The sequence below is a fragment of the Antechinus flavipes genome, chromosome 2 (assembly GCF_016432865.1).
Source record: "Antechinus flavipes isolate AdamAnt ecotype Samford, QLD, Australia chromosome 2, AdamAnt_v2, whole genome shotgun sequence".
Classification (NCBI taxonomy): Eukaryota; Metazoa; Chordata; class Mammalia; order Dasyuromorphia; family Dasyuridae; genus Antechinus; species Antechinus flavipes.
In genome coordinates, this window is record NC_067399.1 from 479,552,357 (window position 1) to 479,624,445 (window position 72,089).

At 39.0% G+C, this 72,089-nt stretch overlaps 1 protein-coding gene across 2 annotated transcripts; it reads right to left on the reverse strand.

Annotated features, from left to right (window-relative positions):
• Window positions 1-901: 901 nt before the first annotated feature.
• VSTM2B (V-set and transmembrane domain containing 2B) lies at window positions 902-52,133 on the reverse strand. 2 transcript variants are annotated; one of them, XM_051979775.1, is made up of 6 exons: window positions 51,449-52,133; window positions 50,039-50,885; window positions 48,834-49,018; window positions 47,404-47,433; window positions 45,223-45,733; window positions 902-1,633 (listed from the first exon to the last, which is right to left on the reverse strand). In XM_051979775.1, the coding sequence occupies exons 2-6, from the start codon at window positions 50,109-50,111 to the stop codon at window positions 1,545-1,547; spliced, it is 888 nt and encodes a 295-aa protein (XP_051835735.1). In that variant the 5' UTR covers window positions 50,112-50,885; window positions 51,449-52,133; the 3' UTR covers window positions 902-1,544. The 2 variants fall into 2 exon arrangements, with proteins under 2 accessions (XP_051835735.1, XP_051835736.1); XM_051979776.1 differs by lacking the exon at window positions 51,449-52,133 and adding an exon at window positions 51,261-51,410.
• Between the last annotated feature and the right edge of the window lie 19,956 nt (window positions 52,134-72,089).

Here is a 72,089-nt window from a genome sequence, read left to right on the forward strand (position 1 = left end):
TCACTTTATCTAAAAGACAAGATGATTAAATTTATAACTGGGCTGTTACTGATCAATAAGAATGAAATGTGAAATAACTTAATCTATCAAACAGAAATGGGGAGCCATATTTACAGGTACCTTATTTCATCATAGCTTGGAGATAGCTCTGGTTTACTTAAAATCCATCTGACACATTTTTACATTTTTTCCTTTCCTTCCCAGTTACTGGAATTGGGGTATATTTTCTGTTTCAATAATAAGAGGTTTACAAATATCTAACTAAAATCTAAAAGTATTATTGGGATTTAGATTTTTAAAGGAATCTTTTAGTAGATCTTTTTTTATTGTGAATAATTGGCTTCATAATATATGATTTCCAAAATCCAGATTTTCTTTTTAAAAGGGAAAATCTTATATTCCTAAACCTATTCAAGGATTTTGGAAACTTAAAAGTTTTTCATCCACTGATCCATAGAGAATACAGGTATAGAATCAGCCAGACCATCTTTTCAAGTTGCTTCTCCCATTCAAGAGAAAAGCAAGCTGAATCTGTGAATCCAGCTTAACAAAGGATCTCCAACTATGGCTAAAAATCAGTTTGTTTAAATATGGCAGGGAGGAATTTGTTCTTAATTTGCATTAGTTTTCTCAGAAGTCCCATTTTCTTCAGACCCATGAATTGTACTCATTTGTACTCCTTTTTTTGTAGTAGGACACTCTGCTTTCAGACCAGAGAGACAATCTCCAGGAAACTCTTTTAATAGTCACGTGGCCACTACCTTGTTCACCTGGCTCCTGGTCTGAGCCTGTGCTTGCAACTTTAAGAGAATAGGCATCTACACGTAGAATTCAGGTGATATGGGGATTCTGACCTGCAGAGGTGAAGAACTTTGAAAATGCATACATTGCTGTAGAAATGTTATTTCAAAGTCTTTTTTTATTCAACTGTTATTCAGCAATATACAATACAGTTTATAAACAAATGTCTTACCTTGTTTCCAATCTTTATTTAAAAATAAATATTATTGACAGTGAATATTAATTATGATAAGATGTGCCTTTTTTTAATCAAAATGTCTCCAAAGAAATAATTTACTTGAATCCAAAAAGAAAAAAAACTCAACAGAAAGGGGAAATTAAAAATTAAAACAACAAAAACCTAAATAAAACAAAATACAATCATCTACTAAAAATAGTCCCCTTCATCTGAAAGGCTTGGATCCCACATTTGTACATATTGTCATAAAGATAACTGCTCAACAGTTCGTGCAAAATGAAGAATCGGAGGAAGAGTTTAGAAAAAAAATGACATCGAAATAGAGAAATCATTGAAGCCGTGCATAGAGCAGGCTTACACATCATCTTATTTGGAAACTAGATGTGTTTATTTTAGGTGGTCTACTTTGTGTAACTTCCCCAAAAATATGATTTTTTTTCCATGTAGAATTTTTCATGCTTCTCTCAGTCTTTCTCTGTCTGTTTATGGGACACAGAAGTTCTTACCAAGGATTGAAATAGGTTCATTTTGTGTTTGGCTGAGGAATATTGGATACCGAGGTCCATCAGTGGTTTACTAACAAGTGTATAAGCTTATGCAGTGCTAACAGGAACATGTACAGGAATGGGTCTGTAGCATAAATAGGTCCCGTACCTAAAAAAGAGAGAAATGAGCAAAAATTTAATGTCTTATTTTAGAAGAAAGATACTCACCCCATGCAGATGTGGAAACAAATAGGTTAAAGAGTCTTATGCAATTAGGAACAAATCTCTCTTCCTTTGTAGCAGCAATAATAAAGATTTGGCTAAAGCAGGGTACAGAGCTTGATGTTATAAGCTTAATTTTTTTTTAAATTTAAAAATTATTGATATCAAAAACTTATTTTTACATTTCAATCAGTCAGTAAATAAACATTTACTAAGCACCTACTTCTGTACTGAGGTACAAAAGAAGGCTAATTTTGTCCTCAAAAAACTCATATGTCCCTCCTTGCCTTCTTACTGAACAAATTCTTATAAATAACAAGAATAAAAAAAAGAGAGAAAAATATATGCAGCAAAACTAAATATCATATCAATCAATGGAGATACTTTTTCTATTTTTGTTTTTGTTTTTTTAAAAGATGAAAATGCTATATTGTGATCCACACTCAGTCTCCACAGTCCTCTCTCTGAATGAAGATGGTGCTCTCCATCACAAATCTACTGTAATTGGATCATCTCATTGTTGAAGAGAGCCACGTCCATCAGAATTGATCATCATATAATATTGATATTGCTGTGTACAATGGTCTCCTGGTTCTATTTACTTCACTCAGCATCAGTTCATGTATCTCCAGACCTTTCTGAAATCATCCTGCTGGTCATTTCTTACAGAACAATATTCCATAACATTCATATACCACAACTTATTCAGACATTCCCCAGCTGATGGGCGTCTGCTCATTTTCCATTTTCTTGACACTACAAAAAGGGCTGCCACAACTGTTTTTGCACATGTGGGTCCTTTTCCCTTTTTAATGATCTCTTTTGTATACAGGCCCACTAGAGACACGTGCAGATATTTTTTTTTTTGCTGAAGCAATTGAGTTTTAAGTGACTTGCCCAGGGTCACACAGCTAGAAAATGTTAAGTGTTTGAGACCAGATTTGAACTCAGGTCCTCCTGACTTCAGGGCTGGTGCTCTATCCATTGCATCACCTAGTTGGCAGATCTGGGATGAGCACCCAGGACTTTTATTCCTTGGTAGTGTTTTTCTTACTGTGAGACTACACAGTGTGAACTTAGAGGATAGTAACTTCAGTTTTTCTTCTCCCATGCAAGGATGTTGTAATTAGGATATCAGAAGACAATCTGGAAGGGGATGGGAGAGTTAAGGATAGGATAATGCTGATTAATGAAGATATAGTTAGCACTGATATAGCAATTTGCAGAGCACTATATATATGTTACCTCTTTTGATCCTTAAAACTTTGAAAAACATGTGCTGTTATTACTTCATTTTACAAAAAAGGAAACTGAAGCAAACTGAGATAAAGTGACTTTTCTATGGTCAAACAGCTTGTAAATATCTGAGAGGATTTGGCCCCAAGTCTTCCTGATTCTAAGTTCAGAAGTCCATTGCTGTGCACCCCCCTCCCCAATTTAATAATAGCTAACATTTATAATATGCGGTTTTGTAAAACACTTTATAGTTATTATTTCACTTTATCTTCACAGCTACTAGTGAAGGAGTGATATTTCTTCATTTTACAAGTGAGGGAGCTGAGCTTAAGTGACTTGTTCAGAGTAAATGCCTGAGGCAGGATTTGAATTTAGGTCTTCTTGATTGCAAGTCCAGAGCTACATATAGTGGATCTGAAGAAGTTCTTCCAGAGAGGCTCTCAGGGAAATGCTAGTCATAACTTGGTTTCTCCATCAGAAGAAAAGCTTTCTGTCACTGTCTATTGTCCAGACTAGTGGCCTCCAGCTAAGTCAACAAAAATGAGTTTTTATTCAGGAAAACAAAATATATTCAACTGCAAAATTGATAAAGTAGTTGTTAGTCATTTTACAAACAATTCCTGACTTTATATAGTTCCTTCAAGGTTTCTTATAGTGTGGCATGTGGTAGTAGAAAAAGCACTAATCCCACAAGCACGAGAGCTCTTAATTTAAGACCCAGCTTTGCTTCCACTTCACCATATGATCCATGCCTCAGTTTCCCCATTTGAGGATGAAACCTCCTGCCTCACTCAACTCCCAAAGTTGTTGGGACTGAGGGGTTGAAATGAAATCAAGACTTCATCGAGTTTAAAGCCAAAGAAACACAGAACATTATCATTATTTATTTGCAGTTTGCCTGTTGCATTTGAAATTCAACTTGATTTATATCAATTCACTTTGCATGCAAGTTCTCAGGAACACATTCTTACTGAATAGTTCCATGCAGCTGTGTTGTTTGGGGGGATTCTTTCTCAGCCTACACTTAGTTGGAGGCCCAAAGCCACTAAGAGAGAGGAGCTCCCATCAACATCTTAGAACCAGATGGAAAAGATGGAAATGAGCTTCAGTTACCTAGTGCATCCTGCTGTCAGTACAGTGGAGCTTTCCAGTGGAGCGCCTAATGCTTGGCTGAATCTATTTTTAAATGTTTCAATCAATGTGGATTCACCACTTCCCTTAAAAGGCTGAAGCTGAAACTGAGCCTGACACAAACTGAAATGACATTCAGTTCCAGTGGTGCAGTGGGGGAAAAAAAAAAAAAAAATCTTTCCACCCGTCCCCCAAACAAACCACTGGGCTTGAAAATTGAATGATATTTAATTATAATGACCCATTTGGTCCCAGAGAAGAGATGAGAAAATGTGCTTTTCCTCTTCTTTGCAAAGGGGTGGGGGGGGGGTGACTATGAATGTGAAGCACTGAAAACTCTTGTTTCGAGCACTGATTCGTTTTTCAGAACTCACCTTCAAAATAGGGGATTCTTTTTATTCTTTGTCATAAGAGATGTCTCCCTGGGTAGGGAAGAGATTATTCAGAAATGGATTGGACGTGTGATTTAATTGTATAGAGATCTATTGGACTTGGGACAAGTCACTTAGTCCTAGTGCACTTAGTCCTAGACTAAAGTTTCTAAGAACAAGTTGCAGAGAAGGTGCTTAAGTTTATTGATAGTAGTTTTCTCAGATGGGAGTTTCTTATACTAAAGACAAACAAACAAAAAAAATTGCTGAATTTTTAAAGAGCATTCTGCTTAGAGTCAGATAACCTGGGTTTGAATAACTGGGAAAACTGGCAACACTGGGAAAATCAGTATTATCAGGCAGCTCTCTAAGACCGAAAGGTTCAGGGAATGGGCTGATTTAAACATATGCACAGCATTTTTACTAATCTTAAAGTACTATATAAACACTAGCTATTATTATCATTATTAGCAACAATAATTTAGTGAAAGGAGTTTCCTTACCTGGGAGTTCCTTATATTAATGAAAATGCTATCTATCTATCTATCTATCTATCTATCTATCTATCTATCTATCTATCTATCTATCTATCTTCCCATCCATCCATCCATCTATTTATCTATCTTTCCATCCATCTATCCATCTTTCCATCTATCTATCTACTTATCTATCTTTCCATCCATCTAGTTTTTTTTTTTAAAGAGACCACTGGGTTTGGTGTCAGATTACATGGATTCAAATACTGGGTTTGTGTGACCCTGAGCATATCATGTAACTTTTCTGGGTCTTTACAAAAGGTTCCTCCTTTGTAAAATGAGAATGTTTAATTTTATAATCTCTGTGTTTCCCTTGAGCTCTTAAGTCTGCTCTGACATACCACATTGAACCATAAGTAAGCAGATTTTGCTCTCTGCTTCTTCTTATGATCTTTGTGAGATCAACATTGGCTTCACAATAACTATAAAAAAATTGTCTTTCTGTGGAAATTTCAAATTTTGCCTCTGACAGGAATATCTTCCCTTATCAATAAGCTGCCTTGATTTGGAGAAGTTCTAAATTTACAAATTCTTTTGAGGCACCTGGTGACACTGGCCTATAACCCCAATATACTTTGAGGTTCAACATCTCAAGCCCCAACATTTGGTGGACCATATGGGGAATCCTGAAAAATCAGTATATTTCAGAGGTTCAATATCCTGTCTACCCCAACATTTGGTGGGAAGGTCCATCATTTTGGTGGCTAACCCCATCAGAAGCAACTTGGATAAGTCACTTTGTTTATCAGTCTGCTTTCAAGCAGGTACATTCAGGAAGCATAAGTTCTTTATGTAAAGGCCAAAAGAGACAGTAATTGCTTTTCCCCACCTATTGTGGTAATTCAGTTTCAGTCACATCTGACTCTTTGTGACCCCATCTGGAGTTTTCTTGACAAAGACAGTGGATAGTTTGCCATTTTCTACTCCAGCTCATTTTACAAATGAGGAAACTGAGGTGGGTTAAATGATTTTTCCAGGGTCACACACCTTGTAAGTGTCATGAAGATGAATCTTTCTGACTCTAGGTCTGACATTCTATCCACTGTGTCACTTTTTTCACCTAAGCCTCCAGGATTCTTTACATTTAACCCAAATTCTTACAGGATTTGTTCAATCAGAAAAAAAAACAAAAACAGAATTATAGAATCTCTGAAGTAAAAGGGACCATCTTTCCAACCCAAAACTGTCCAAGAATCCCCCCAAGAATTCTTAAGTGGTCTTTTGACCTTTACTTAAAGACTTACAATGATAGGGAACTTCCTATGTTAGAAGCAGCCCATTCTATTTTAAAAGAGGTCCAGTCTTTCTTTACATTAATCCACTGCTGCTTGTTTTACTTAGAGTGAAGGGAAAGCAGAACAAGTATAATCTTTTGTACCCAATAGCTCTTCAAGTATTTGAAGACATTCTTTTTGTAATGCCAGAGTAACTGAGGCAAGATAGAGATTAGAGAGTATTTAATAATTTATTTAAAAGGGAGAGGCACCAAATGGATCCATGGTTTGGTCCCAGGGCTGAATAAGACTATCACCTCCAAGAATCCAGCAAACAATGTGAGTTCTCAATGACATATATACACGTGGCTCAGACTCAAGGGGTAGACTGAGGCAGGGGCGGAGTCAGGGTGCTGAGAGCGGGAAGGGACTCTTGACAATTCGGTTCTGACAGGGTGAGGGGAGGCAATTATCAGGACATCTGATAATTGGGATTACAGAGTGGGGAGAGGCACCCAACATTCTGATGATTCCTAAGATAGAAATCTTTCTCCTTATCTGGATCACCATGATTAGGAAGAAGGGGTGGCTGAGCAGAACAATTAGGGAAATCGAGGGAGGACTGGGTCAGGATAATTAGGGAAACTGAGTCAGAACAATAAAAGAGAACTGTGGTATAACACTTTAAGGGACACTCTTATGGCCTGAGCTCAGAGTCCTTTCTCAATTTTGGTTGCCTTTGACTCCAGATTATTAATGTCCTTCATCAATTTCTCCTCTTCTCTCCTCAATTGAGTACAATTCACTCTGGTTTATTCTTTAGACTAAGGATTTTTGTATAATTTAATTCAATATTTATTAAATGCCTACTTTGTATGAAGCAATTTATTGAAATGAATAGAGGGGCCAGAGATTTGAGTTCAGTTTTTGTCCTTTATACACACTAACTAATCCCAAGCAAGTTATTTAACCTCTTAGTACTCCAGGCTACTAATACTGTAAGTTACAGATGAGTTGCCTATCTTCATCCCTGAGGAAGTTACTAAGCTAGGAATTTCTGAAATCAATAAATTCACAAATGCAAAAAACAAAAACAAAAAACCCACAGGAAATAAATAAAACAGACATTTGCAGGTAGTTGTACCTATGCCTATACATACATACAAATAGTACATACAAAAATGTCAATAAAATAGTCCTAGTGATGAGGTCCTAGGTAGCTAGATGGGCTATGACAAAGAACCAGAATTACAATACACAGTCTGGAAGTCTATCTCAACCTTAAGTGAGTCTTTTTGTTCTTAAGTGGGTCTTTTGTTCAAATGGACTTTCTATTGCAGTCCCACCCCTTGTGGAAATCTTTAGAAACTCTACTTTCACTGTATTCAATCAAAAAGTCAAATGATGTCACCCTCCCCACCCCACATTATATTTCCCCTATAAAAGATCTACTCCTACTGTAAGTCATCACAAACTCATTTTTTGGGTTAGCTCTTCCTAATGGTATGGCAACTTTCCCTTAAGAGTATGGTGTCTTTCCCTTAATGATATCTTCTTCTTAGTTACTGCTAGGAAACTTGTCTTTCCCTTTATTAATTACTAAACTCTTATTTTTGTTAAAAACCCTTATGGATTTGGCCCATTTTTAGCAACATAATAAATCATTGTCTCTTGATTTGGAGGATGTCTAAGCCTACAAACTTTTGAGATGACTAGTGATATTAGCCCATACCCCAATATATTTTTGGAGTATCACCTTTAGCCCATCATTTTGGTAGATAACCTCAACATTTTGGTGGCCTGGTATGAGGAGAACTTGACTGTATCCCCTTTACCTCCAACTTGTCCTCAAGGAACTTTTATTCTGTTGAACTTTATTACTGAACAATTTTCTAGCAAACCTTGACTTGCTCTATAAGCTGAACCACTCCTTTTCTTATAGATTATTGTCTCATCCCTAAAGCATTCTAACTCTGCCACTAACTAGTTTTATGACTGGGACAATACTTCACTTTTCAGAGGTTTAATTTTCTATCTCTAAAATAAAAAACAAACATACCCTTAGATTAGTTGCTTTTTTAACTGTAATATGGAAGTCTCTAAGGTCCCTTCCTCATTGTAAAATAACAAGCAATATCTTACTGTGAATCCCACAATCTTTACAATCCTATTCAGGTCTAAAAGTCTATGATTCTGAGTGATTCCCATCCTTTCTAAGGCAATGTCTGCCTATATTGTGACAAAGCACTTCACTTGCCCATATGTTTTGTCCTCATTTGGATGCTTCTAGACCCATTCACAAAGGTCTGCCAAAGAGATGCAAGGACAGGACAAATCCAAAAATGAGAATTTTCCTTTTAAGATATTAATTTTTTTTAGACAGTCATTTTTCTTGAGCCTTCTTCCAGGCTTGCTGTCCTTAATAGTCTTTCCAAAAGCTCCCAGAGAATATAGTTGTGGACTATTGTTATTTCAAAAGCCTTTTAATAAGAATGGATTGAATTTCTATAGCATTTTACAATTCATTGAACAAAATTTAGAATTCACTAACAACCCCTGGATGTGGGAGAGTTAGAGGTTCCAAAGTAAATTGTAGCCAGCCTCAATACCCGAGTGGCCAGACCTTCTGGACACAGAGTTCTTTATGTACCAGAGAGATGGGCTCAGTAGCTTTGTGGATGTCAGATTGGAGTCATCAGAGCACCTCCTATTGAAGCCAAGGTTTGTTGCCTCTTGGTACCTTTTTGAAGTCTCTGAGTAAAAGGATTGTAGTTGTAGCCTTAGAAGACTTCTCAAAGAATAAATAGTCTTTTTTTTTTTTTTTTTTACAAAATAAGAAACTGAGGCTGAGGGAAGTGAAATGATGTGTTCAAGGATATCCTGGTGTTAAGCACCGAACTGGATTTCAACCATGGCCCTGCATTTTCTTCTGGGCCATGCTATATACTTTTGTTTTTGGGTAGTAAGAATAGAAAGGTTCTGTGACCAGCATTTAGAGGCAAATAAATTCACATTCAGGACAACAGTATTACACAGCAGTGCACAGCATATTTTTATTTAAACTCCTGTGACAAATGAAAAATGGCTCTTCTAGATGAGAAGGCAATCTGTCCTATGGCTGAAAGAGCTGAAGGCCATATCGGTTGGGAGAACCTTCACTTGGGCTTTTTAAGCAACTGATTGCAGACTGCTAGTTTCATACCTGCAGCATAAATGATTCCAGATTTTCAAAAAATGCTCAAAGACTTCCAAAAGACCTGATATAAATAACCAACAAACATAGCAATCTGCACAGGTCAAGGATGAAAAGCATTAAAAAGCTGTCAACTAGTAGGAGATAAGAGGCCAGGTCATGTGGCACCTCAGGATGAATGCAGAGTAGAGAGCAGGTATTTTCTGTTTAGGATTTGGGACTGGTCAAGCTAAGGGTCACAACACCTTATCTCTAATCAACCATCCATAGAATAAACTTGTGACTACTTGTATTTATATTAATTATTTTTAATACTGATTAAATCAGAAAAATCAAAATATTGCTAAGGTTTCAGTTCTTCTGCCTAAGTACTTATCAGAATTCACTGTTCATTCTCATTTGCAGTTAGGAGGCATAGGAAGACAAAACTTGAGTTCAAATAGTGAATATGCGCTTACTATGTGACCTTGGGCAAGTCAATTAACTCAGTTTTCTTATCTGTAAAATAGGAATAATAATAACATGTACCTCCAAGGACTATAGTAGGGATCAAATGAGATAATAGATGAAAAATACTTTGCAAAGTACTAACAAATGTTAACTATGATTATTATTATCTTTTAAGTTTATATAAATAGCTCATTCTTGTGTTGTTCAATTCTTTCAGTTGTGTCAATTCTTCATGATCCTATCTGGGGTTTTACTTAGCAAAGATACTGGAGTGGTTTGTTTGTCATTTCTTTCTGCAGCTCATGTGACAGATGAAAAAGCTGAGGCAAAGAAAGTTAAGTGACTTGCTCAGGGTTACATAGCTAGTAAATTTAGTAAGGCTAAATTTGAACTAAGAACATGAGCTCATTCTTTACCTGATAAAATATTATATAGAGAATAGACTATTTGATCCAGTGGAAAGAACCATGGGCTAATGGTAAGGAGGCTGTGAGAATCAGGTTCTGGCTTCTAGACCTGACCAGTTGTATAACTTTTGGTAAATAATGAATCTGGGTCTCTGTTTTCTTGCTTATAAAATGTGAATGATAATACCCCTCCTTCAGGGCTATCCTTAGGATCAAATGAGATAAGGTATGTGGAAGAGCTTTTCCCTTTCTATAATTGGGGCTTAGAAAATGTTGAATTTGAAACACAAAGTATGAATCAGATAAAATGTATACACATAATTTCACATATATACCTATGTATATATAGACATATGATTCACATATTACATGTATATATAATACATATATATTACACATTTATATTTCATAGGCTTATAAATTTAGAACTAGGAGGCACCTTAGATTCCAGCCCCCTCTTTTACAGAAGAAGACATACATAAAAATTCACTACCTTGCTCAGAGTCACATTTCTGATAAGTATCTGAGGTGGGATTTGAACCAGGTTGTATTGACTCCAATCCGTCTCTGTCTCTGTACTACCTCCCTCAAATCCCAATCTCTCCTTTCTTCCTTTCCCAAAGGGTTTTTCGGTATTTGTTTCTTAAGAGAAACATTTTCCAAGATAGAAATATAAAGGAAATAGGAGGCCTGGTTCCTTAAAAACATTTCTCTACAAGTAAACCCCACAGATCTCAGGCAAATGGAAGAAGGCTGCAGCTATGTCTTGCTGAGTCACCCATAGTTATTCTGGAGGCGTGTGTAGGTGCTGGACAGTTCTCCACTGATAACTTTCCTTTAGCTTCCCCAAATTCAAATAGCACTAAGTGCTCTAAGGAAATCTGAATTCTCACACTGCAGCAATTCAGAAGTGTCAGAGGTCACAGCAGACCTCAGATGCTTATCAGAAATGTGACTGGGCAAGTTAGTGAACTTCCTCTCTGCTTTTATCCACATGTCTGCTGAATGATGAAGGTGGAAGCCAGAGAACTTTCTCAACCAGGTCAGCTGCAAGTTTATGTTATCTAATTTCAACTGAGCTGTCACTGCAGCTAAAACAATTTCTTTATTCTCCACTGATTGATTTGACTGCACTTCTCACAGAAAATATCCTCAAATCTCCTATACCCAGGGGTATGCTGGTAAATGTTTAACAATCAGCTTTCCAAAAAGAAAAAACTGTTCAAGCTTGAACTGCATTGTTAACATTTTCCCTCCCACTTTCTTAAGCTAAATAATCAATAAAATAAGTCAAGCCACCATTTATATAATGCTTGACAATTTCTAAGATGTAACTGCTCCTAATGAATACTTAAAAATCTTTCGCAGGCTAGAAGTAGTCCGCTCTAATACATATCTGTCTATATCACTCCCCTTATTGCCCACACCCCTGACTCGATCACCTCAATAGATTACTTTCTGCTTTACTGAAGAAATAGAGGCCATAAACTATCTATCTGTTCCCTCTTCTCCCCTATAAAACCCTTGAATACATTTTCTCTCCTTTGCTCCAGGTTCTAAAGAAGAGACACTTCTGACTAAGGAAAAGCATTCCTTCTCTCAAATTGTCGATCTGTCCTTATACATTGACTTCTTTCCTTTTGCCTATCAAGTACGCCAAAGTCCCTCCAGCCACAAGAAAAACAAAAACCTTATTTAACCTTGCTATTCCCTTAAGCTGTTATCTCTTCTTCCTTCTACAAACTCCTAGAAATAACTGTCTACATTCATTTTTATCAATGTTCTTTCTCCCCATATCTTATAAACCCCATATAATCCGATTTCCCACCCATTAATAGACTGAAATGACTCTCTTCAAGGTTACTAATGATCTTTGTATAGCTAAATCCAAAAGCCATTTCTCAGGCTTTATACTTCTTAACCTCTATGACACTTTATGACTCCCTCATTCTGGATACTTTCTTCTCTGCTTTGTGAGACTGCTTCCTCTTGGTTCTCTCTGTCTGACAAGTTCCTTCTTACTCTCCTTTGCTTCTTTATCCTCCAGAACTTGCCTTTTAACTTTCAGTGTTCCCTGAAGCTTCATCCCAAGGCTTCTCCTTTCTCTGTCTCTCAATAATCTTATCAGTTCCCTTGGGTTCAATGATCATTTTTATGTAGATGATTCCCAAATCAATATTTTTCAGCCCAAATCTCTTTATGAGCTCTAGTCCTACTCTACTAACTGCCAATTACATATTTGCCACTGCATCTGAGATCCCACAGGCATTTTAAATGCAGCATTTATATTAAAAAATTCGTTATCTTGCTTCCTAAACCTACCTCTTTTCCTAACTTCCCTATTTCTGTTGAGAGTAACTCCATCCTTTCAGTCACCCATGTTCAGTCTTGGAGTAGTCCTCTCCTCATTTCCTCTTCCAATCCCGCCTCTAGCCAGTTGTCCAGTCTTGTCAATTTATCTCCATGACATGACTCCAATCCATTCCCTTCTTTCTAGTCACATGGCCACAACTCTAGTTTTGGCAGCATCACTTTTCTGGATGATTCCAATAGCCATCTAACTGAGTGATTCCCTACCTTGAAATCTTTCCCTTACCAGTCTATCTTCTATATAGTTGCCACAGTGATCTATTAAAAGCATAGGTTGAACTACACCATTCCCTGATGCTTCTAGGATAAAAATGCAAACTCATTTCTTTGTCATTTAAAGTTATTCACAGATTCATTACACATTATTTCCCTTCATGTGGTTCAGCCAAAATGGCTTACTTGTTCCTCCCATATGAGATTGCTTCTCCCATTTTTGCTCAGATTTTCTTTCCCCTATGCTTAGAATGCACTCCCTTTTCACTTCTACCTTATAGAAACTCTCTTTTTAGCTGCTAGTCCCCTAGATCCCAAATTACTGAACCTTTACTTTGTATATATTTTCTCTTTACTTATTATACTTATATGTATCTATATGTGTGTGCATATATATATATTTATATACATGTATAAAATTTCTCCCAATAGAATATAAGTTTCCTGAGGGTAGGAAGTGCTTAATTTTTATCTTTGTATTAATGGTACTTACAATAGTATTGGACCTATAGCAGCACTTAATAAATATTTGTGGATTGATGTGCCTAAACCCACTTTTCCCACACTTCCCTATTTCTGTTGATAATAACACCATTCTTCTGTCACCAGGTTTTCTACCTTGAATTCACCCCTTTCTCTTCACTCACCTCACCCCCCCCATATTTAACCCTTTGTTAAGTCTACCATTATAATATCATTCATAGCCATCTCTTTCTCTCAAATGACTTGGTCACCATTCTAATAAAGACCTAATTTATCATTTTTCCCCTGGCCCATTACAATTGACTCTTAAGAGGTTGATCAATGGGCTTTCAGAATCTTCTGATTCTGATCCAATTTACACACAGCTACTAAAATAATGTTCCTAAGCACAGGGCTGACCTGTCTTTCCCAGGTACTGGCATTCAAGATGTCATAAACATTAATATCATGCTCATGTCATTTGCTGAAACTTACCTAAGAGTTGATTATGAGTATCTTGAACTCCCTTAGTTCTCTATTACTCATGATTTTTTGAGCAGGTGGCTTTTCTGGATACTAGTCTAAATGAATATAGTGTGGGATTTGGAGTCAAGATGATCTGAGTTAGAATCCTGCCTCACCCATCTATTAGCTGTTCAATCATAGGGAAGTCACTTAAGCACCTTCAGCTTCAGTTTTCTTATCTGTAAAATGGAGATAATAATAGCACCTAACTTAGGGTTGCTGGGAGGCTCGGGTGAAAATAACATATTTAAATGCTGTATAAATGCTAATTATTATTAAGAAATAATAAGAAGGAGGAGGAAAAAAAGAGAAGAAGGAGGAGGAGGGAGAGGGAGAAGGAGAAAGAGAAAAGAGTGTGTTTAGGGGGAGGGGAACTGGCTGGAATTGTTCATACTTAACTTTTCCAGTTAAAGAGATGAACAATGAAGTTCTTCCTACTCAGCCTTTCTTAGAATTAGGCACAGAAACAGTTTATATTTCCTATAGCATCAAACATAGCAGAATGATTAGGACAGGTGCTGTTGTATAAACATATTCACTTAAAATGCTTTTACTGGATTTTAATTGTTGCTTGGGTCTTGGATGCCACTGAAGTGTGCAGGAGGTTTATTTGTCATTATTAAGTTGGAAAATTAGACTATGTGAATGGTGAGGGTCAGTCTTCTGAAAGCTCATTATCTGATTAATTTTATTATATTAAACAACTACCACCATTTTGCTAATGATTGTTAAAGAAATCAAAGCTTCCTCTGTTTAAATGATATTAATTCTTATCATTTAATCTTCAAGATGATAAAACACAGGCTGAAACACAGAAATTTTTGCATGTCGAAACAGCCTCCCAAAGGGTGAAAAGTGGGGCAGCCACATCCCTGATCTGGGGTCCACAAAAATGTAACACTTGAAGCAGACTCTGACTGGGAGCTTCTCTTTGAAAGGTGCCCAGCAATAGCTGAATTCGAACAGCTCTATCAGTAAGTCTTCTAAGAGGAATAACTTCTCTTGATGAACATTAAATAGAACTTATATTCCTGGTCAGCACTGACCCACAGTCAGGAGCAAAAGCACTTTTGAATGATTCTTTTCAATGGCTGAGCTGGATTTGTATTGGGCAGTTGTCCAAGCTCCCTTATCCAAATTCCAAGAAATCAAGTTTATGCATTTGAAATATACATAGCTGAGTTGGGGACATGGTTGAAAGTCAAGAAATAGAGTTAAATGGTGATTCAGCCTCATTATCATGCTCTAATTAATCGCTGCCTAGGTGGTCCCCTTTATCAGGTATGGGCTCCCATCTTACCTCTACTGCTCTGAACCCCTACCATCTTTCAAAGCTCAGTTGAGTTGACACATTCTGCATGAACCCTTTCTTGATCCACACACTTTTGAGGTCTCTCTGCTTCTGTCTCTTCTTTCTGTCCTTGTCTCCTCATTCTCTTTCTCTCTACCCCTCTCTTCTTCCCTTTTCCTTTCTGTCTCTGTCTTTATCTCCATCTCTGTCTCTCTGACTGTTCTTTCTCTGTCTCTCTCTCTGGATGTTTTGGTATATATTTTGTACTTATCTATACACATCGGACAGCTAAGTAATGCAGTGGATGGAGCACTGGGCCTGGAGTCAGGAAGACCTGAGTTAAAAGCATGACTCAGACACTAGCTTTGTGGCACTGGGCAAGTCCCCATTTGCTTCAGTATTCTCATTTGCAAAATAAATTAGAGAAGGAAATGGCAAACCAATCCAATGTTTTTGCCAAAAAAACCCAAAAAGAGTCATGGAGAGCTTACACAACTAAATAACACCACACACACACACACACACACACACACACACACACACACACACACACACACACTTCACTTTCCTAGTGGAATATAAGTAATTATGTTGAGGGCAGTAGTAGTAGTACTAGTAGTAGTAGTAGTAGTAGTAGTAGCAGCAGCAGCAGTAGTAGTAGTAGTGTTATGAGGGTTTATTGTTAACGAGGTCTAGTCAGCATTAATTGATTTCCCTCCCTTACCCCCAAAGCACCAAGAATAGTGCTTTTAATCAAAGCACATCTAATGGTGAATGGTTTACTTTTGGAGGGGATCAAAGACATGACTAACACAAATGGCTAATAATCCAAGAATAATAATTTCTTCTTTTAGAATATGAGTGTTTTAAAATTTTTGAATGTAAGGATTGTGATGTAGCTTCAATAAAACAAGGAAAATGACCAGGAATAGATAGCATCACTTTTCAATTGATTCACCAAAGTGAATAAAGTTGAAGCCTCTCAAACTTCCCTTAGAGTAGGGGAGATTTGTTACTTAGAGATTCAAAGAGCTTCTCTGGTAGGTTGTAGACTTCAGGTAAAGTGAGATAAAATTGGGAATTTTAAACATCTGTAACCTAAATAAAAAGGGCTAGTGTGAAGAAGCTTGAAAACATTTTTTTTCAAGATTTAATTTAGATAAAGCCCTATGTTATGGAATGTTAACTGTATGCAATGGAGATATAATACAAAATAAAGCTTTTAGCAGTCTCCCTTGCTATATACTTGTGGATAAAATGAAGAACTATGGACCGGTAGAGAGGATAATTAAGGGAACTCAGAATTGGGTTGATTACTGGAGCCCATGAGTAGACTGATGATGACCATCCCTAGGGGATAGCCTCAAGAATATATACTGGATCTTGTGCTCAACTTATTTTATCAGTTACTTGGATAAGTGAAAACACATATTGCATGCCCTGTCAAATTTTCAGATGGAACACAAGTGGGAGGGATGACTAAGTCAAAGGAATACAGACTTAGAATATAAAAAGATGCTGACAAGCAAGAATGATGGGAAAACTAGGATGAGGATTAAACTAAATAGGGACAAATGTAAAATTTCACACTTGGCATTCAATAAAATAACATTGCGAGGACAAGATGGCAGAGGTGTGATTAGACAATAGTTCATATGAAAAAGATCTAAAGTTTTAACATAATACAAGTTCAAAATGAGTGTGATATTGTGGCCTAATAAAGGCTCATGTGATGGTAGGTCATGTGAAGAAAGGCAGAGTATCCAAATTAAAGAAAGTAATAGCTCTCTGTGACAAAACCTGGGGTGCTGCCCCAGACTATATCAGGAATACTGTTTTCAGTTGTGGGTACAAAATTTTAAGGACAGGGTCCAAAGGAGAATGACCAAGATAGTAAGAGAACTAGATAACATACCATATAAGGACAGACAGAATGCCTAAGGAAGGGAGGATTTGAACAAAATTGGGGAGGGGAGGAGGGAACAGTAAATGAGAGGAGGTGAGGATAGAATAGCTACTTTCAGACATTTTGGAGTATAGTTACTGTTATATGGAACAAGGATTAGACTTATTTTGCTGGGCTCCAGAAGGCAGAACTAGTTGTGGCAGAGAAATTTTTGACTTCACATTAAAAAAAAAAAAAAAAAGACAACTTCTTAATAATTAAGGCTGTCAAAATTCAAGGTAGGTTGCTTCCAAGGTAGTGAGAGATGGATGGATGGGTGGATGCTTAGCTGTCTGCAATATTGTCGAGGTGATTCTGTGTTAGGTACAGGTTGCACAGGTGGACTCTGAGGTCCTTTCCAATGTTGACATTCTGTGATCCAGTGACCTTTCAGAAGCCTTTAATACCACATGGATTTTCTACAGAGCAGGTCCTCAGACTAGCCTGCTGCATTCATTGTTTGCTGAAAGCAAAGGGATCCTTGTTTTCTGAAGTGGAGAATGATCAGGAAAGAAAGGAAAGGGACAAAGATAAGAAGAAGAGTTCTTCTAGAAGCCTGCTTACCGCCATCTGGCATGAGTCTTTAATGTAGTGGCAACTGGGGGATTTGGCAGTGGAAGGAGAGACAGCAGTCTAGGTATTTCTGCTGAGCTGAAGGAATCTCTTTGCTGGGGCTGCTTTATTGTGGAATTGCTAAATGGCCCAGAGGGCAAAGGTGGAAAGCATATAGGAAGAAGGCCAAGTGATTAGAAGCCATTCTCTTTACAGAGTGGACAGCTTTTCAGAGGATAAGCCTAAGTACACTTAACATAGCACCTCAGGACACTAGGAGGTGGTTCCAGCTGGACTTTCTGACGCTCATGAAGTCCTTGAGCCAGTCCAGTGATCTTTTCTGTCTCTTTTTCTCTCCCTTCACACTCCTATATATATTGCCCTCCTTCATCTGGAAACTTAGGAAATGCAGATCAGTTTTAACAACTGACCAGGGACTTTTGACAGGAAAGCAATTTATGGAAGACACTGAATGGAAACGAAACTTTCTTATTGAAGCACTGCAGATCCAGGCCTAAGTCCCCGAACCTTGTGTACAGCTCTGCCTACTTGGACCTCAGAGTTCTTCTCCAGAAGAATTACTGTCATTGCAGGCACTCAGCTGGTACTCCCCAGGCTTAGAAGATGGGGCTTGCAAGATTTTCCTTTTGTCAAAATATCCTTGTTGATATTTTAATTAAGGCCTTTTCATGTATATTTGTTAAAGGGGAGTTAGGGAAGGGACAAATGAGCACTTAGAGAATTTGGACAGAATTAATTTCCACCACAGAATTAACATATGCTGTTAACTAGGGCAAAAACTAGGAGCAATTAGTGCAATGGGTTTTTTAAGAAATTAGGGAAATATTTGGGAGAAAAGTAGAGCAGATATAAAAATGGGATTTCAGAGTTGTGTTTAGGCTCTTCATCTGCCCTGCCATTCTTTTCAGTGCCCCAATACAACCTCCTTCCTATAAGCTAGATAATGCTGCATTTTGAAACCTTTTTTCTATTGATCACTTTTATTCCCCAAGCTGGGCAGTGGCTGAGGTTTCTTGGCTCTCAGGACATATTGTCCTTTCCTAACCTGTGTGACATCATTTCAGTGGTATTCTGTCCCAATGATGTGTTTGTGGACATGACCCCTTAGTCCTGCTGGGCTGTCCTCTGGTTTCCTAATATATGTACAAAAATCAGAGTCTCAATATCTAAGTACTGGTCAGGATCATATTTCTATTTCACTAGGGAAAATGGAAGGAAATGCTCATCTTTAGACATTCCACCTCTCTTGTGCCTCATCTCTCCATAATCATGGAGTTTTTCAGAGGATGAATCTAGGTGCCCTTAACATAGTACCTCAAGATACTGGGAGGTGGTTCCAGCTAGACTTATTGACTGTCACTAAGGCCCTGACCCTAGCCCTTATCACCTTCTATCTGGACAACAACAATTGTCTTCTAACAGGTCTATCCCATTGCAATTAGTCCCAAATAAGCTACCTGCATAATTTCTCTAACAAACAAAACAAATTAAGATTAATGATTAATTAATACTCTGATTAAGGCAGTTCCTTGCTCAAAAGTATTCCATGTGTCCCTACTATCCACAGAGACCTTCAAGCTGAAAGGGATTCAATCCAAATTCTTTCCCCTGGCAATCAAGCCCTCTACAATTAGGCCCCAAGCTACTTTTTGCAATTTGCAATTGCTCCTTCCTTCCCTCCCCACTTTCCATCCTATGAATAGAGGATGGATCTGGAAGGAGTCTTCACTTTGTAGATGGAAAAAATGAGACCAAGAGGGTGGGGTCCCAGATGCCATAACTAATAAGGGTCGAGCAGCATTGAAAGCAGGTGTTCTGACAACAAGTCCAGGACTCCATCCACTATATAATACTTCCTTTCAAAGGAGAAGCCTTCAGCACCTGATATTCTTAGACAATCTCCCTTCTAAGAATAACGGGGCCTATCCTGCTTGGGCATCTAGCAATACACAGAGTGCTGGGCCTGAGGTCAGGAAGATTCATTTTCTAAGTTCAAGTCTGGTCTCAGCACTTTCTAGCTCTGATTCTAAGCAAGTCACTTAACCCTATTTGCCTCAGTTTTGGTAAAAAAAAAATAATAACTAGAGAAGGCAATGGCAAACTAATCCAGTATTTTTTCTGCCAAGAAAACCCCAATGGGATCACAAAGAGTCCAATGTGACTGAACAACAATATCAGATGAGATTGTACATGTTCACGGTGGTATAGCTATAGTTAAAGCCCCCTGCTGGCCCACTTAAAGCTTATTCAGGGTCCTCTGAATGTGCCTTGAAAATTCTCTCTCAACACTTTTGTCCATGCTATTCATTTCATCTGAAATGTCCTTCCCTTTCTAGGCTTGTCCAATCCTACCCATTCTTTAAGACCAATCTCCAGCCACACTTCCCCGAGAAAGCCTTCCTTGCTCACTTCAGACCTCAGGGATCTCTTCCTCCTCTTATCTCCTGTGACACTTTGTGCTGCTTATTTTTCCCTTAGCATATAACTTTCATTATCTCTTTATATAGAGTTTTTCTCTCCAAGATGTAATGTGAACTTCTTGAAGTCTGGAGCCATGTTTGCTCTAGTACTCCAACCCTTATCCCTACTCCAAAACAAATACCTTGCACTTGGTAGGTGCTCAGTCTTTGATGATGAAGTTGTCTGCTGTAAGGCAGAACCAGAAATGAGATAGGAGTTGGACCACTCTGGGGAAGAGTCATGCCTGGTTAGATCTTGAAGATTCTTCCCTCCCTCCCCATCCCCAAATTCCTTAGGTCATTTTAAGGGGAGGGATATAAAAAGACTGGTGAAATTTTTAGTATTTAACTTTTACAATGGCTTTTTAATGTGGCAAACTTTGCCACTAATTCTCTTCCCAATCCCTATTTCTTTCTTAATGAGCTCTTGCCCCATAATGATCTCTTAATGGTGTTGCTTAATGAAAATGGTAAACAGGCTATTTTCTCAGCCCAAGCAAGTTGATTGTATCATCATCATCACCATCATCATTATCATCGTCAGTGAATATTGATTAGGTCTCCCTGGGCCTTGTAGAAGGGACTGTGGAAATAGGGGGACCTGATGGCAAATGCCAACTTGGGGTCCTAAAACTGAAAGATGCTTGTTTTATCAGCTGTATAAATTCACAATTAGTAAAGAACATAGAATGCAAGAACTGGGAGGGAACTTAGAGATCAGTAGGCTCAAATGATTCATTTTGCAGAGGAAGAAACTGCAACATGGAGACGAAAAGGGGCTTGTCCAATATTGTTAAAGTCAAGACCAGAACGAAAATCCAGATTTTCAATCTTCCAGTTTGGGGCCCTCCTTGTGTTACCCTCAGGCTTTGCTCTCAGAAGGTCTCATTACCAATGCACTTGTATTTTATTCTAAAGGTAATAGGGAGCCATTGGAGTTTGGAGTAGTGGAGTAATCATGTTTTTAAAAATCACTCTGCAGCTATGTAGAGGTTAAATTGGAAAGGAAAGAACCTTTCCAGGGGAAATCAATTAGGAGATGATTTTAGTCGTTAAGGAGAGAAGCAATGGGTACCTCATGTTAACTATTCTTAAAAATCTTTAGTATTTTTATGTTGCTTACTGAATAAAGTAAAAACTTCTAACTCTGGCCTTCAAAGCCATCTTCAATTTGGCATTAACATATCTTTCTCCTTTGTGTCCCAGCCAAATGAATTTGTTCTCCATCTCTCCTATCCCCTTTCTTTAGACCTTTGCTCACATTATTCACCAGGCATGAAATGGGCTGCCTTCATCTTTTCTTGAAGTACTTTTACTCTAAGCTTACATCAGCTGCCATCACCTTAACCCTTCAATCCACTCCCACCTGAAAGTGATCTCTTTTTTCCCCACATTGTTTATAACATTTTTCTTGAACCTCTCCTTAGCAGCTGTCATATTCTCCCATGAAACTTTTTAAAAAATGGCTTTGTTTAATTTTCCCCAAATTTCTTTTTGATTATAAAACTCCTTGAGGTTGTATCTATGTTGGTATTTCTAGTGTCTTGCACATGGTTGGTGCTTAATAAATGTTTGTTGAATAATAATAGCTAATATTCACATAGTGCTTACTATGTATTGGAAACTGTGCGAAGCACTTTACAATTATTATCTTATTTGATACTTACAACAAACCCTGGAGGTATTATTATCCTCATTTTACAGAGGAGGAAACTGAAGCAAAGATAGATTAGTGACTTGCCCAGTATCACATGGCTAGTGTTTGGGGACAGATTTGAACTTGGGTCTTTTTGACTTCAGGTCCAACACTCTATACTGTGCCCCCTGGCTGTTGAATTTAATTATTTATTCAGATATGTACAAAGTAGTCACAGAGATGGGCTTTCATCTTAATCCACTATCTTTTATTTGATTTTTTTCCAGGGGAAGTGGCTTTAAGAGCTATGGGCAAGAATGACAGAGAATAGCAAGGCAGGAAGAGCAAGGAGAATGTAGCAGTGACCTGAATAAAGTGCAAGGTTCTTTTCTGTTTCCACTGTGGCCAAATAACTTTTGTCAGTGCTCAATTGCCAACTGGTTTCTTTTCTATAAGAGTAGAGAAGCTCAAGGAATAACTGCCTATTCTTTAAATGATCAGGGAGAGAGAAGTGTTTCTTTAAATATGGTAGAAGGACTTCAATGCAAAGGCAAAGAAGAAAAAGCATGTGAGAAGGGAGAAGAATTCTGATTTGAGTCATGGAGGTTGAAGCATTTGAGGAAGGGGGAAAAGAACCACTGAATCTTTGGAGCTAAGTAATATAGATAGAGGATCTTTTCCAAGATGAGTGAGTTGTGCTTTTGAAGAAGAAAGCAGCTGATTGTGCTCAGAGTAATAATAAATCATTGCTTGTATCACCAAGTGAAACAGATCATCCACTGCAGTCAGAGGAAGAAGGGGCGAACATTGGTACCCTACTGAGTACTGAGATGGCTATGTATTGATTTAACATTAACAATAATGACTTTTGCTTTCTCTAGTGGGCATAGATCTGGGAGAGGATGGAGAAATTAGAATCTGTCCAACATTATAACTACCACCCATTTCTGATGATTCCCATGGGCACAAATGAAACTTGTAGAAAGTATTTCTAAGAATTATGAAGACTTGGGTAAGAAGCTGAAGAATGTTGGAGTATAGGTATAGTTTTCATCACCACTGCAGATGTAAGGCAAAGGCTTTGGGAGAAAAAAGAAGATTTGGCAAGTGAGCAGCTGCTTAAGAAGATGGTGTATGAGAATGAAAATTGGCTTTGTTAACCATGCTTAAAATAGAGGGATGAGGAGTTTTGGGCCAGGTTTTGGGTGCACAAAATCAGGGGTAGTAAAAATGTTTTTGCTTGAAGTCTTGCAAATTTATCAAAAGGGACTTAAACTGTAAAGGAAGAGAAAAAGTATTCATGTTTATCCACTATATTAAGTAACATATAAAGCAATTATGACATAGAAAACTAGTAAAGCAAATTCAGAAAAGGATTCCCTAGTAAAACTCACAGCCTCAGATCCACAAATATAAAAGCAAAGTGAACCAGAAACTCTAATGCAAAGAAGCAAATTTTAATTAATTGACTAACAAACATATTTAAAAAGAATTAAGCTCATCTCCTCTCTAAATCTACCCCTCTTATTACCACATTTCTCCAAGTCACTGAGGCTCATAACTGAGGAGTTATCCTCGACTCCTCCCTTTCACCTTTAGCCAGTCAGTAATCAAGTTCTTTTTTGTCTCTCCTTTTAACAGCTTTGATATATGCAATTTCCGTCATCTGATACTGCTACCTCTCCAGTACAGGTCTTAGCACCTCATGCCTACCCTACTGCAATAGTCTGCTGATTGGTCTCCCTGCCTCAAGTCTCTCTACCCTTCCCTCTATCTTCTACTCAGAGCTGTCATTGCATCTTCCTGAAGTGTGAATTGGACCGTATCACCCTTCCATTTAATAACAGTCCCTATTACTACTCCAAGATCAAATATAAAATCCTTGTTTGGCATCCACAGTCCTTAATAATCTTATCCCTTCTACATTTCTACCCTACCAGTGATACTGGTCTCTTATCCTCCTTGCTGTCCCTTACGTGATGATGCTCTCCCAATACAGAGCATTTTCTCTGGCTGTCTCTCATACCTGGAATGCTTTCTCTTCTCAACTCTGCTTTCTCTAAGGCTGAGCTCACTGTGTTAAAAAAGCCTTTCCCCCTACTCCTTAATCTTCCTTCTTAGATTATTTCCAATTTGTCATACATACATATATATGTTATACATGTATATATAAATATATATAAATATACACACATATATAGACATACACTTATATGTTGTCCTCCCATTCAACTGTCAGATCTTTGAAAGCAAGAACTGCTTTTTAAATTTCTTCTTTTTTTTTCTTTGATATTACCAGTACTTAGCACAGTTCCTAGACCTTAGTAAATGCTAGTTGACTTATTGGCTGATGTATAAAAGTTAAATTTATAATTTTAATGTTATAACAATCAAACTATCAAATGGATGTTTTATAGAATTCAATAAAATAATAGAATTTCATTTGGATGAATAAAAGTTCTAGAATATTGAAAGAAATAATTTTTAAAAAGTAGGAATGAAGAGGGAAGAACACTTGCATATTTTTAAACTCTATTACAAGGCAGCAACCTTTCAAACATTTTGATATGTGTTAAAAATACAAAACTAGATCAACTGAACAAACTAGATGAAAAAGAATCAGAAATAATGGATCTCAACCCAGGTTTTGATAAACTTGAAAACATTTATTCCTTAAGAAATAGCTCTTTGATTGGACAAGAACTATTGGGGAAATTGGAAAGCTTTCTAGCAGAAATTAAGCTTATACAATATCATGTACTATATTCCACTAGAAATTAAAAATGGATATATAACCTAAATATTAAAAATCATATAATAACAAGTAAGAAAAAAAAACAGTTCATAGTCCATTCACTGCTATGGGCAAGAATGTAATTTTTAACTAAAGAAGGAATAGAAAAAGCATAAAAGGTAAAATAGCTAATGTTGATTATAAAGGACTAAAACACTCCAGCACAAACAAAATTAATACATCTAGAATAAGAAGGGAAGCAGTTCAAGTGAGAAAATATTTTTGTATCATACTTCTTGAATAAGTTTGGTATCTAAGATTAATAGACATATAACAAAAATTTACAAAAGACCAAAAGCCATTTTCAAACAGAAAAATGACTAAAGGATATGAAGAAAATTTTCAGAGAAATTAAATACTATTAACAATATTTCACTAATAAGAAAGATACAATTCACTAATAATAAATATGCAAATCAAAATAAACCTAAGTATTTACATCTTACCTAGTAAATTGGCAAAAAGAACAAATATTAATGAGAATAAACAATATTACAAAAGTTATAGAAAGACATGCATTCATTGTTGATAGAACTGTGAATCAGTAGAACTGTTCTGAGAAATAATTTGGAATTATGCAAATAGAGTAACTAAATTTTCCTTTTCTCTTGCGCCAGAAATTCCACTGCTGGGTACTCTAAGGAAGCATTAATAAAAAGTAAGGCTCTAAAGACACAAAAATAAATTTTGTGGTAATTAAAGGACCAGAAACAAAGATGCCCATCAGTTGGGAATGACTAAACAAATTATATATATGAATGAAATAAAATATTACTATGTTATGAGAAACGAATACAGAGAAACATGGTAGGATTTATATGAAAGTAAAGTAAGCAGAACCAAAAAAAATTTTATATATAATATATATAGATATGATTACAACAATGTAAATGGAAAAAAACACCACAAAATAATTGAAAATGAACATTGCAAAATTATAAAGAACAAGTGTAGACTCAAAAAAGAGATCTAATTAGCCACTTTATCCCCCCTTCCCCTGTTATACTAGTGGGGTAAAAGATGGAGTTTCAGGGATGTAGAGTACTGCATATAGTGTTCTACAGATATTGATCAATTTTGATCAATTTTGCTAATTTAAAATTATTTTTCCTCATTTCATTTATTTTTTATTCTTTGTTATAAAGGATGGTTTTCCTGATGGGTAGTAGAAGAGATACAGGGGAAATTTAGGTTATATAAAAACAAAAAGACACTAATAATAAAAAAAGATATACATAAAAGATAGAAACATTTTCATGGAACAGAGGATCACATGGTCCTGATAAAAATAATGGCAGAAGCATTAAACCTTATATAACCTGTGGTCCAGAGCTAGCAAATCTGGACTCACAAAAATGAATCAATTCATTTGGAGTAGACTCTATCATTAGTTAAATCTTTCCCCAGAAGGCCTTAAGGTACAAGTCCATATCTTTCATAGGAAGGTCTATCAAAAGTTATATACAATCTTACCTCCTGGTAAATTCAACAGATATATCAGAAAACTCCCTTGATCAACATCAGAATGAGATAAAGTTGGTAAGGAATATTAAAGACAACAAAAAGGAGTTTTTAGAGCTATAAAATGAAAAAGAAGAGGACCAAAAATAAGAAGGAAAGGATCACGTCTTGGGGAAATGGGATGATGATAACTATGGTACAACATCTCTAAGTCTTGTTTTACTTCTTTTTTTCTCTGCTAAGGAGAACCATATTTATATTGGAATGGGCAGAATGAACATGACTAATAGGAAACTGATTCTCAAGAAAAGTAAGATAGCCTTTGCTGCCTCTGATGAATTCAATTCACCAATCTCAGATGAATTATATCCTGGAGTAATGAACAAACTGATGGATGCAATTGCTGAGCCACTATCAATATTTGAAAAATGGTGTAACCTAAAAGCAATACAGGACTGGAGAAGGGCAAATGTCCTTATGTTGTTCTTCTCCCTACTCCCTACTCCCCCCCCCCAAAAAAAAAAGGATAAAAAAAGAGACTGTAAATTATAGAACAGCGAATTAGACCTTGATTCTGGACAAATATCATTAAAGGATAGTCAATGAATGTCTAGAAAAGGAAGTAATAATCAGAAAGAATCAGTATGACTTAATCACCAGCAGATTATGCCAGACTAATCTAATTTCCTTTACTTACACATTTAACTTTTGTCTTTTGTGTTCATATCATAGTAATTCCCCACCCTCTACTTCCAGAGTGAACCCTTCCTTGTGACAAAGAAAATCTGCTTTATCAAACCACATATGTTCAGCTCTGGGCATCACATTTTAGGAATCATACTGATCATTTGGGGAACCTCCAGAAAAAGATGACCTGTCTTCTATGGTTGTTGTGATGATCAAATGAGATAATAATTGCAAAGCATTTAGCACAGGGCCTGGCACATGGTAGGTGCTTGTAAATATTAACTAGCTAGCTAACTTTGATAGTCCTAAGGATAAAACAAAAAATCCTCTGTTTAGGATGTCAAAGCTCTACTGTAGCCCAAATCTATTGCCCCAAGCTTATTGGTTATTATTCTTCCCTTTCTGAATCCTGTGATCCAAATTGGCCTTACCTTTGTTACTCAAAATGGCACTTCACCTCCTGTTTCCTACCTTTTACATGATAGATTCCATATTCCAGGAACACAGCTCTTCCTTTATCAATACTTCATAGAGTCCCACTTTCATTTAAAATACAGCTGACTACCTTCTCCATAAATCTTTTTCTCATTTCCCCCATCAACTGATACTACCAACTCTGCAAAACCAACTTTACATTTAACTACATTGTATTTGTACTTTTTTATAGTTGTTCTGTATGTAGTATACTTCTATATATTTATTTTACATTAGATTGGAAGCTCTTTGCAAGTAGCTATTATTTCATTCCTCATACTTGTATTACCAGCACCTAGCACAATGGTACTTAATACATAAATGCTTATTGATTGATAGTAAAGGGCCATAAATAAAGTCATATTGTAAGAAAGGACAGAAAGAAATGAGGATGTGGAACTGGAGGAGAAAACTAAAAGTGAACATAATAAATTTCTTCTAGTATTTAAAGAGTTAATATGTGGAGAGAGAATATATTTGTTCTCTTTTTTCCCAAGTGGCAGAATGAGATCACTGGATCCTAGATTTGGAAATGGAAGAGACTATTGTGGTCATTTTTAATCCATCTTTTTCATTTTACATATCAGGAACCTGAGGCCTAAATCAGTAAAATTAGCAATGGTTAAAGTTGCTAAGAGATAGATCTAATTGAGATGAAAAGGAAAAAAAATATCATTCTATCTATTAGAGATATAGTACAGGGATCTGAATGTTTAATAACTGATTTTTGGAGTGGGGGATGGGGCAGAATGTATACACTTTTAAAAATATGTATACTTTTAAAACTATACACACTTTGAACCTAATCTACATTATTCACATTTTTCTATTACTTCCTTAAATCTACACAATAAAAAAACCCAATAAATTAAGCCCTGATTTGCAGCATTTGCTTTAAGGTATAAATGCTAACAAAAATTAAGCAGTCGGCTTGCTGTTCCTGCATGCTACCTAAAGCTACCTCTAAGAGTAATGGATTACTTCAGAAGGTAATGGGTTCTCCTTCACTAGAGATTCTGAAGCAGAGGGTAAACTTCTAGCCAGCTAGGTGTCAAAGCCTCAGAGAGATAGACTGTTAGTCCAGGAGTTAGGAAGATCTGAATCTAAATTTGGCCTCATACACTTATTAGTTGTGCAAAAACGTGGGCAAGTCACTTAATCTGTTTCCTCACCATAAAATGGGGATAATATTGGTACTTGTCTTCCAGGTGAAGACAAGTTGGTGAAGATCAAAAGTGATAATATTTTAAAGCACTTAGCACTAACAATTGCTTATTTTCTTCCTTTTCTTTCTGTGTACCTTGTAGACAGAATTTATGTTTGGTACAAATTGGATTATAAAACAGATTATAAGATTATGTGGATGAGTTGGAGCTCCCCCTACAATCCTAAGATTCTGATTCAGGATTTAAAAGTTTCTCTATGGAATGCTAAAATTTCATCACGCACAAGTCATTTATGCCCTCTTATCCTTCTCCATAGTAACTGGAGACAGCATCAGTTTTAACAGATGGGGAAACAGAGGTACAATGTCTTGCTAAAGTTCTCACAGATGAAATGAAACCTGATGTTAGATATGAGAAGGGAGACTGACATTTCTGATTTCTACTAAGCAAAAACTCAGTCCTCACAAAGACAAATTGGTCTGGGATATCTGGACTCTTTTTCCCTGATATTACTTTGCTATATTGCTAAGAGCTACTCTGGACCTTGGTTTTCTCTATTGTAAAGTAAGCAGAGTGGAAACTCATTGAAGCAAGCTAGAAAAAGAGGATGCACAAAATCTGCTGGGTATGACTGGCTGGGAAAATCTGAAAAGGAATTGTTGGGTTAACCTAGGACCAGAGGACTAGAAGGTGGGGCATAAAGCAAAATGCAGTCACTCTTCTTGTTGCAGCCTGGGCTTTCTATTCCAACTACAAGTCTGTATATGTCTTTCTATTTTACACCAGAGAGTTTCCTTTAGAAACACATTTTAACCGAAAAGGTTAACACATTTTAATTGCCCAGGGACATTGCTCTGAAAATTCTATAACATGTGCTCATTAAATAAAATTAGCACTGAGGAGCTGCCCAGGATATGTCATGCATTAAAATATGACTCTGTAGAATATAATGCATTATGAATTATTGCCTTGTGTACTTTTTTGTTACATTAGTTTCTAATGCAGATACAGTTATTCATCAACCTACCTGGGGAATTGATTTTTAAAATGTTTGAAATATTATATCCACATTAACTTTTTTACATGTCCAACAATAAACACAATTTAAGTCTGGATGCATCAACTGGAGACTTTGTGATGGCTTCTGTCCCAGGCACAGAGAGGGGCAGATTCAGTCACACATATTAGATGAGGAACTCTATGATAATTTCATTGGGAGAAGAAGAATGTAGAGAAAAGTAATGGGGGAAATGAGGGGAGATGCTATTGTTTTCTTTTGAGAAAAAAATAATTTGTATTAAGGTCTATTGTTTTTTATAGCTGAAATTTCCTCTCACACCTCTCTACTCTCTCCCTCCCAGAGAATCATCTGGGATTATTGCTTTTTTTCCCCTCTTTCTCTCTTAAAATCTCTCTCAATCATGGCTTTACTTATTGGTGCAAGAGGCAGAAACACGGAAGCACATTTGGGTTTCTAAATCACATTACCTACCCTCTCTTTATTTATTTAAGCCAGATTAGCTTTCCTTAGACTCTGAAGTTAATGCCTCAACATTAAGGTTAAATTGCCTTCTGAATTCCTGTCTGTAAAAACCTCCTCCTCAGCTCCCCTACTCATGGTAGTGCTTTTGCACAGAATTCTCCTTGTCTTCTTACTCATTCTCTACCTGTCCAAGTTGTATCCAGGAAACATTTCCTGGTGCTCCACATTAAACTTCATCTTTCCTCTCCCTGATTTTCTGTAGGCCTTCCAGGCAAGTCCGTTCTCTTGAGAAAGAACTAAATTTCATCTTTTGTTGTTGTTGAGTCATTTTCAGTCATGTCTGACCCTTTGTGACTCCATCTGGGGTTTTCTTGACAGAGATATTAGAGTATTGCCATTTTTGTCTGCAGCTCATTTTATAGGTGAGGAAACTAAGACAAACGTAGTTAAATGATTTGTTCAAGGTCACACAGCTAGGAAGTGTCTGAGGCCAGATTTGAACTTAGGAAAATGAGTCTTTCTCACTCCAGACCTGGAACTCTATGTTGCCATCTAAGTGTTCCTATCATGTCTAAGATCAAAAATTAGAATTGGATGGAGCTCTTGAGGTCATCTCCAATCCTTGCTCACTTTATAGATGAAGAAACTGAGACCCAGAAGAGTGGAGTGAATTGGCTAAGGTCACAAAGGTCATACATAGGAAAGGTGAAGCTCTGAGTATAGGTCTTCAGTCCCCAGCTGCATCGCACCTGCATCTGACAGTCATGTGCTTCAGCAAAGCACAGGACTCCCTGAAGGCTGGGACTGGCCCTTACTCCTTAACAGCAACTTGTACCCATCTGGGCAATTCAGTTCAATTCAATTCAACATTTATTCAATATCTGCTATGTGCCAGGCACTGTGCTAAGCATATAGCAAGTGCTCAACAAATGAAAAAATATCACACTTAGCACTTTGAGCTTTGCAATATGTTGATCTCCCATCCATCCACTGAGGTAGAAAGGGTAAGTATTATTCTATACACATTTTAAAGCTGGGTGTAATGATATACACAGAAATCTGAGACTCTGAGAGGTTTAGAGGCTTGCCTATGATTGCAGTCTAAGGGAAGATTCAAATTCAAGTTTCCTACTCTTTGGAATTGAATTCAAATTGAATTTCAAACTAATGCTTGAGCTACACTACCACACTACTTCTGATAAATATTGGTTGGTTGTAAAGAGGTCCCCTCCCTCCTCTCACAAAGACCCATGGTCCCTTGGGATATATCAAATTATTTCCTATTTCTACTTATAAAAATTTGTCTCCAGTTTGTTCACTTGGGATTTAGAACTTAAGGAGCCTATGAGGGTTGTTCGTCTTTGTTCCCCAAAAGCTCCTCATCTCTTTTAATTTATTTATGCACCTACAGTAATAGTCATATCCAGAGTTATATTTTTTAAGGTGTTTGGTGGTGCTGCTTCCCTTCACCAGACTTGCAAAACACACCAGCCTACCCCAGGATGACATTTTAGCCACTTGACTTTGACTCGATTTCAGTCTTACAAGTCCTTTTTCCCATGGTGACACAATTGTCCTGTGTACTAGAAACACACCAGCCTCTCCACAGAGTACAGGTCCCTTTCTTGCCAAACAGCTCTTCTTTCCAGCTAGGACAATTGCTTCCCTGCAGATAACAGCCCTGCAATGCACACATGCACACACACAAACCCCAAACAAAACAAAACAGAACCACTCGTTGGCTAACTGTTGTTGTGACAAGAAAGGCAGCTTTTCTGGCAGCCCTGCTTTTCCCATCTGCACCCAAACTAGGCACCCAGAATAGAAGCGTGCAATTCCAGAGAATCTAATGTGGTTGGGGAAAAACACTGCAACAGTAAATAGCAGGATAGATCCTGCTGTAGCCTTCAGAGCTGTGTCAAAGCACAATTAAAGCCTCTAATGAAGATGTTGTATAAAACCAACATTGAATTTCCAACAGGGAGTAGGAATACCACCACCATCCCAATTGATGTGATCAGTCTTTGAGAAAACAAAGATGAAATGGCTCTCTCCCCCTTTTCTATGTCACCCATCCCTTATCACCAAAGGGCACATTACAAAGGAAAATAACAAGAAGACTTCAGCCTTGATTGTGGCACAGTGGAAATAGCACTGGATATAAAGTAACAAAAACACTGAAAATATGTCCATGGAACTAAAGGTTTCCCTCCCTCTCTGTCCACTCAACTATCTATCTATCTATCTATCTATCTATCTATCTATCTATCTATCTATCTATCTTTCTCCATCCATCCAGCCATCCATCTAAACATCTATCACTCATCTATCTCTCTATCTTTTTACCTTTGGACTGGACCCTTGATTTCATTAGTATGGAGAACTCCCAGAGAAGTAATTCTCTCTACCATTGGCACATCTTTTTTTTTTTCAACTTACATTTTAGTGACTTGTTTGGGGTTCTTGGAAGTTAAATGACTCAATTGAGTCACAAAGACAGGTGTGCCAAAGGTAACACTTGAACCCAGGTTTTCTTTACTTTGATGTTGGCTTTCTATTAACTACTCTTTGCTACCACATGTACAGTAACATAACTTCAAACAAAGTGTCTTTCCTTTTCTTGACAAAGTGCAAGGACTCATGCTTTATTCATTTTTGTCTTCCTTCTGGCTCTAAGCATAAAATCCTGCTCATTTAACTTGTAATAAGGAAGCTAGAATGTGAAATATAAGATTTTACGTTTATTCTTATTTTCTAGACATTAGCAGTATACCCTTCTTTAAAAGTCTCAATGGTTTTAGGCACTTCTCAATTAAGTTCAGACCTCATACTGAATACTGGGCTCTTGAGATTCCCTTCCCCACACTCCCCTCACTCCTAAAAAAATGTAAGCTTCTTAAGGTCACACTATTTTATTTTACTTTTGTATCCTTAATGTCTAGCACTTAGTGGACATTTTCTGGAAGGAAGGAAGGAGGGAGGGAGGGAGAGAAAGAAGGAAGGAGGAAGAAGAAAGAAGGGAAGAAAGAGAAAGAAAGGAAGAAAGAAAGATAAAGGAAGAGAGAGAAAGAAAAAGAAAGGAAGAGAAAGAAAGAAGAAAGGAAGGAAGGAAAAAGAATCTTTGACCAGATGCTCTTTTCAACTTGAAGGACCAGTTCTTAATCTTGAAAAAATCATTTCTGAACTCAAGAATGAGTTGGTGAATATGGTGAGACATGCTGATAGGGGAAATATCTCCTACAACATACTTCTGTATTCTTTTATTTCCTCATCCTTGTTTTGTGCTGTCTAAAGATAATGTGTGCTAGCCCTCTGAAGCTATATGTTCCTGAAGTAGCATCAATTTTTCAATTCTGGTAACAATTATGATTGAAATGGAACTCGTAGCATTTCTGGAAACCTTAGCCACCTGTGATATTCGGCCGGCTTAAAAGGTAATACAACCCGTTTTTGGGGATTCGTCTTGTGGGATTTGAGGATATGAAATCCAATCACTTTGGTCAGTAGTAGGTGCTGACAGCTTTCTCTCTTTCTCAAGGGCCATCATGCCTGTTTCGTTTTTTGCAAAACTCCGTGTGACCTATGTCCAGCACTGAAGAAGAGGAAGCCCAACTGGGTAACACACCTTGGTATTTCTGGCCCATTTCCTTTCCCTGAGGGACTCCATCATGACAGTGACAAGAAGCCGCAGGCCCCTGGAAGGCTGTTTACATTACACTTCCTAGCGAAGAGTGGCGGATCCTGAGTTCCAGCCGTAGGCAGACCTGTTTGCTCACAATCTCTTTTATATTGTCTTTATCCTTGGCTTCTCCAGGCTGAATTTGTTAGTAGCCACTACTGTGTTTTGGGTAACGTCTAACAAGGACAAAAAGAGAACCAGCCTATTCTGTGCCATGGAACTGCCATCCTCTAAGTCTGGTGTCTCCCAGAAAGCACAAGGTGGATCCTGCAAGCCAAGTCCTTGCCACTGTCCACCCGGAGGCTGGACTAATCAATATCATATTACAAAAAGCACTTGGCCTCATTTATTCCTACTGATGCCTGGGGAATCCTTAATATATTGAGCTCGGAAAGTGCAGCCTATGCGCATTTGATGAGATGCTCCTTTGGCTGGCTTGGTATTTAGAGACATTCGGGAGGAAGCCTGGAACATAGCGCCTTCGCTTTTGTGGGCTGTGGGAGCTGACTGTTGTAGGAAGAGTAAGAACTGCATGAACTCCTCCTTCCAAAGCAGGGTGGGGAGAGTGCTCCTTCTGTGGTCGTTAGGGGGACTAAGAGGAGGAGATGCACTGCAAGGACCAGGTAAAATCAATCAATCCACAAGCATTTATTGAGTACCTACTAAGTGTCTGACACTGCCTAGACACTGGAAATATAAAAACAAAAGAGACTCAAAGTGCCCCAAAGGAGCTTTCATTCTCCTAGAAATTTATTATGTGTTTCCAGTTGAGCATTTAAATTAATATATACAAAGGAAATACATAGTTATTGGAGAGAGTCTCCTCGAGGAGATAACGCTGCAGCTGAGCCCTAATGGGAGCCAAGGTTTTCAGGGGGCAGAGATGAAGCAAAGGCATGGGAGTAGGCAAGGGAACTGCTAAGAGTCCAGTTTGCTTGGAGGGTAGAGTGTATGAGGGGGAATAATGAGTAATTATCCTGGAAAGATAGATTAGAGTTAAATGGCAAAGAAAGGTAAAGTAAGTATATTTCTCATATAATATTCTTCCATAGAGCTAGCTACTTTGATAACATTCTTGGTATTTTATAATAGTGATGTTAAATAGGTAGTGATCAGAGAAACTGCCCAGTGATTTCAAGTGGAAATTATTTGATTAGGAACCTCAAATATACATTCTTTAAAAAAAGGAGTTTGCCCATGAAGATTAGCAGGTCTCCTTGAGAGGCAATGTGATGTATCAGAGTATTAGCCTTGGAGTCAGGAAGATGTTTCATTCAAATTCTGCTTCTAAGAGTTACTAGATGTGTAACCTTGAGCAAGTTACAATCTTTCTGAGTCTTCATTTCCTTTTCTGTAAAATGAAGAGAATAATACTGCAGTATCTACTTCACAGGGTTGTTGAGACCTATAAACTTTAATGGTCTATATGCTTGTTATGATTAGAAATAATTATTACTATTACTACTGCTGCTGCTGTACTACTACTACTACTATTACTACTACCATCACCACCACCACCACTATTACTACTACTGTCACAACCACCACCACCCCCATCATTACTACTACTACTTCTTATCATCATCATCACCATCATCATCATCACTATCCTAGAGGGGAATCTCTAAAGACACTCTCTAGATATATCTCAGCTAACAAGACTCTCCTCAAAATGAATTCTATTTACCCATCAAGATCCAGCTCAGATGTCAGCCCCCATGAGGGCCTCCATGATCAGCCAAGTTGAATATGGCTGTCACCACCAACAAACTACCCTTAGAGCATGTTATTCAGATTTAGACTAGAAACTTCCTGAGGGCTAGGACTGTGTCTTATTCATCTATGTCTCCAGTGCCAGGATGGCATATTGTAGAAGCCAAGTCCTTAAAAAATTTGTGCTGAATGAATATTCCCATTAGAATAAATACCTCACATCCCACACAACCACTGTCCAATGATAATGAAATGAGCATGGCTGAACTTTCTGGAGAGATTTTCCCTGCATTTATCCTTGAATTTCCTCTGTGGAATTTTTCAGTGTCTTCTTTCTAGGATATTTTGTTCAGCAGGTTTTCTTTCCATATCCTTTGAACCAAAATGTCATCAGAACTCTAATGTCAGCATGGAAATTTTTTTTAAGAAGTAGATTTCTGGTTGGACATAGTATCCATTTCTGTAATCCCATCTATTAGTGAGACTGAAGCTGGAGAATCACCTGAGTTCAGTTTTGAGTTGTAGTAGAGTTAAAGTTGATTGGGGTTTCTATATTATATGTGGGATCAATATTGTAAGTCATTGGGAGCTGGGATATCACTAAGTTACATAAAAAGGGTTGAACCAGCCTAGCTTAGAAATGGGACAAATTGAAGCTTCTGTGCTGATCAGCAATGGAATTGGGTCTATAAGAGGCCATTACACTTCCAGAGTAAGTAATATAGAAACCCAGTTTAAAAAAAAAGATCTCTGATTTCTAAAATATCCAGCACATATCTCTGGGTTCTCTATGAGTATGGAACAAGAGTGGTTACATAAACCTAAGCTGACCAAGCATCTGGGGGAACATTTGAGCCCATACAATAGCTGTCCAAACAACCTGGATATTTTTTACATTTTTTCCCCCATTCTGTCAGTTTGGCTGAAGTTGATCTCCACTGAAGCTTCCCCACCCTTCCCCTTCAGTCCTCTGAATTGGGCTACCAGTGAAGGACAAGGTCCCATGATGATTTTTGTGTGTTGCCTTGGCACTTTCTCCAGTAGCCATGGTATCACCACTGGGCATTCTGCCCACTGAAAAGAGCTTTCACCTTGCTCACCATCTTTTTTCTAAGCTGTTTACAATTCCCATGGCAACATACAAGCAACCCACCTTCACGGCAGGCAGACAGTAGTTGTCTCTCTAAATCTGTCATAGCCCTGATCTTGGCTGTCAATTTGCCATTATTAATTGAAATAATATAATTCTTCAGCAGAATTCCCAGTTTTGTAGTATTCCATTGACAATGTGATCTTCAGTCTTTCATGCTATTCATCTAAAGATGATCAGAAGCTCACAAGCTATGGATTTGTTCCCATAATCCATATGGAGAAAAAAGTACTAGCCAACAAAAAGAATTATTGAATTACATATTATGTTATTTAAGCCCACATTTCATGTCATAGTGCTTTCCTCAGGTAGCTAAATTTGCTGGAAAGGAATTCTGTGTATTTCCCTAAAAAAAAAAAACAGTTGGCAAACAACAGATATACTTCAAGAAAAATAGTTACATAAGTCTTATAATTCATCACAAATTACATTTAAAAATAGTGGAGAGGAGGTTTCTGAATCTTCACCGTAAAATCTTTACCAATTTCCTAATACAATCCTTGGTTTCTATTTTTAAATGCAGATATTTGCAATGTCTTTTGGGAAGTGAGACATGAAGCACATGTGCTTGCACATAAACTTTTAGTGCAAATATGTATTTGACTGAACAAGGCCCAGATGAGGCACAGAAAATGCTTTCTTGCCTGGCTGATGCTGGATTTGTGACAAGAAAATTCTGTCAATCCCTGTTTCTTTTTCTTGCCTGCTTTATCAAAGTATTTTGCTTAAGTCACAGAGGACCACGGTGTGTCTGTCTCTCTCTCTCTCTCTCTCTCTCTCTCTCTCTCTCTGTTGTTGGGGAAGGGGTCCAACTTTGTGCTTTGTTCATTTTAATTCAGGGTAAATTACTTCCATGATGAAAGCTTTTCACTCTTTCTTGATGAACCATCCTTTAACCCAAATCAATGGTTATAGAAGGGGTGTATTCTTTCTGAGTATTTTTGTAGATTTTGTTTGCCCATTCTTCTTTAAGGAGATTAATATGTTTGTCACCCTTCTTCTCCTTTGCTTGCCTATTTAATTAAGTTGCAACATTCCTTATAGAAAGGAGGAAATTCAACTCCAGATGGTCTAGAAAGGTTTGGATCAGGGGTTAGCTATTTAAAAAGGCCAAAATCTCCTATCTTCACCTAGCTCTGGTCTTTGGGTAACTACAAATTTCCTGTAGATCACAAAAAAGAAGGAAAAATCCTATTTCAGAAGGATTGTGGGCTTTGAATAGATTTTATCATTTGGGTGAATTTAAATGCAATATCCTAGATAAGGTCATTATTTAGAAGTGTCATCATATATAATTTTTTGTTAATTATTTTGAATAATCGCACAAATATGCATGTATATACAAAGAAAACAGAATATATTAATATTTATATATGTGTATGTACCACTTATCAATAATTTGTAACCTAGGGTGTGTGTGTGCGTGTGTGTGTATGTGTTTGGGGATTGTTTTCTCATTGGTCCCTAAAACCCCTGAAGAACAAATTGTATATCCTATAGCTTCTGGGTTGTAAAGAGCTTTGACCCTGGCTGGTTGCCCAGGGAAGGAGTTTCAACAGAAAATCGGTACAGTAGCTGAAATCTGTATAAAACAGTCCAATCTCCTGTTCCTCTCAGTTCTTCCTTGTCCATCTTGGCTTGAATTTCCCCTCTGGAGCAAGGGGTTGGGGAGGGGCAGCGTATATCTTCTGGGAATTTGTTCTGTACAGCTTTCATCTACAATCTCAGTCAGAGCCAGTCTACAATCTGCCAGTCTAAAGAGCTAAAGATCCTTCTTAACAATTTCTATTACACCATGGCCCTTCTTAGAATGGCTATAGCTGGCCACATTTAAATCCAATTCACTCATCCTTCTGATGTTATTAGGTCCTCTTTAAGAAAGAAAGATGAATAATAGTTGGCCACACCTAGGGATGACCCAGCGTAGCCATTTGTGAAGACACAGAAATCACAGTATTGTGAACATCTTAATATCGAAAGATAGTTTAGATGTTATCCAGTACAACCTTCATTTTAATTAATCTTTTGTATTGCATCCCTACTTGAATAATAACCAAAGTCCCATCAAGGAAACCTATCCATTCTTGGATTTTAAATTCTTCCTCAAAATAAGACAATTTTTTTCCCTTATAACTTTACTCTATCAAGTAGTGGAAATGAGGGACTATACGGCATGAAGGAATCCAAGGGAATCCCACAGACTAGAATAATTTTAGCTTCTCAGATTTTGTGCTTTGTAACTTGTAGAAATGGATAGTCATTAAGAGTGATAATGCTTAGCAAATCTCCTTTTTTCTAGCTGAAGTCTCAATCTGATTGTAATCTAAGTAACGTTATTGATAAAGACATTTTATTGAGGACACAGAACTGGTTGTAAAGGTAAGATGTGTATTGTGCTATTTATGCACAGGAGAACTTAACACATCGACAATGTATGGCTGGAGCAATGGTCTCAGTCTTTGTCTTCTGAGCTCTAGTTCTGCAATAGCAACTGCCATGTCCACCCGTATGACCCAAGCACATCTCAAAATCAACATGTGCAGAAAACCCCTTCAATATTTTTTCTTCTAAACAAAACTCTTCTAGGCTTCCTTGTTTCTATACAGGGCATCTTCCCAGTTATACAAGTTTGCAACCTCAGAGTCTCTTCTTTCCCAATCTTCAAGTAGAATCAGTAATGGAGTTTTGTTAATTGAACCTCCATAATATTTCTCCAAAGTATCACCTTCTCACTGTTCACAAAAGCTATCATTCCAGGGTAGGTATTGATCACCTTTTGCTTGGACCAGATTGGTCTTCTTTGCTTTAATCCCTCCTTTTTCCATTTCCACACTAGACACAATGGCTAAAATCATCATTCTAGGACCCAATCATGTCACTTCCATCCTTAAAAACCTTCCCTATTTCTGCTGAGGACATGATCTCCAGCACAAAGAATCAGAAGAATCTCACTCCCACAGCCTTCCTATTGCCTTCAGGACAAAATACAATTTGCTCAACACGATGTCAAAGGCCATACACAATCTGGCTCTCACCTGCCTTTCCAGATTTATTTCACACCATATTCCTATGATATATTCCTGCCCAAATGATTTCTGTCTTTTCCATGAACTTGACATTTGGAGTCCCATCTTTATGTGGTTTCTCAGGCCATCCCCAATGCCTGCAAGGCACTCTCTCCACCTCTCAGAATTCTTATCTTCCTTCAAAGTTCAGAATAAGTGACATTTCTTTTATGAAACACTTCCTGATTCCCTATTTATGAATATTCTCTCTACTTCAAGTTACCTTATATTTATTTATCTCTGTACATGTAACTCTCAATAGATTATAAGCTCCTTGAGGATGGGGGCTAATCATTTTTGTCTTTTATCTCAAGTAACTAGTAAAATGTGTTGCACATAGTAAATACTCATTTGGAGAAAGGAACTGAATTCATCTTTCTGCAAATGTTTTCCTCTCCAGTCTGCCTTCTTGATTCATTTCCATAAAATTTTCTCTGCCATGGCGTAACCCTTTTCATCCTGGAAATTCACTCCACCTCTTAACTACTCACACTGGAAGTACTGATACATACACCCCTGTGTCTTTCCCTTTAATTATCTGATTCTTCCTTGACTCTCCATTTTTAGGAGGAAGTCATAATCAATAATGTCTTCATTTGTATCCAGGGTGTACTCCTAACTCATTTCTTCAGAACTCCTTTCTAATATGCTACAGAGCCTGTAAACTTACTTCATCCCTAAACTAACTAGACTACTTCTCACATTGAAAGTAATTTCTGTCTTGTAGCTTTTCCATCTAATTGGCTAATTCCTCTCAGAACCTGTATTTTAAGGAAGATGCCCAGGTCAAAACTGGCTTGATTTCTCTTCAAATTGCTCCTGACTCTCTGGAATTTCTCTACCATGGTCCCAAGCCTGGCAGTTTCATTTCTCTATCTCCTCTCCTATTTTCAGTTTCCTTTTGTGAGTAATCTTCCATCATTATAATGCAAATTCCTTGAGTAGGGATTGTCTATCTTTCTGCTTTTATTTGTATTAACAGCCTTTAGCACAGCACCTGTCACACAGTAAGTGCTTTATAAATGCTTGCTGACTTGACTTGAACACTTAGGCAGCCTATGACAGGAGTAGATTTTGAAATAACAGTTGTAAGTAGAGTTTCTCATCTTAGAAAACAGGATTTCAGAGCTATTAGAGACCTTTCAAATCCTTTAACCCAATTCTTTATTTTACATGTGAAGAAGATATTTGCCTAGAACATACAAGTAGTAAATGGTAGACACAAGATTCAAATCCAGCACTGAATGTGCATAAACCACTGTAGCTCCTCAACAGAGACAGCGGACATGATCTAGTAGATTTATTTTCTCTTCATATTGATTTATATAAGCCTTCACAAGGTTAGAGAACCCAAATAAGAGTACTGACTTGGATCCTTGGAGAGGCCCTTAGAGACACACACATAGGTAGTGCTTATGTGATTGACTGTTGCCTTCGATTCTGGGTCTAATGACATGAATTCTTTAGACAATGATTCCAAGGCCAGGTTGGATATGGCCCTGGCTCATTTCCTTAATCACTGGTGCTGGAGCACTTTGGAAAAGGAAAGTACTGATAGGCTCATTCTGAGGATCCTGCCCTCACTGGAGCATTTAAGAAGCTCTCTTGGGAGCAGTCTTTTAGTAGAAAAGCTATTCAGTATGAAGGATGCCATGCCCATTGATATCCAGGTCAATTGTTTTCAATTTCACCAATAAGCTTTTAGATAGTTCCTATAACCTGCTACATTTCAAATAGAAAGATAATATTCCATTTCACAATCAATGGACCCCGAGTTGTGCTTGTAGCAATGGGGATGGTTACATTAAAACAACCATATTCTCGTCCCTGTCCCATTTATCACCAGTGTCCCTTATCTCAGTGATTATTAATTAGGGATAGAGGAAATGGAAGACTATTCTAGTCTAGGAAGAAATAAAAATCTGTATCTTTGTCCTTATCAGGCATTGTTTCTCAGCTTTTGCCAAATCTATCTTTCTAAAACACTTGTATCATATATATATATATATATATATATATATATATATATATTATATATATATATATATCTTGTGCTCAAAACTTTTAGTAGCTCCCCAGTGGCCATAGAAAAAAGCACAAACTCCTTAACTGGACATTCAAAGCCTTCCACAATCTGACCCCAACATATTCCTCTGTCTCTATGTTCTATTATTCCTCAATACAAACCTTCTCTTCCCCAAAACTGATCTCTTTGTTCCCAGAACACACTTACTATATACCTCAATGATCAGAAGGGACTTCAGAGATCAAATATTTCAAATCTCTCATTTTATAAATGATGACACTCCTGCCCTGATGGGGAAAGTGATATGGCTGAGTTACACAGGTAGTAAGCAGCAGAGACAGAACTGGAACCTTTCTGATTGTAGATCTATTCCCACATCTGTGCTTAAACTACCTTTCCTTCTCCTTGATCTTTTCCTTGTTAAATTCAGCCACTAATATCCAATTCAAGTCCCATCTTCTCCATTTTTTTTTCTCCTTAAGCATTTTAGTCTCTCCTGAACTTACTGTATTATCATGAACTAGTAACACATCTGTCACATCACATAAAGCCAGCCCTGTGACATCTTATCAAGTGAATGTATCTTGTCTCCTCAGCTAGTCTGTGAGTCCCACAAATGGCCCTCAGGACCATTTCTTCTTTTCCATACAATGAAAGTTCTATAGCCCAAGGCCAGGTACAAAATAAGGTATTCTATACAGGCTTATTGAACAGACAAGTCTTTTATTTGTTTTACTATACATGATAAGTTGCTGAGGTATGTGTTCAGTCTCTACCTAGCTATCTGCCATTCAAGCCATCAAAGCACAATTTTATCATCTTCCCTCCTCAAACTATCTATGTAACTACCCAACCACTACTTCTCTCAAAAAAAAAAATTGGGGCTGCAGGTAATCAGACTAATCACAATGAATCAAAGATTGAAATCATTGGCTGGGAAACTTCAGTAACTTAAACCCCTTTATGGCTTGAGTAAACCCAGTCCCACCAAGAGGTAGTGAATGTACAAATTAAGATCTCCTTTGCTTGTCCTTCTCAAGGCACTTTCCTAGCCAACAGGGCTAGGAGACATAGTAAGTAGAACACAGAGCTGAAGTCCAGAAGATCCAAATTCAAATTTGATCCTTAGACACTACCTGTGTCACCCTGGGCAAGTCATTTAATCTTCATCTATTGAGTTTCCTCAAAGGTAAAATGAGGATAATGATAACATCTAACTCCTGGGAGTTGTTGTAAGGGATCAAGTGAAATATTTGTAAAGCACTTAGAACAGTGTTTGGCACACAGTAAATATTTAATTAATCCCTCTTTCTTTTTTTCATTCCCTCTCATTTAATCTTCACAATAACCTAGCAAGATTGGTTGAGTAGGTATCATTATCTCCAATTTGTAGATGAAGACCATGAGGCCTAGAAAGGTTCAATAACTTTCAAATATGATCTAGCTAAGTTGAGTGGGAGGGCTGGGCTAGAACCCAGATCTCCTAAGCAGGTTCTTTATTTTTGTATTCTTCCCATCAAATTGCCTAAGTAAACTCAGTGGGAAGTTTTAAAAAATGCCCTTCAAATTACATTTCGACTGAAACACTGGGCAAAGTGGAAAAGATGCTTGTGGAGATTTGGCTGGAGCCTTACCCATCTTTTCCTGACCCAAGGAATTTCTGAGCAATGCACTGTTTTCTTGGCAAGAAGGGAGTGATGACAATGAAAGCTGAAGTTACCCTTGGGAAACAGAGCCTAATACTAGGCATTATACACATTTTGCAGTTCAAAAGACAGAGTTGTTTTGTTTTGTTTTATAGGAAAGCACAAATTGAACTTTTGAAAAGCACAGTTTGAGTCTCAAGTTTGTTCTAAATATGGTATCCAAAAGCCAGAATATTCCTTGGCACAGGCAGTAAGACTAGTACACAGTCAGCCTGGAAAAAGAAGGCTTAGAATCCCCAGCTGGCAACTGTGTTCCTGCTTTTCTTCTAGGTGTCTTGAAGTGGTTTCCCAAACAGGCTTCCTTGCATTATCAGGAGAACCTGCAACATCCTTATTACACTAAGTACTTGAACTTTAATTAGAGATGATAGGTTGGAATCAGACACGTTGATTGCATCCTTTTTTGTTGGTTGTTAAAATACATCTGCACCTTCCCTTCTGCCTGGGTTCTTAGCTCCTTCTTCAACATCTACTCCCTTCCTCTTTGTTACCTCAAAATAAAACAGCAGCAGCAACAACTCTCTGGGTGTCACATCCCCCCCTCCCTCTTCTTCAAACAAAACTTTGTAGCAGAGAGTGGAGTGAAAAGGAGGGATTAATTAATAATTATTTAATTTCAGAATTAATCTAAATCACAAGTCTTAGAGCCAGAAAGAAACTTATAGATGATTTAAGCAAAGATAGCCTCATTTTGCAGAGTAAATCCATAGTAGAAAAAGTAACTTCCCAAGGTCACAAAGATTGTGAGCTGTAGAACTGGGTTCATGCCATGGAAGTCTGAAAAAGACTTAGGCAGCCTTACCCAGGTCAGCAAGTGGTGGGTGAGAAACATTTTGGAGAATCTTGCATTTTCTACCTGCCCCCACAAAGAGCTAAAGCTTCTACTCAAAGGGCTCTGATCCAATGAATGCCAGGACTGTTGTTAGATTAACAAGAGATTTATAATTAAGTTGCAGAAGGGAGACCCAGGCCCAGGGCTAGTTGTCCCTATCCAATACTACCAAATTCCTTGCCTGCAGAAACTGGCTTCTCTGTTGAATAATAACGAACCCAATAACCTCAAGAAGCACGAATAAAACAACTCTGTTTCAATTCACTAAAGTGCAAACTCATAGGGGAGGAATGGGTTAGTGTCAGAATTGTAGAATTGGCAGACAGTAAAGGAAATGGTAGTGGGGGCTGGAAGGAGGTAGTCTAAACGGTTGCCCGAACTTGAAAGTCTGTTTTTAATGGACCCTTCTCTTCGGTGCCTGCATAATATAGTTCCTAAGCACAGAAGCAACGTTCCCACTTCTGGGTGCCAAAGGTCTCTTATCTTTGTTGAATCTCTTCTGTCCTAATCACTTTGTATCCAAACGCAGCAAAGCCCCCGACAGATGCCAACAAGAAAGCAATCCCCATCCCTTCCAGTTCCAGATAAACGACAAGGCGCAACACTGAATTCCCGTTTCTCTCGATCCCTTTTCCCACCTCCCTCAGTCCCAAAGGGACCACGGAGCAGGAGCCAAATACAACCACTCAGACGAGCTGGTTTATCCCGAAGGAAGATTCTTAACTGATCGCCAAAACATAAAACCAGGAAGAATACAAGTTGCAAAACCATTCAAAGGGAGGGAAGAGATCCAAGAGAAAAGAGCAGAAGACAGTAAGTAAAGGAGGAAAAGGACGTTGGGGAGAAATGGGAGGGAAAAGGGAAGCATAAATACACAAAGAAAAGCAGATGAAAGTGTGGAAATGTGGATGTAAGTAAAAACGAGAATAAAAGCATATTCGAGTAAGCACGGGACAGAGTGTGAATAGTGTGTGGGTGTGTATGCGTGGGGACGTTCATCGCCCCCCCGCCAAGGATTTAAGGGTATCCCTAGCACACCTTGAGGCGTTTGTGGGGACTAAGCGGCCCGGGTTGCTAGCAGGTGGCTCCGCTCCCCTCCGCTCCGCGCTGGCTGGGGTTCTATGCACGCGTCCCGCCCCCTTGGTCCCTTCCCACTTTCTCCCACCCACCGCGCAGGCGCCTACGCGCTCTGTAACTGACAGTCCTAGCCACTGAACTAGACGGGCTGAGTGACCGTGACCGTGACCATGACCGTGACCGCGCCCGGCGGGGGATCAGGCTGACTCACCCGAGCCATGCCTCTGGCGGAGGATGACCGCCCTGCCAGGTGGAGGAGAGGCAGAGGAGGCGGCGGTGGCCGCGGCGGCTGCAGCTGCGGTTGTGGCGGCGGCACTGGCTGCGGAGGCCGCGGCAGCCTCGCTCCCGGTTCCCGCTGCTGCTCCTGCAGCTGCTGCGCCCGCTGCTGCTGCGGCGGCGGCGGCTGGGGCGGCGGCGGCCTCGGCATTGGTGGCCCCGGCTCCCTCCGGGGGCCGCTTGTCTCGACCAGGCTCGGAAGTGGCTCGGCCGGCAGCCCCATGGCGACGCGGGCCGCTGCTCTGGATGTGAGAGACGGCCTCGGCGGCCTGCATGTCCGGCGGCGCGAAGCGCGACAGCACCCGCAGCAGCGCATGGGCCTTGTGCTCCTGCGTTTCGTCGTCGCTGTAGTCCGACACCCGGCATTCATAGACGCCTTCGTCCTGCCGCCGCACGGCCGACAGCCGCAGCCGGTGCGAGATGTCATTGCCCTGTACCCGCACGGTCTGCAAGAAAGGCGACACCGCGGGCCCCGGGGTTAGAGGCTGTCTCCTCACACGCCGAGCCCGCGACCCCAGTGTACCACCTCGTTAGTGGGCACACGCCCGAACCCCAACCCTTCCCTCGAGACTCCGCCCACCCGCTTACCCACCCCGCACTGAGTTCTCTCTAGACCCGATCCACATTTGTCCCCCTCAAACCAACCCCAGCGCCCACTTCATGCGTTAGCCTCCTGCCTTTCTCCCATCCCTTACTGCTTTCACTGATCCCTATCTAGCTTCTCAGGCACAGGCCTCCGGCACTTGTCCGTGCATCTCTTATTTGTGTCAGCTCTATGGTGCCCCTTCCCTTCTTTGGTACCCAGATAGCTCTCCTGCATAGCCCTTGGGCAGCGTCTTCTTTCTCTATATCCCCCCTGCAACTATCCCTTTTGTATTATTACTCCCTCTCCCCACTTCTGAATATTTCTTTTATATCTTTTCCCGATTTCTGTTGTCAGCATCCTTGCAGATCCTCTCTTGCTTAGTCTTCCTACAGTACTTCTTCAGTCTCACATCACATATCCCACCCCATAGAACAAAACCAGCCTATTATTCCTTAATTTTCTTGTGTCTGCTTAGAATCAATCCCTTCACTCTCCTCATATTAGCTTCTCTTCTTCTTTGACATTAGCCTTCACTGTATTTTCAGAAAAGGCTGCAGTTTTCCTGGTGTATTTTTGTGAGCTAAATTATGTATCTGTTCCCTCACCTTATCACTAGTTAATGCTCTTTCAAAGTTCAAAACTGTCTGATCCTAGGCCCTTTCACCTCTTAGATATAGTTCCACAGGAAAATGATGTCATTTGAAGAGAAGTAACTGCTTGTCTTAAGATCTCAATATTCCACAGTCCCCAAGGAGAAATCAGATATTACAGCTAGTGTACCCCCAACATTCTAACACTCACAAATTATCTAATTTTCCAAATTTTCATATTACTACAAAGCAAGTCTTTCTACTCCTTAAGCCTTTAGTAGAATATGCTCTGCCCCCTTCACTCAATGAATGATACTACCTCCAAACAATACAATGATTCCATCTCCTCTCTTGCAACAATATATTCCAGATCTATAGCCTCTCTCAGGCTCATGTGTTTCCTCAAACATTGATCAAACACAAAACTACCAAACTGTATTGTTTTCTATAGACACATTAAAATGATGTGGTTTAAAAAAAAAAAAAAAGCTGTTTAGCAGCACAGAAGAGAACAATTCTTCTGAGAATTGACAAAATATTCTGGGAAAGGAAGGCAAATGACCTGAGCACACAAGTGGTTGCAAATAGTAGGGTTTTGACATTTGCTGGGAGAAAATAAAGGCCAAGAAGTAGGATAGCAAAATGAATAGCATTTAGCACATGATCTGGCATGAAGGGTTTTTACAGGTGAGAGCAAATCAGGGAGTGGAGACGAATGCCATGTTCTCTTGATTTACAAAAAATGAAACTTGACTGGAACAAATAATAGCAGATGGAGGCTTGACACTTGGAAGCAGCAGAAAAATGCAAAATTACAAGAGTGGCATGAAAGCAGTTTGCTCTACTGGTGAAATAGGCTAAGGTGAAAGAATGTTAACTGTGGGAAGAAAATCCACCAAGAGGGGTCCCCCACACACCATAGCTGTTGCTCTACACTTACGCTGATTTTGGTTGCATCCTTATTTGTTACCTAAAATGCAAAGAGGGAGAGATGTTAGGCTACAGTTTTTTTAGTTTATAGAATAGCATCTCTCAGGTTAAAGGAGATCCTCATCCCAGCTGTTTCACTCCCTTCAGAGCAATTTCTCAAACTAAAGATTTTGGGGACCTGAGGCAAAATCTAATTGTTGTGTATGCTGAGTATAGAAAGGGACTTCTGCATGGGCCATGTAGCAGATTTCCAAGGGCAGATGTGACTTCAGTGTACCTAGGTTCCTACCCTTGTAAGCAGGATTCCACTGGAAGCTGCTACCCCCCAGCTGGACGGAGATGAAAGAGGAACTCGAAACAGCAATGCTGCAGAAGCCTTAAGGTTGGAGTATGGGGAAGCAGGAGAAGGGGACATTAATTCAGGCCCCAGGGTTGTATATGTAAAAGCTGAACCAGGTTCCTCCTCAAAAAAGGTTTTAAGGGGAATTGATGTAGGAACTGGAGGGAGGTGCCAACTAAAGAATGCCTTTGCATTTCCAATTGCAACTATGAAGATGGATCAATTCCCTTGCATATTTTTCTTCTGCCTCTCCACCCCCAATACATTGGTGGCTTTAATTTAAAGGATTATCAGCTAGATGGGGGTAGTTGTATCTGGGGAGAACATTGAACATTTCCACAATCCTGGTGACAAGACTCACAGAGCCAGGGGACTGAACTCCAGTCTAAGAAGGTTGGGGGGAAAAAAAGGTTGGGGGAGGAAGAATTGGGGAAGGCCTTATCTTTTAGTGGGTCTTTTCTGGTGGGAGGTAAGGAAAAACATTGGTTATTTGTGAGATAAATTTCAGTTTCAAGGTTGGGCCTATTCTGGGTGGTGGAGAGGTTCAGCTTAAAATTGCTCTAGTTCTATACTCCATTCCTTGGTTGGGATCAGAATCGGGCAGATTCTGTATTTTTTCACTGAGTAGTGTGATAATATATGTAATATGTTTTGCACACATAAAACCTTCACAAATGCAGTCACGCTTATTGATCCTTGGATATCCATAACAGAAAAGCTTCAGGTTTATTCCTTTATGTAGTAACCAGGCAGGGCAGGGCCTCTGCACTTCGAATGCTTGAAAAAGGACGGAATACTGCTCTTGGGAATCTTTTTTAGGGAGAGGGTGGTCTGGGAAGTGGAGTATGAAGTGATGGAAAGGAGTCACGGAGGGTAAAGGGGGTGGTTACGACTTCACCATCAAACAACTCCTTCACTTACATTGGCCGGCTGACAGTGGCCATCCCTTCTTAATACACAGCAAGAAGTGGGGATTTTACTCTTGCTTTTGTTGGATTGATAGCAGCGGGGTAAAGGGTTGATTTTGTTCCCTCCCCCACCCTTCTAGTGTCCCCACCCTCTTCCCCGCGGGGCGTTCGGAAGGGGCTTGATTCTTTTACCTTGTTTCTGCTGCCAGGGGCACTGAGCGCTAATTCGTGGGCCAGCTCCCGGGGCGGGTCTTTAAGATACCACCACTGGATCTCCAGCGAGTAGGAGGTTGATCCACTCGCCCGGAAAGCACAGGGCATCTCAATATCTTCTCCCTCCCTAACAGTCACATCTTTGGGGACTTCGGTGAATGTAGCTAAGAGGGAAAAGACAGAAGTGACAGATTGGGGTTGGCTGAGCTGAGGGCCGCTGAGAAATCTGGGTTCGAATTGGATAGAGGGAGAGATGCATCCAAACTAGCCCATGTCGGCACTAGCCAGAGCTAACCATTTCCAAGAAGATACTCTTAAGAAGTCGGGTGCAGGTTCGGGTGGCTAGCTTTGGGAAAAGAGAAGGTAAAGAAACCAGGGCCCCCTCTTACAGTTTGGCCTTGGGCTCCTATTACAGCACTATTCTGAGAAAGGAATCCGGGAGCAAAGTTTAGTCATGCATCTCTAGAGGAACACTTTGCAAGGAAACGTGGACACAGTCATTATTCTCTTCGTGGATCTTAGAGGATCTGTAAAGGGGGCCAGAATTGAGTAGAGGGAGTATCTTGGGTCTTTGGCATCCGTCCGAGGTTTAACTGGAGCCATGTCTGCCCCCCCCCCCCCCCCCGCCCCGTCTTTCCTCTGCAAAACCTCTCTGCTGCCCTTATCTGCAACTGCGTTCCGCTCCCTTCCCCCCTCCCCCTAGTTTCACCTCACTTGCCAGCCCCAGATCATCAGCGGAAGATCCCTACAGCCCCTCATACGCTGCACCAGACCCCTCCCCACCCTTCCCCAAGAACTGAAATCTCTTCCTCTCTGTTAGCACAGAGCCTGGCAGCCTATAAGGTACGGGGCACCTTAAGCTCCCGGCTTCTGCTCTCAGAACCAACCGGAGCTGAAGGGATTGAGCGGCTGTGAAAACAGATTTTGGTTGATGGAGCCCATCGGCGATTGCACTATTTTTATGTAAGGACGTAAAAGCTGCCTTTAAGAAGTGCTCAGTCCCTTCGCAGTTTCAGGTTCTTATTCTTACCCTGAACAGTGTGTGTCTAGGCGGGTTGCTCCCCGGCACATTTCTACCTTAGGTTTCTGAAAGGGATGGGTGGGGAATCTTCAAAATTGCCCTTCGAAACCCGGTTTTCTGTGCCCCCTCCCCCAGGCCGAATCATGGAAAGTTTGGGACTCACCGTTGGCTATGAGGAGCAGCGGGGCATGCAGCAGCAGGTATCGGAGGGCGCTGATCGGTCCCCGCTGTTCCATTTCACGTGGGGAGAGTTTGGAGAGCGGGCCGAGGGGACAAGCGGATGTGGGCGCCGGGCGCGGCTAGGACATCTCCAAATCCATGGCCCCCCGACCAGCTCGGACCCTGGTCCAGCTTGGGAGAAGGAGGCTTGTCCTCCCCTCCCCGCCGCCACCTAAAGCCACCAATCAACCCCTTCGGTTTTATTTTCAGGAGAGCGGGAGAGAGGACGAAGCACGGGGGAGGGGCTGGTGCGCTAGGATGGGAGGAAGAATAAATTCCACAGGATGGGAGGCGCCGGTCGCCCGAGGGTGTGTGTGCGCGCCGGTGCGCTGCCAGTGCCGGTCCGTCTGTCCGCCCGCCTGTCTGTCCTTCTGTCTGTTTCCGTAGCTCGATCCCCAAAGCGAGTTAGTCAGATGGGGAAGCGGGTTTCACTCGGCTCCGGAAGATCCGCGATTCAGTATCCGCCAGCGAGGCAGGGGTCCCGGGCACCGCGCCAGGACCCATCCCCCAATGCCTCTCGGCTCGGACTAGCCGGGAGGAGGAGGGGTAAATCGGCAGCAGCGCGGGGGTCTCAGGCTTAGCGTTATGAACTCCGGCCGAGGGGCTACCCTGCAGGATGCGCTAGGAACCACTGACACTAGGGAGCCACTCAAGAGCCGGGCTCTTTGCCTTCTCTTTCTCTCCTTTTTTTTGGTCTTTTTCTCCTCTCGCTTTTTTTCTGCCCGCCGCCGCCCCCCCTAGCCTCTTTCGTGACTCCGCCAGCCAACACTGCTCAGTCTCAGAACGGAAATCTGACGTCCAAGCGTAACGCGTTTTTGGTGATAGCCGGTCCGGAGAAGCCAAAGAAGAGGGAGATAAAGTGGTCACTGTTGGGGCTCGAGTATCCCTTCCTACTCTGCGCCTGGGATTGGCTCCGTCAGACGTGATTTTCACCCCCCACCCCAGACTTCAAGCTCTCCTTTCTCCCTCCCCCCACCCCCCCACCCCCCACTCCCAGCCAGCGCAGTGCATCCAGATCTCTAGTGCAAAAAGGACCGCCCCCTGCATCCCAAAGGATGTCCTGCCTTCTGTTTCATATTTGGGGGCCTTTTCCTTGGTCTAGAGCTCCCCCACCCCACTAACACATTGCGCCAAAAGCGCCCCGCTGCTCAGCGCCGCGCCCTCACCCGCTGTCGGGCAGACCACTTCCCACAGGGTGGGCACTTTCTCTCCGACACCCCGTTCCAAATTGCCTTAAAATTCTGCCCAACACCCTCGGGACATTCCTGGTGACGTCTAGGGGGAAGCGTCCCTCTTTCTTCCGCAGCCCCTCCCTTCCCTCTTTCCCCTAGCTTCCCAGCTCCCAACTTCTTACCTCGGTTTCTTAAGCAGGCTGACCCAAGCAGTGATCAAACCCCAGTCCATGGCTAGAACAAGAGACCAGTTAGAAAAAGACAGCTAGGAGATGGAGGAGGGATGGCGCGCAGGAAGCATTGGGACCATGGGGGTGTGCGGGTGCACCCCGAAGCCGAGGGCGGTTGGCGCTGGGAACCAAAGGGGAAGACCAGGTCTCTAAGAGCTGAGCGGGCACCAGAAGTCCGCAGTGATCACTGAGGAGAAGTGAGCTCGGAGCAGGTGCCTCTGTTGGAGAGAGGGAGCTATGACCGTGGGAGATGGGAGGAGGAGGAGGCGCAGGAGAAGTGGGGAGGCCAGGAGGGAGGGAGGGAAAGGCGGAAGGGAGGGAAAAGAAAAAGCGAGAAGAGGAGGGGTCACAGAGAGAACGAGGATGGCAAGGACAATGTGGAGTTAAACTAGTTGATTTAAGCTTGAGAACATTTCCGGGAGGGTTAGGAGTCAAGGCTGGTTTCTTATTCCATCTTAAGTCCCATTCCTCCTTTTAGCTCCTCGAATCCACAGTGCACCAAAGGGGGATCCTAAAGAGGGGGAATGGGAATCACTTCCTTCAGGTCCATTACTGACCTTGTTCGCAGCCTTTGGCCCTCTCCTCTTCCTCCTCCCAAGAACCCCACCCACAGATAGCTACTCCTCTTTGGAGATTTCCATTTGAACACCCTAATCAGTTACAGCCCAGATAACTGAACTTGGGGGCCAGAAGTACACCTGTTTCCACTCTCTGTCAAATAAATAAAAAGCTTGGAGACTGAGGAAACCAAGGAGCAAGAACACACTGGGCTCCTTTGAGTTGTTCTCAATAACTCCGCAGGTGTAGGGCCTTTTCCTCCTTTATCTTTACCATCGAGTGCTCTTTCTTTGCATGATCATTTCTAGCTTCTTGTCACCGGCGTCCTCCACATAGCAGGTATTTTATAAATGTTTGAATAAATTCACAGAAATCCAGTAGAATATAAGCACTTTGAGGGCAGGAATAATTTTGTGTGTGTGCTGTTTTTTTCTTTCCCTATGCTTACATCCTAACATAATGCTATCCTTGCACATGAAAGGTAATTAATGACTGCTTGCTGGACTGAGTTGAATTGGTTAGATGGAGTCGATATTGAATCACCTTTACCAAGTTCTTAGAAGGAAAGTCGACATTTGGCAAGCCCTTGCCAGAGGTCTTTGGTCCGTCTGGGGAAGGTATCTTCATTTCAGCTGAAGGTTGGGTATAAATTCTAATAGATAATGTTACCCAGCAGTCAAAAGATAAATATGCCTTAGTTCATTGAATCCCTCCTAACAAAGGGAGGTCAAGACTAATACTTTGAATAGAAAGAGCAAAGAATTGAGAATCAAGATAACTGAATTTGTGGCTTTACTGTATAAAGCCAGGCATTTCCTTCTTAATTTCCTCATCTATAAAATGAAGGGGGGGGGGTTAACTAAATTAAATCTAAAGACTCTAGCTCAAGGATTTTGAAAGTTCAAACTTTTGAATTTCTCAAGTAATAACACAAAAATAATTTTTTTACCTTATAGATTTTAGCCCAGAATCTGATTCTAATGTGCCAGAGGTAACAGTAGATGAGATACCTTCTGTATCTATCTTCTCATTGATTACAAATCTACACATCTCTAACTCAATAGATCCCTATGACTATTTTAAAAATGCACTGAATTTGGAGTCAAAAGAACTCAGTTGGAATCCTTGTTCTGCTACTTATTACCAAGTGATTCAGCATAAGTAGTATTCTATCTTGGGCCTCATTTTCCTGCTTTATAAAATGAGGAATTCTCAAGATCTTTCAGCTCTCTCTCTCTCTCTCTCTCTCTCTCTCTCTCTCTCTCTCTCTCTCTCTCTCTGTGTGTGTGTGTGTGTGTGTGTGAGAGAGAGAGAGAGAGAGAGAGAGAGAGAGAGAGAGAGAGAGACTTTCTTGGGATTCCTTGATGATCACTGATGTATCTTGGAAGCTTCTTCTGTTGAAGTTCCCTTTCCCTTAGACACAGATGTCTCATACAACTCTCAGAGAAGAGTGATTTATGTCAGAAGCAACACATATGTAGTCACTTACTGATAGACTTCATTTTATATGTATATTCATGTCAGCTTATATGTCATGGTTACTTTTTGTCTAGTTCCAGAATTTCCAATTGTGTTTCAGCAGTGACAGCTATAATTCTGATCGCAGTGCTTGTGACATTCTTAATTGTCAGAGCAAAGTTGATTTTTATTTTCTTGGATTTAAAAGGTAAATAGATAATAACTGACAATAACTCTATGAAGTACACAGGGTAGGTTTTGTAAACATTTTATAGACAAGGAAACTAAACTGAGATACTAAGAGATAAACTGACATGTTCTAGGTAATATGGTCAGTGAATGTCAGAGCAAGGAACAGAACTCATTCTTGAATTCCCAGGCCAGGGTTCTTTCCACTATGGTAGGGTATAGAACTTAACAGTGTCTTTTTACTCTCTATGATGATTCTCCCCTCTCTCCATCCCTTAATTTTCCTTTTAGAACAGTAACTTCTCAAGAGCAAGAAGTAGCACTTCCAAGATGCTTACTATACTTTTCTTTCAACTTTGACATATAAATGTTACTTTGACATATAAAATGAACAATTTAATTCAATTAGATAAATTGTTAAAACCTCCATTTTTGTTCATTCCCAGCTCTTATGTAGCCTTTTCCCCCTCTGGGATGGTCCTGTCTCTTCTTTAGTAATTGAAGCATAAAGTCATTCTTACTCTGAAATCTTAAGGAAGGGTGGGAAGGAATGAATGTCTAGCATGTTTAATGCTTGTTCCCTCCCAAAGAAAAATGTATTTCAATGGAACCACGCATCAACAACCTCAAAAAAGCCTTTTCTTCCTTCCTAGTGTTCCATGCTCTATATAATAGATGCATTTCCCTAAAAAAAAAAAAAAACTGGGTTTCACATACTTTTTTGGGGAATTAATCTGGAAGAGCAGGAAATCGATTTAGGTGAAACTGAAGGCCCTTGACTGGTGCGCTGGAAAGGACATTAGATTTGGAGTTAGAGACTTGGGTTCATATTCTGCTTCTGACACTTATTACTACCTGTTGACCATGGTCAAATTATTTAAACCCTTGGACCTAAGTTTCCTCATCTTGTACAATAAAGGAATTGAATCAGATGGTCTCTAAGGTCCCTAAATCTACAATTTGTATTTCTAGGAATTTGTCTTCTTTGTGTAAGTATTTCTGTATTCCTAGAGGCTGGCCCAATACATTGTATATAAGAGCTATGCAACAGGTATTTACTGAATTGGATTAAACTCAAATTGAGAACAACAAGCTGCTCAGTGGATAGAACTTTGAATTTTAGTCCCTGCTCTGTCATTTACTTAAGATACAATTTTGAGCAGATTACTGAAACCCCCTTCGCCTTTATTTCTTTATCTGTAAAATGAGAAAATGACTTTACTACTTAAATTCCATCTACGTAAAGATACAAAGAAACATGCACATAAAGCACCTTGTAAGCATAAAACATTAGATAAATCCCAGCTGTTTGTTATTGTGATTTGTGGGTTCAGATTTTCTGATGGTTTTTCTTAAAGTGGAGCCCACCTGTATTTTATATGTCTTCCTGTTGGGAGGTTGCTTGTGCAGTTGATGTCAATATTTCTGTATGGATGGATGCACTGGACTCTCAGCGGTACTTTAGAGTGTGCTATTTTAAACTACTTTCAGCCTCTTAAGAAAGTAATCTTAAATTACAGATCAGAGTGAATATTTTTCCTGGAACTCACTTTTGAAAGGTATTTATTTTAATGTTAAGACCCAATTGGAGGTTTGTTGTTGGTCCTTCTTTCTTGCCTGACCTTTTCCATCATATCTGTACCATATACAGCAGCATTGATTTTGGCTAATGTATTTTGATTTTAAAAAACAGCCCATCAATAAACTTTTATATCAATAAACCCAATGCACTTTCTGTACTCCACAGATTAAAGGAACAGTTCAGATTTATTGTAGCTCTTATTTTAGGCCCATTTTAGCTACTGTCTTTCCATTACTGTCAATGGGAAAAAGAAGACAGTCCCCTAGGGAACAATTTCCCCAAAAGACAATATTGGTTCTGCTGAAGGCACTTAGGCTACCAGTTACCTCTCCTCAGCTGAGGATCTGGCCTTACACCCCATTAAAAAAATGGGGATTGTCTACTTCAAACTCCCTTTTCCCCCCAGTGTCAGTTCAAGGAGGCTTTTCATTATTCTTACTGTTGTTAGTGACCCCTCCCCTCCAACACTGCCTTTATTTTGCATGTATCCTGTATTGAATTCCATAATTATCAAAACGTTGAAAGTGACAGTCATGGTATAGTGCAGAGATATAGTGCAGAGTATCACACCCAGGGTCTGTAGTGAGTCCCAGAAACAGATTAAAACGTAATTGGGAAGTGTTTAACAAAAATAAATAAAATAATGCAATACAAGATAGATAATGCTATTTTGTGGTTTTCTAAGCCAACAATGTAACCAGTTTTTATTTGAATTTGATATTACTGGTATATTGTGTTGAGAGCTGGCTTTGAAGCCAGGAGGTCTTGGCTTCCAATCTTATCTCTTTCACATGCTGGCTGGATGACTCTGGCAAGTCACTTCACCTTTCTACAATTTAGGTGACTTTCTAACTGTCTTAAGTTGCAGAGAAGGTGCCAGAACTGTCTTAAGTTGCAGAGAAGGTGCCAGTCTTCACTGATGAAGAACATTTCTTCTTTCTATATCAATGAAATAATATTCTGAGTTCTATTGCTTATCAACATATTGTTCAACTCCAGTAAAAATGTAAGCTTCATGACAGTAAAGACCTTTTTTTTTTTTTTTTTAAATTTGTATCCCCAGTTTCTATTGCTTGTTGATTGATAGGTCAACAACTTTTCCTAAGAGTGAAGGGAGCTCTTCAGTGAATCAGGAAGACCTTAATTCAAAACCATTCTTAGACATTTGTATTACCTTGGGTAAGACATTTAACCCCTGTCTGCCTCAGTTTTCTCATCTGTAAAGTTGGGATAATAATAATTACATCTCAGGGTTGTTGTGAGGATTGAATTTAAAAAAAAATACAATCTGTAAAACTCTCTATCAAGACTAGCTGTTAATATTATTACTAGTAGCAGTTATAATAATAATTGTAAACATATTTCAACAGAAAGAAGCAAGTTTTTGTCCCAATATTAATTTCTATATCATATTTCACCTTGATCCTTTTCTTCTCAGATAAGGAAAGTCAAAGAAAGCTTTGTTTTTAGTTGACAAATGGGGAATAAACTGTATCTATACCACTCAAATAACTGGATGTTAAAAAAGTGAAACATTAAGTCAATCTACTAGTTATTTTATTTATCTGGTGTTTTTTTTAAAAAAAAAAAACTACCTTACCAGATGAAAAAACAGTGATAATCATTTATTTGTATAAACCTCTTAAAAATTTAACACTATGGAAAGAGGGTTAGGTGGGGGACAAACCCCAATTCTGCTATATATTATTCATTTAATCTTGGGCAATTCACAGTTTTTTAGGTCCTCATTTTCATTTATAATAATAATCACTAACATTTATGTAGTACTTACTATGTGCCAGATGTGTGCTAAGTGCTTTGTAATTATTATCCCATTTGATTCTCAAACAACTTTGGAAGATAGGTGTTGTTAATTATTATCCCCATTTTATAGATGAAGAAACTGAGGCAGAATTAAGTGACTTGCTCAGGGTCACATAGTTTAGAAGTGTCTGAGGCCAGATCTGAATTCAGGTCTTTTGGTCTCCAATGAGGAGCTTGAATTCGATGATCCTGAAGGTCCCTTCCAGCCCTAATCCATATGATTATGATTCTATGATCTAATTTCTATTGAATAACTATTATGTAAAAGACTTTGAACTAGGTGCTAGTAATGATGATGATAATGTTTACTAATATTTATATAGGGCTTATTACAAGCCGAACAAAAATGAGACAGCCCCTCACCTTCAAGGAACTTGGATTTCACTGATTCATTTAATTTATGTGGAAGACCTTTGAGATAGGAAGGACAGGGATTTTTATGCTCACTGAACAGAAACTGAGACCCACCAAGCTGAAATGGCTCCCTTGAGGCCATACTGCTGATGATATCTCCTGACTTTTAGCCCTGCTCCTAAGAATCTGGTTATCTGGTTGATTCATTGGTAGGTCAATTCAAGCAAGAAAAAAAAAATCTACTGACCAGTCATTTCAGCCAGGCTGGTAGCTCCCTAAGCCTTTAATATACATTTCTATCATTGGGATGATTGAACCAAATTTTTTTGTTGTTGTTGCAAGAATGAAGATATAGATTGATTTCAGTAAAACAGAGTTACTTGATTCCTTAAGAATTTGGGAGGAATTAAAAAGGGTTCCAAGAGTGTTATCCTAGGTTCTAAGTGTGTGTGTGTGTGTGTGTGTGTGTGTGTGTGTGTGTGTGTGTGTGTGTGTATGGATTCTTACAAGGTGCCAAGTGAGTGGAATTGATATGATTCTCTAATTTACATGTACTTAGTACTTACTATAATTCCACAAGATTCACACCTTTAAGAGAGCAGATATAAGGAGGAGCTCAGGGCCAAAGGACAGAAGCCCACTTAGAAGCTCTGAGCCTCAGCCAGGTTTCAGTCGAGGAGATTCACAAGCCAGAGAAGGCAGCTTAAGCTCTCGGAACCAAGACTACAGAAGGTCTCTAAGAAAAACTAGCAGAGCCCCAAGTGAAGGAGATAAGACTGAAAGAGACAATAAAGGATTTGGACTTTAATTCCTGGCTGCATTCGGGGTGATTATATTGAACTGAAACTAAGGCTGCCTCCAGAAGCCCCCCAAGAAACCTGCTCCAAGAGAATATTATATTTCAGAGAAGAACATTACATTTGTGTGTGTGTGTGTGTGTGTGTGTGTGTGAAAAAGAGAAAGAGAGAGAGGAGAGAGAGAGAGAGAGAGAGAGAGAGAGAGAGAGAGAGAGAGAGAGAGAGAGAGAGAGAGAGAGAGAGAGAGAGAGAGAGAGAGAGAGAGAGAGAGAGAGACAGAGAGAGAGAGAGAGAGACACACACACACACAGATAGAGAGAGAGACAGACACACACACATAGAGAGAGAGAGACAGAGAGACACAGAGAGAGAACCGCCTTGTGGGGGGCAGAGAGAATCAGTGCTCTTGGATAATCATGATGGGGATTTGGCCAATGGAGTGAAAGAGCCCTGCAATGCATCTTGTTGTGGCCTCTGTGTGTATGTTCATATTTATCTAATCATTTGCCAAAGTTAATCTTAATACCTACGGAGTTTTTTTTTTTAATATTCTCAAGGCTCTTGGGGTTTCATTTCCCACTAGATCTATTAGTTTAATTTAGTAGAGGACAGAGTGTGTACTTAACTAAAAATTGCTTTGACATTATAGAGAATTAAGAGGCTGGGGCCAGGCATATCTGAGCTTATCGATCTGTATGAGATAAAACTCTGTTATTTTCTGACTTGCTCGAGTCACCTTAATGGTGAGTGTGGTGATTAGAAAACACCCAAAGCCAACTAATAATTATCGAGTGTCAGATTGTAATGGACCCCAATACAAATGCCTTCTTTCATGCCTGGAGGAAATCACAACCTGGGGACCAGTTTTTGGGCTTTACATCTTGCTGCCAGAGTCACTATCTGTTGTAGGACATGCAGAATCAGAGAATTCAGGGCTGGAAGAGGTGGCAGAGAGAGGTCCTTTCTAATTCTAGAGCTATGACTTTATGAAATCTATATAGACAGAAAAAAGCATTTATTAAGCTTCTATTTTATGCTAGGCATTGTGTTTAGTCACAAGGAATACAAATACAAGCAAAAAACCAAGTTCTGGGCCATGGAGAGTTGACATTTGAATGGAGGAAGACAATATGAAGAAAGCTGGAAAGCTAAGGGAGAAGGATGCTCATCCAGAGACAAAGTCCAGAGTTAGGAGAGAAATGAACAGGGATGACTTTGAACTTTCTGAAATATTGATCCTGGATAGGGACTCCCCAATCAGATAAGGGGGAATATCAGGGATGGACGTATCTCTAGAATGAGCTGGTTGCTAGCAATGAAGACCAGGGCTCTTCCAACTCTACCACATCATGTGTTGGTATTGTTTGTACTCATGCCTACATAATTATAAAAGTACATACTAAAATTAGACCATAGAGTATTTTTTCAAGTAATGAACATTTATTTTTTTTACTCCCACACTCTTTACCCCATTGAACAAAAAAGAAAAAGAAAACTCTTGTATCAATTACACATAGTCAAGCAAAGCAAATTCCCACATTGGCCATGTCCAAAAGCAATGTGACTTTTGTATCTTGAGTTCATTGTCTTTCTCTGAGGAAAGAGATAGCATGCTTTATCTTTATGCTCCTGGCCACTGGGGTTTTGAAAGTTATTGGAAATCTGTGTCAGGATCAGAACCTAAATGTGAGTTAGTCTGAAAGAATAGTGGTCTGTCCTCCCCTAACTCATTCAAGGTCAAGAGAACAGGGAAGAGCCATCTGGTTCTCTTTGGCCAATCTTATTGGCTGTAAACAAATTAAATTCAGGTTTTGTGAGGTGACAAAAAGTCATATTAGATGTTTGTCTTTATTTGTATAATTAGGGAAAGAAGGCAGAGTGATTTAGGGAAGAAAAGTGGTGGCCTGGAAGTTAGGAGAAAAATGAGTTCAGATTCTCTTAACTGTTATAAGATCCTTACTGAAGGATCAAATGAGTAACAGCATGAGGTGCAGTGAGAAGAGCTAGAAAAACTGAGTGCAAATCTCAGCGTTGCTTCTTAAGTTTTTGAATTTGGGCAACATTTCCTCTCATGGAGATTCAGTTTCCTCAACTGTAAATTGAGAGTATAAGTTTTGATGACTTCAAAAGCACTTCTCACTGTGATCCTAGTAGCTTCTGAAACTGAGGGCCTCAATGGTTAAATGATTTACCCAATGGGGTTATACAGCCAATGAGCAGCAATACTCTCAAAACTAGAACTTCTGACTCTCAAATTGAGTATTCTTTCCACCTCAAGGAAGATGCCTTCCAATGTTAGCAGCATTCTTATGCAATTCTCTAGTCATGGCAGCCCCCAGTTCTTTCTCCTTTTTTTCAACTCCCATGGTACTCACTGTCTGCATCATTCATTTGACACTCAATAATAATAGCTGACATTTATAGAGCACTTTGTGGGTTTAAAAAGCTTCTTGGCTGTCATTATCTTAGTTGATACTCATAGTGAATATGTGAAGAATGCAGTACAGGAATGATCATCTTGATTTCACAGATAAAGAAACCAAGTTAACAGGTAAAGGAAATTACCAAGATTATGTAGCTGGCAAGTAGTAGGGCCAAGACTTGAACCCAAGTCTCTTAGCTTCTAGTCTAGCTGTTTAGATTATATCACACTCCCCCCATACTGCTGCAACTATTAAACAGCTTTTTTCTGCATCTGTGACTCCTTAGTGAGAATGTGATCTCCTTGGGGTAATGGATGGTTTCTTCTTCTTCTCCTTCTCCTTCTCCTTCTCCTTCTCCTTCTCCTTCTCCTTCTCCTTCTCCTCTCCTTCTCCTTCTCCTTCTCCTTCTCCTTCTCCTTCTCCTTCTTCTCCTTCTCCCTCTTCTTCTTCTCCCTCTTCTTCTTCTTCTTCTTCTATCTCTTCTCTCCTTCTTCTCCCTCTTCTCTCCTTCTCCTCCTCCTTCTTCTCCTTCTTCTTCTTCTCCTCCTTCTTCTCCTCCTCCTCCTCTCCTTCTCCTCCTCCTTCCTTCCTTCCTTCCTTCCTTCCTCCTTCCTTCCTTCCTTCCTTCCTTCCTTCCTTCCTTCCTTCCTTCCTTCCTTCCTTCCTTCCTTCCTTCTTCCTTCTTTCTTTCTTTCTTTCTTTCTTTCTTTCTTTCTTTCTTTCTTTCTTTCTTTCTATAAACCTCACAGGGCATAGTGCAGAATATGATACCAGAACATTCAATAAAAACTAGTTAAATTGAATTTTTCGCTGCAGCAAGAGATATGTTAATGGGACAAGAATTAAGTGAAATGCTGAGTGACAAAAGGAAACTTCTAGGCAGCTTCTCACATGTGAGATTGTTCCATGTAATATACCTTCCCAAGGTAGCAAATTTAAGGGGGAAGAGTGTGAAAATATGGCCCATTCTCTCTTGAAACAGTCCCAGAGAAAGCGGGGTCTGAGGCATGCTGCATTGGTACTAGGCGTTGTCCTTTTGCCAGGTCAGGACACCCTATGTTGTCACCTTGTCTGTAGCTTCCAGATGGAATTTTCTGGACAGGTTGATAGCAGAAGAGGAAACAGAAGTTGCTACTGAAAGATAACAATAGTTCAGGAATGTTTTTAAAGTGATTTCTTTAGCTAACTCCCTTGATCCTCAATGTAGCACTTTATCATGTCTGGGATTTGTCTTGTGTCTTAATTGTTCCTTGAGCATGTGTTGTTTCCCCCAGGAGATAATAAACTTCACAGTAGGAACCATATCCTTGCTTTTTCTGGAAATACACATGCCATTTCTACCTTTGTACTTCTCCTTCTGTTCTTCTCAAAGCCTCCTTCTCTTCCCTTTTTCTAAGTCCTGCCCATTCTTCAAGGCCCAGGGAATTTCTCTGAAGTCTTCCTTGACTACCCCCATTCATAGAGACACCTCTTTCTTCCTTCTCCTTTCCACGCCCATGATTTCCTGTTGTACTTAGTTGTTATTCTTTGTTGTATGTACATGCTGCACACTCAACTTTTATTAGACAACTTGTCAAATTGCCAGAAGTGGAGGGTAAGAACATACCAGGATGAGAAAAGGGTGTGTGGCATAAGACATGATCCCCAGAGATAATGAGAATTCAGGTGCTAGGATCCAGTAAAAGGGTTCATTGATTTAAAATAATCCTGCGGACTAGGCAACAGTCACAAAGTGGATGTCAGAGCAGTAGTGCAAAGTTGGGACCAAGGGTCAGTGAAGAGATAAGCATGGAAGAGGGTCACTGGAACAGGGAGTCATAGATGGAGCTGGAAGGGACTTCACAGGCCACCTAGTCTGGGGATGTTGAAGTAACTAGCCTAGTGCCACTGTTGTAGAGTGACCTAGTAACGAGAGTAGCACTACATATTGGAAAGAATTATTTTTCTAGTGCAAGGTCTAAGTTGGCCATATACTCATCAGTTGTGTACTATAGCCTTGTCCTTTTTTTGCACAGCTTTATCTGCACATGCTATGGCCAAAGATATTCCTATGTAGGAAAGTGCTGGGCGTGTTACTGAGGTTCAACCAAGTACAATGCATGAAGTTTCATGGCATTCAAGATTCCTTTTTGGGAGAGACCACCAGGATCAAGAAATTATAATATATTTTTTGTTCTCTAGACCACAGGGTTTTTATGAGTAAAGTTTCCTGCTATATGAGTTCATAATATTACTCTTGATTCTCAGGCCAATGATAGTAGCTTTATCTGCCCAGGGAACTCACCTACTGTGTCTTTCCTGGCTCCTTAGAGACCAAAAGGACAACTCAGTCAGTCAATCAATAAATAAACATTTATTAAGGACCTACCACATGGCAGGCTCTGTGCTAAGCACTGGGAATACAGATATGAAAAAGACACTCCTTGCCCTCAAAGAGTTTGCACTCTAATGGTGGGGTGGAGGGGAGACATTATATACAAGGAAGATGTGAAGCTGGGGGTGGAAAGGGAAGGTGTCCAAGTAGTGAAAGTGGATGAAAAATCAAGAGATAGCTAGTGCATGATCTCTTTGAATGAAGGTTTAGAAGGAGCTCTCCAGATTGGAAGAGTCCCCTCAATTTGAGAAGTCCCAGGGCAGAAGGCACTAATGAGGTGTGAGTAGAAAGACTGTTGGGATCTTATAGGATGATGAGGTTCCTGTGGCCTTATACAGAAATTAAAAGGAGGGCAGCCAGGTGGGAAATAAAACCTTAGAATTTTACTCTGTATGCTTGGTTTCTCAAAGTTCTACTGAATAAGCTGTAGCCCATTTCTGAAGGGCAAGAGAGAGAGAGATATGAGTTTTTCTCTGAGATACGAAGGTGACAGCCAGAACACACTGCTGCCCCCCAGCTGAGCCAGCCATAGCCCATCTGGGGTGGTTTGAGGATCTAATACTCTGCAGTGATTAGTCATGTTGCTTGGCAACAGACCTCGACCAGTGGGGAGTTGGGTGCCAGCTCTGATCATAGTGAACAACTATTTTTTAAAAAAGGTGACTTCAAGTCTTGTGCAATATTGGGTAAGTCCCAAGTTCAGATAAAACACACATACACACACACACACACACACACACACACACAGACACACACACACACACACAGAGCATATTAAAACCAAAACCAAAGATTTATTGATGATTCTTGTCTTTACCTGACAGTCATTCTCCACCTAACCCTTCATTGTGACAAAGCCAATTAAGCAAAACACATCTGATATAAAAATCCTGCCTGCCATGGAAAAGGATATTTTATCAGTCAAACAGCAAGTATTTATTAAATGCCTACTATGTGATAGGTACTAGGGAAGCAAAGACTAAGCTAAGTTTCTATTTTCAAGGAGTTTACATTTTGGGGAGAGAGTCAGATTGCATGTGAATGACATGTACATGTCCTATTAGTCTTCCATTTCCTTGATCTAGACAAAAGGTATGTGGGATTAATTCTTCTCTAGGCTCTCCATTGGTGGTTGTTGGTTTTTTTTTTTAATCAAGAAACATTTATTAAATTCCTACTATGTGTTAGACACAATGTTAAGCAGTAGCAATTCAAAAAGAGTTTATTGAGTAGGGAGGGTGACATGATCAGACTTTAATGAATGAATGAAGGCTGGATTGGAGTAGAGACAGACTTGAGGCATACAGACTCACCAGCAGGCTAAAGCAATAATCCAGGAGTAAGGTGATGAGGGACTACATTAGGTTCTGGTAGCGTCAAAGGAGAGAAAGGAACATATTTGAGAGAAGTTGCAAATGTGAAATCAGCAGGTCCTGGTACAGCTTGGATATGGGAGGAGGGACATAGTGAGGAGTCTAGATGATTTCCAAATTATGAGCTCAGAGAGTGGGGAGGATGGGCTGTTCTCTAGAAAAGGTGGAGAAAGTTGGGGAAAGATAATGAGCTCTGTTTTGGATATATTGAGTTTAAGATGTCTACTGGCTATCCAGTTTGAGATATTTGAAAGGCAGTTGAAGAGTTCAACTTCCTTTTAATGACCTCTTCATTCACATTATTATAGTAATTAGGCATACTGTACTCTTGGTTCTACTTATTTTACTTTGTATAAATTCACACAAATCTTTCCACATTTTTCTAAATTCTAGTTATTTATTATTTCTTATTATACAAAATATTCCAAATGATACTCCAAAATAATCTTTCCATAATAATATTAAATGTGAATGCACTAATATTTTTGAGACATGATGTGTTACTCTGCCACAACACCCCTCCCCCTCCTCAGCCATTCTTCAGTAAATTCCCTGGCATTGCAACCACAAAGATTGCTGTTGTCAATAATTTTTTTTTTGTTGTTTTTACTTTTACTGCCTTGTTCTATATGCACACCCCCAAGCTGAACTTTAACCTCTCCCTTTCTCCTCTTTTGATTACTGTGTCCCATCTTTTATGTGCTTCATCTGGTCTGGGCAGACTAGACTTTTCACTGTTCCTTCAGATACAACCCTCATTTTTACCCTGTGCTTCTGCTCTCCTGAAATGTCTATCCCTTCTTTCCAAAGGCAAATCCTTATCATCCATCAAGGTGCAGTTCATACAGCATACCCTGGCCACTTTTTCCACCCTTGACTTCTTATTACATTTAGCTTGAATCACAAACCTTTTATGTCCTGTAGTTTATTGTCCTTCACTTTATTGCATAAGTGAAAGTCTTGTCTCTCAACTTGATTGTGAGCTTTGTGAAGGCAGGGACTATACCTTAAACTTTCTTGTCTGTCACAGTGCTCTTAGCACAGAACTTCCTACATAGAAAACTGATCCTAAACACTAGGTTGCTTTTTTTTGTGGACAAAATAAAATTTTTTCCTGTTTTCTTTTATTACTATCTGCAGACCTGTAGGGGAAAACATTCATATTGACCCATAAATTGGCTCAAAAGGCCCCAAATTTGTAGTGACTTGTTTATCTTCAATGTTATTTAACACTAGAAAGACCAGGGGCATCAGTTGATACAATTTTTAAAAATAATTTTTCTATGATTTAATGTAATTTATCCTATAAGTATAAATGTTCTTAAAATACAAGCAATTATCAATTTTGTTTTGAAATACCCCTCCCCCCATTTTCTCTATTTTCTTTGTTTTATAGATTAAAAATAATCCACTGACTCATTTGTTGCAGCTTAATCTTTTTAAGCATTCTTAAGTTCTAATCTTTCTAGTCTTCCACATTTCTCTGTGGAGTTATTTCTGGATTTGGGGGATGCCCCATGGAGTTGTTGGAGTTTTTTCTGCATTTCCTTGTACCACACCAATGGCATCATAGCAAAGTGGAAAGAGTATTGAATCTGGAGTCTGTAAACCTGGGTTGGAATACTGGTTCTGTTACTGACCTGCTCTGTGTTTTAGTTTCTTTTTTCTGTAAAGTGAGAGAGATGGACTAGATAGTTTGCAAAGTTCCTTCTCTAAATCCTATGAACCCATTTATTTTTTTAAAAAGATACTTGTCTTTACCCTGGCATGGATTCTGTCAATACAAAGTTATTATTAAATAAAATAAAATTAAAAAAAAAGAGAGAAGACAAGATATTCTCAAATAAATAAAAAAAAGATACTTGTCTTTATTATTTGCAATTGATCACCTGGAATGAGACATGTTAACAAACTTGTAGCATGTCTGGAAGAATGGAATTGGAATGGGGAAAGAACTAGAAACAAGGAGAGGCCAGAATGCTTTAAAAGAGCTAGGAATAAATTTTCTAAAGAGAAGTATTTGGTAGACAACATGCTTGTCTTTATTGAAACCTGAAGAGCTCTCTTAGGGAGGGGAGAAAGCTTAGATGCAGTTCTAGGATAGCAAAACTAGGACCACTAGTTAGAAGTTGTTGCAGAGATTCTTAATTTGGTGACTTTATTATTTTTTTTAATATTATTTGTTTAGTTTAAACATTATTTTCTTTTTTAAATTTTGAATTCCAAATTTTCTCCCTCTCTCTCATTGCCTCTCACAACTACTGAGAAGGCAAGCAATATGATATCAATTATATATGTGAAATCATGCAAAACATATTTTCATGTTAGTCACATTGAAAAAGAATAGCAAGAAAAATGAAGAAAGTGAGAAAATTATACTTTAGTTTGTACTCAAGAGTTCATCAGTTCTCTCTCTGGAAGTGGATAGCATTTTTTCCTCATGAGTCCTTTGGAATTGTCTTGGATCATTGTATTGATCCAAGTAGCTAAATCTTTCATAGTTTATGATTATTACAATATTGCTGTTACTATGTGCAGGGATCTCCAGGTTCTTTTCACTTCATTTTGTGTCAGTTTATATTGATTTTGCCATGTGTTCTGAAACTATCCCCCCCCATCATTTCCCACAGCTCACAATCATATGCTACAAACTTGTTCAGTCATTTCTCAATTGATGACTATCCCTTTGATTTCCAATTCTTTGCCACAAAAAGAGCTGCTAAAAATATTTTTGTATATATAAGTTTTTTTCTCTTTTGATTCTAGTAATGGTATAGCTGGATCATCGGGCATGCACATTTTTACAGCTTTTTGGGCTTACTCCAAATTGTTTTTAAGAATGATTGGACCAGTTCACTACTCTACCAACAGTTTATTAGTGTTTCTATTTTTCCCTTATCTTCTTCTGCATTTGTCATTTCTGATAGGTGTGGGGTAGTACTTAAGAGTTGTTTTAATTTGCCTTTATCTAATCAATAGTGATTTAGAACATTTTTTCATGTAATATAGTTCTATACTTGGTATAAATTGAGAAATGTCTTTATCAGATACATTTGCTGTAAATATTTTTGATTTCACTTAATTGTTTATGATACCTTTTAGCAAAATGTAGTTTCCTTGATTAAGTCTATTTTTGCTTTTGCTTCTTTTCTGATATCATAATTGATCTCTCTGCCTCTTTTTTAGTTTTGGCTTGGGCATATTAGATTTTGCTCCAGCCTTATATTTTAATTCTATGTGTGTCTTTCTGTTTCAAGTGTATCTCTTATAAACCATATATTATTGGATTGTGCTTTATAAACCATCCTGCCATCTGATTCCTTTTTATGGGAAAGCTCAGTCCATTTACATTCACAGTAATGATTACTCCCCTCCATCCCATTTTTTTTTTCTGTTTCTTCTTCTTTCTCTTGGCTTATGTGAATGCCTCCCTAAATCCGTCCTCCTTTTTATCATTCCTCTCTCTCTTTCTCCTTCTATTTCCTTATTGGGTAAGTTACATAAATGAATTGTATTTCTATACATAAATGAATGTATATATATTTCTTCCCTCTTTGAAACAATTCTGATGAGTTAGGTTGATCCATTGCTTGTTATCCTCCTTTTTTCCTCTACTCTAAAAGTTCCCTTTTGTAGCCTCTTTTATGTGAGAAAAATTTCCCAATTCTACCTTTCCCTTTTTCCTTCTCCTAGCACATCCATTTTTCTCATCCCTCCTTTTTTTTGGGGATGGGAGAGAACATTCCAACATAACCAAATCACATCTATGCCTTCTGTATCTACAGCCTCTTTTAAATTGCTTGAATAATGAAAAAAGTTTTCAGGAGTTACTTGTATCATCTTTCCATATAAGAATAGTTTATTTCTATTAAACTTAAGCACTTCTGAGTACTCTTTCATGTTTAGTTTTTTATACTTCGCTTGAATCTTGTGTTTTAATGTCAAACACAATTTGAACTCTGGTCTTTTCACCAGGAATGCTCAAAAGTCTTCTATATCATCAAATGTCCATTTCCCTCTGAAGGGTCATACTGTTTTGCTGGGTAGGTTGTTCTTGGTGTAATCCAAGTTTCTTTGCCTTCCAAAATACCCTATCAATTCTTTTTTTTTTTTTCTGAGACAATCGGGGTTAAATGACTTGCCCAAGATCACACAGCTAGGAAGTATTAAATGTCTGAGACAAGATTTGAACTCAGGTCCTCCTGACATTAGGGCTGGTGCTCTATCCACTGCGCCACCTAGCTGCCCCAATTCTTCAATGTGCCAGCTCATAAAACTTATTCAGTATTGACTGTGGCTCCATAATATTTGAATCATTTCTTTCTGGCTGCTTGAAATATTTTCTCTTTGATTTGGGAATCCTGGAATTTGACTACAATACTCCTGGGATCTTTTATTTTGGAATCAGTTGATTTCCCCCCAAACCCAGTTTCTATTTTACCCTTTGAATCTAATACATTGGGGTCTTTTTTCTTGATGATTTCTTGAAATGTGTTGTCTATGCTCTTTTTCTTTTTGATCATAGCTTTCAGGTAGTTTAATATTTCTTAAATTCTCTCTCCTTGATCTAATTACCAAATCAGTTGTTTGTCCCATGAATTATTTTACATTTTTTCTATTTTTTCATTCTTTTACTTTGTTTTATTGTTCCTTGATGTCTCACAAAGTCACTAGTTTCCACTTGGCCAATTCTAATTTTTAAAGAATTATTTTCTTCAATGAGATTTTATACCTCTTTTTTCATTTGGTCAATTCTGTTTTTAAGAGAGTTCTTTAGTGAATTTTTGTATCTCTTTTTTCATTTTTTTTTTTAAGGAATTCTCTTGAGTGAATTTTTGTGCCTCTTTTTACTATTAGGACAATTCTATTTTTTAAGGTTATTTTTTTCCCAGTATTTTTTGTGCCTCTTTTATCAAGCTGTTAAGTCTTTCTTCATGATTTTCTTGCATTATTCTAATTTCTTTCACTCAATTTTCCCTTTACACCTTTACCTGTTTATTTAACTCTTCTGGTAATTTTTGTTACACTTGAGTCCAATTAACATTTTTCTTTAAGACTTTGTTTGCAGCTATTTTCACATTAATGTCTTCCTCTAATTTTATGTCTTGGTCTTCCCTGCCACCATAGTAATTTTTATGTCCAAGTTCTTTTTTGTTGTTGTTTGCTCATTTCCCCAGTATATTTCTTCTTTTTTGAACTTTATGTTAAAGTTGGATTTTGCTAACTTAGTGGTCTAAGGAGGAGGTTCTATTTCAAGCTTCAGACTTTTTTGTGTTGATGTTTTCAGAGCTAATACACTGAATCTGCAAGTTTTTGATGCTTCCAAGATGGTGTGATTCTGAGAGAGTCATGGTAACTTTTCTTCTGGTCCATAGTTTGGTCTTAACCCAGGAAGGACCATTAGTCCCTTAAAGCCACAACCCTGGCATCACAAACTTTCCCTTGATGATTTCCTAACTTTTCTTAGACTAGAAAATGTCTCATTCTTACCTATTTATTATTGGCTCTGCTGTCTAAAATTCGATTTGAGGCTTTATTTTAAAGTTTTTTTGGAGGGAAATGTTGAGAGAGTTCAGGTGGGCTGTCTTTAATTTGCCATCTTGACCATTAAGTATTTCTTAACCAAATAATGATAACTATTTTCAGGTGTGGGCTAGAGCTAACTTGAACCACTGGAAAACGAATCATTTAATTTTCAGTGTGAGATTTTACATCTTTGAAATTGACAAATGCTAAAAAATAGGACTTCATTTGTTATTTTGTTGTTTGTCTAGACTTAATAAAGTGCCAATGTAGATTAAATTTAAAAGACTGTATTTCAATATGATTTGTTCCCTTTGAAATCCTATGTATTTTAAAACTTTGCTCTAAGAAGGGGTTGATAGACTTCATTAGGTTGCTAAAAAAAAAAAGGCAATCCATAAGTTTAGTCCCATAAGTTATTGGAAGGTAACTTGTAGAATGGAAAGAATACTGATTCTAGATCTGACTTTAAGAACCACCTCTGCTGCCAACTATTTGTGTGATGTTGGGCAAGTCATTTAGAGTCTTGGTGTCTCATCTTCTTCATCTGTAAAATGAGAGGATTGGATTGAAATCCTTTCTAACTCTATATCAAGTAGACCCAATTAGTGGGAACAAGGAACATTATTCAAATTTTCACTATTTGGAGTTATAATTATATATAACACATAGTAATTGGTTCTAGCCCAATTGAAATGAACAATGAAAATCTGAATAATGTGACAACTTCACTAACATTATTATTCACACGAATGAGGGCCTAGGTGTAATTCTATGATCTTGTATAGCACAGGACAATATAATAGTCAGCCCCTTTCAGAATGAGCAAAGCAGGAGGTTGGAAGGGACAAAGCAGACATTGACATGTAAAGGAGAAATCCTTTCAGGATGTAGAAAAAACATTATAGACTTAAGTCTGAGACAAGAATAGTCCAATTACATATGAAGGGGCCAGTTAGCTGAATAACTTGTCTCTGAAGTATAGGCTGAATTAATAATTTTGTTCCTAGCCATTTGTGTTCATAAGATCCCAATACAAGCCTGAAAAGAACAACTGGTTGAATCTGACTGATCACTGAAAACAAAAGGATAGGTCCTTTCTAAAAGAACTCACTTCATACCAGTAACGAACATTCAACAGGATAAGTTAGATCTGTCCTACTTCCTGCCTAAGAATGATAAAACTCAGCAAAAGCAGTGAGGGAACAAAAGAGAAGAGGTTTTTCTGTTTTGTTTTGCTTTTGTGCCAATTCTAAGCTGAATTGATACCCCAGCTGACAGAGCACAGTAGCATCCCAGCTAAAAGAACACAGTAGCACTCCAGCTGAAGAGAACATTGTAACAGTCCACCCAATAAGAACACAGTACTATTTAGCTGTACCAGTGGCTAGTGGTAATAGTATGGTGGTGAAAAGATCAAAGCTGTCTATTTGATAGTGAGCCCAGGGAATCCAGCAAGTCAACCCATCCAGTAAAGTGAAGAATAGAGGAAAGCCCAGTGGCTTAGCAACCTTCCCAAGCCAAGTGTGGCACAGGTGTCTAGTAATAGAGCAGTCTGCCTGGCTTTATCCAACAGCATCCCAGTGACTCAGAATTCTGTCAAACCTAATCCAGCAGCAGTTATACCTAGGGACTAAGCAATCTGCCTGGTCCAGTCCAGTAGCAGATTGATCCATCTCATTAAGACACTGTAGCCTGTGAGAACCTAGCCCTTCTGAATATCAGGTTGATTCATCCATCTCCAATGTCATAGCCTACAGTTTTGAGAACACCTTTAGAAAACGGGAAAAGGGGGGACTTCTAAGCTTTGATATTCTGATATCATGAATTGCCTTGGCTACATGTGTTTCTAACACAGATCTCATTACCATTGTACTTTCACTACTCTTCCTCCTACAGACTCAGTATATATTTATGGGGGAATGTACTTTAGATTTTGAGGAAATGATTGGCAACTACTCTTTTTGTTTTGCCATATGAGTAAATGTCTTTGCTAAAGATTGAGACTACTGCCTACTTGTAGGGAAATTATAATGATGATAACTTGTAAGGTATGAAGATAGGACAATAGCTACCCATGAGGTAATCCCTGGAATCTTGGAAGTAAGTAGTAGCTATTCTTCTGTTGACTCAACCTT

Bases quoted from the DNA above. Each gene is read 5' to 3' on its own strand.
- VSTM2B (XM_051979775.1), bottom strand. From the start codon at position 50,111: ATGGAACAGCGGGGACCGATCAGCGCCCTCCGATACCTGCTGCTGCAT. The intron at 49,019-50,038 runs GTGAGTCCCAAA...TTTCCCTCTTAG, and splicing joins GCTGCTCCTCATAGCCAACG to CTACATTCACCGAAGTCCCC. The intron at 47,434-48,833 runs GTAAAAGAATCA...TTTGCATTTTAG, and splicing joins CCCCTGGCAGCAGAAACAAG to GTAACAAATAAGGATGCAAC.